Source organism: Phaenicophaeus curvirostris, chromosome 1 (genome assembly GCF_032191515.1).
Source record: "Phaenicophaeus curvirostris isolate KB17595 chromosome 1, BPBGC_Pcur_1.0, whole genome shotgun sequence".
Taxonomy (NCBI): Eukaryota; Metazoa; Chordata; class Aves; order Cuculiformes; family Cuculidae; genus Phaenicophaeus; species Phaenicophaeus curvirostris.
In genome coordinates this window covers 92,659,376-92,731,464 of record NC_091392.1, presented here as the reverse complement: position 1 = coordinate 92,731,464, position 72,089 = coordinate 92,659,376, and positions in this window count along the sequence as shown.

The following is a 72,089-nucleotide window of genomic DNA, read 5'->3' as shown; positions in this document are numbered from 1 at the left end:
AGGAGTGTGCCCACAACTATTATTGTGAGGTGGTTTTCTCTTGTTTCCTGTTGTTACTTTTCCAATTTGTGTAAAATACTTGAGAAGTCATTGAGAAGGAAAGAAATAATGAGCTGGTGAGAACAACAGCTTTCATAAGTCTAAAGAATGGGACATGCATCTGTAAGGATATTGAACTCTAGAAGCCTGTAGAAAGCTAGAGCAGAGACACCAAAGTTGAGAACTTCGTATTCTGATTCCTTGTGGACCGAAGTCAGTACAGTGATTAAAGCACAAAATCTTCATTGAAAGGAGAATATCAATGCCAATTTTTTCAAAGGGCTCCAAATTTTGCATTTCTCACATTAAAAAAACCAAACTTTTTTTTAGAAGAAAAGCTAGGTATTGTTGCCAGAAATAGTAGTATCACAAACAGTAAAATCTAGTAAAGGGCAAGACTTACAAGGAGCAGCAGAGGTCACTTAGTTTGCTCAGCTTGGAAAAGAGAAGGCTGAGGGTTGACCTTACTGCAGTTTACAACTTCCTCAAGTAGGGCAGCAGAGAAAGAGGTGCTAATCTCCTCTCTCTGGTGACCAGCAATAGGACACATAGAAATAGAATGAAGCTGAGTCACAAGAAGTACAGTTTGGACATTAGGAAAAGGTTCTTCTCTGAGAGGTTAGTTGGTCACTGTAACAGGAATACCAGGGAAGTGGTCACAGCATCACGCCCATCTGAGTTCAAGGAGCATCTAGATGATGCTTTTAGACATATGGTTTAGCTTTAGGCAGTCCTGCAAGGAGTAGAGAGTTGGACTCGATGATCCTAATGGTTCCCTTCCAACTTGAAATATTCTATGATTCTATGATCTATAGTTTCTTTAAAATTTTATGTTCAATAGTTCATGACTTCATGCTACACAATTACTTCTATTAATTGCATTCAGCTTATTAATATGAAGATATAAATTATTTCCTGATCCATGTAATTAGTGGGTCATTTGTCTCAGCAGATAAACTACTGGATAAGATGGAAAGATCAATATTCCGATTCTTCACAATACTGACATCACAAAATTATTCTGGTTTTAGAAGAACTTTCTATAGAGCAGAAAGATTCTGCAGAGATGGGAGGATGTAATGGTGGTCTGTGATCTGGTATTCAAGCACCATTGAGTATTACAGAAAAGTCATTATCAGAAAAGCATTTTCCGTGAAGATTTCCATGGAACAGAATATAAAAATGTATTATTAACTCCTAACAATACATCACAAATTATGATCTAATTCATTTGAAAGGGTTTTGGTGGTTTTTTTTGAAATTCTGTGACTATAACCACAGACAGAGGATGGGAGAAGGAAATCAGAGAAATTAGTAAGACCAAATGATGATAGCATTTTAAATATGGCTAAAATACTGTTTTGTGCAATGTGACATCAGAAGAAAATGAGACGATGTTTTTCAGAAATATTATGGAGCATCTAATTGAGCTACTTTCAATCAAGTTCTTAAAAAACATGGTAATAAAACAGGCTTGAGCCTATCAGGATATGGAAATGGTAGAAAAACTGTCCCCTTTCTGGTCAACTTTGGTAAGCACAGTATCTTTTAGTAGGAACTAGTAATCTGTTGCCAGCATAAAAACACTGATCTGATAAATGGAGTTGATGACATTATAGCATGACCACAGTACCCAAGAAGCAAAATTATGCTTCATCCTTTAAATTGCATTCCTGTAGACTGAAGAGTCTATATCATATCAGGAGGAACAGAGGCTACCTTATGCTAGTCCACTGAAGAAAATTAACTGAATTTATTTGAATTACTGGCAGTTTCTTTCTGTCTTAAGACAACATTCTTCAATAATCAGAAAGGATCAATAATCTTTTTTTTTAATATAAAAATCTGTTAGCTGGATGAAAGTTAGAAGAAATTGCTTTATCAAAACCAGAGTTTTAAAGCTAATTTCAGATATGGTTACCAATCTTAAGAGACTTTCAGGAACGAACTGTCTTATCCCCAAGCACTGTGACTACAACTGTCTGCTGAAACACAATCTAGTGTAATTTGACTTTTTCCAATAAAAGCATAGCATAGCTCACATTTACGTCTCAAGGAACAACATAATTTTTGCAATGAAGTTCTCTGGATAAGAACTAGTAATAGTCCAAATGATTATGATGCTCATACTTTTGCAGAAAGATGCAAGGATGTCATACCACTGCTCTGTGCAGCTTCTGCACAGATGTGGAAAAAAGACACCCCTTTTTTTTGGACTGGATTTTTTTTTTAATTGAAAAAAGGGTCCTTATGATATCTGATAATTCAATACTCACATGATAAAATTTACTTTTAAATATTTCTATTACCCTCAGGAGGACTGGAAACTATTTGTTTTTCCAGCACCAGGTATCCAGCACGTATTTTCTTTAGATAGATACACATATCAAATAACTGTTTGATTAAGGAAATAAACCATCTGTTAGTGGCTGGCAACACAAAGTAACCATAACTGCATAATAAAAAGTCCTGCAAATAATTACAGATCTGAATCAGTAACACAAGATACACTCAAAACTGCTGCAGAACAGAACAGAACAGCAAGATCACTAAAGTCATGTTCCTTGTTTGAACAGACTAACAGCAAAGCTCTAGTTCTGCGTAGGCCCATCCCTCAACATCAGCTGACAGAGGGCTGGAGATCCCCAGACTGCCTCTGGAAAGGTATGCAAGCAAAGTGGACCACTGGTCTGCCTCACTGAAGAAGTTCCTTCTCCCCCAGACTCTCCTACACACATTAGATAACTTTCAGTTTTTGAAGCATGTAATTCTCCAATCACTGCAACAAGTCAGAAAAATATTTACAGTATAATTGTATCAAATTATGTACTTTTGGCTCTAAACTGACACTCTGTAAATGCAGTCTTACTAATAACAGTGATTCAAATACAGCTAAGGGAATATTCTAAGTAAGCAGGATGTGTACTTCCCTTTCAGCAACAATATGATGAATAGTGCTTTTCAGGAAGACGCTATAACGGACCAGCCTTAGTTCTCACTAAGGCAATAAAAAAGGATTAACAGGGATACTCAAGAAAGTCAATGTCAAATCACTAAAAGTTACAGAACCCCTCACACATTAAAATACATGTATCAACATTCATGCAGGGTCTTCTGTCTGAAGCCCTGATGAAGTAGATTTCAGGACTTAAAGTGCAGGGCATATAGTTTTGCTCCTAAAATGAAGTTATTTGAAATAAACTCTTCAAAATCTCTTTATACTAAAAAAAAATCCAAAACCAAAACAAACAATAAAAACAAACACCACCAAAGCAACCAACAACTCAACAACAAAGCAATTTCCACATGCACTGCAAAAAATGCCACTGGAACACAGTACTAAATCCTGGATATCTCTTAGGAACTATGGCAAGGAATATCACTCACAAACTAATTTGATTTAGCAGCATGCTGTGTCTGCACAGATGGGTGCATTTTAGTCTCATCTGGCACACAGCTGGTAGGCCTTTTGCTTGGCTTGGCCTTCCACTTTTGCTAAGATGCCCACCAATCTACAGAGGCAAATTCACAAATATTAGATGTGGAGCCATCAGAGCCCCTCTAAAATGCCAACAGCACAGCTTTGAAAAACCTGACATCAAAGGAGATCATCCAAACCCCAACTCCACGCTGTCCATCCAGTTTGTCCTTTCCCGCACAAAGTTAATTTACAGGAGTCACTTAGTAGTTACAAAGTATCAGGATTCATGGCAAGTTCCCTTCCATATACATAAACAAGATATTAGGGATGGGCAAGAACCAATTTCTGTAATGCACAGAAAGTAGATTTGGCTTTCTAACTGTGGAGTAGCCAGTCAACAGCAACTTGAGATCCCAGCATCAGATATGGTTATAATATTTTACCAGAAATGCAAGTGCATGAGGTGCTGCATGGGAGTAGGTCAGAGCTGGAAGCCACCTGCTCCTTAGATAAAACCATCTTCCTTCCCGAAATCCATACAGCTCCTCATATTACTCCTTTACAAACCCAAACTGTACTGTTTAGTATTTCTGCTCCCATGTTCCAACAAAAATAAACAGGATCATGACACATTTTGAGTTAGCAGTTGCAGAAAGCAAAAGAGAGAACTTTGCTCCACACTCAACAATAATCCAGAGAGAGATCAGTAGAAACTACAAAGCCAGATTAGGTAATTCAAAAACTTGAAATGTTAAGACATCCTTGGTAACATATCTTCCATATGAGGAATGATAATGTCAAGCAGCAGCATTCAGCTGCTCGGGGGTGACAGCTTTTGTTGGTTCTATTCACTATGTACAGATTTGAGATGCTTAAAAGGATAAAAGGATAAAAAGATCTTTAATTACTGTCTATTGCATTTAATTAAATGCTACTCTGAAAAAATGGCAGTTCTTGGAGAAATACAAGGTCCAACATAAAAAGCAAAACAATGAGACTGGGCCTGTAACGCTTTTTGTTTAACAAATTAAGAAACTCAGCTAAGATCACCTTCAAAATAGTTCCGGTCTGAGTTGACACACAGCTGCATATGATACTGCCAACGTTCCATGCAATTTCATGGATCATTTTCTGAAAGGGTGATGAAGATCTCCACCATTTTTGCATTCACATCTTCTACCATCAAATGGCTTTATTTAAGCACTGACTTGATCTTTGGGAAGAGGTTGAAGTTGCAGGGAGCCAGGTTTGGTGAAGAAGGTGGATGTTCAAGCATACTGATGTTGTTATTAGCTAAAAACTGCTTCAAAGACAAAGCATTGCGGGCTGGTGCACATTGGCATTTTCCGACTGACTAAGATAATGTCTATATTTGAACACACATGCACTCTCACTGAGTGAAGCAATCAAGTTGAGCCTTGTGTTGCTGTTACAGGTCAAAATGTGTTCTATAACCATCTCTTTGTCTCTCTCCTCCCACTCTTTTTTCCTGAGCTATAGTGTTAGTCTTGTTTGTTATTTTTTTCTTTCGTAATTCGTAATTTTTTTGGTGGAAACCTCTCCATCTGTTTCAATGACACATTTGTCAGGAAGATTTTACAGGCCAAAAAAAAAAATCTTTGCGGTAAAATTAAACAAAACAAAATGCCAAAATACCTCCCAAACCCAACCCCTAATCCAAACAAGAAGCAAACCTCAGAGCAGTCACTGATTAGGCCACTCTCCTGACCTCAGACCATCTTCTCAGCTCTAGATACTGCACCCTGTGCCACTGGGCACTCCTTAACAGTTTAGTTTTTTCTATCTGATCCCACTTTTGAACAAATGTGGAAACCTCATTCTTTTTCCTCCGCAGAAGCATATTGCTCTCCAATCAACCCAATCTACAGCAAACCATACAGTTACATGTATTTTTGGACAGTACCAATGCTCAACTACTTTGAAACTGGAAATGTATTTGAAAGAAGAAATCTGAATAGATCAGTTACTAAAAATATAGGAAAAAGAAGCAAAGAAACCATTAGTTTCACTATTATTTCATGCCTATAAGGCTGGTTAATCCTTTCAAATTTACATACATTGACTTCACAATGCAGTATAACGGATCTTTTATTTTTTTGTGAAACCCTAATACACATGAAATGGACAATAACTTTTGTAGGACCTGACTCAAAGCTCTGAGTTTTCATACTGTTTAGGAAGAAGCATGACTGTCAGTATGCAGCAACGTATTTGACTTTGCCTTTTAAAAAGAAAGCAGACACGAGAACAGATAATTAAAATAACTTTCACAGCTGGAATACTGTTAAAATATTTGACTAGCATTTGTATTGAACTTCTAGACATCCAGGAGTGGAAATTCATATCTAGCATTCCAAGAAATAAAGTAGCATTAGCAATGACAGGAAAAATCTTTTCAAATATTGCCTCACTCCGAAGCCTGGAGAAATATCTTTACTGGGAAAAGAGGGAAGAAACATCCAATAACTAGTTCTTGATGCCAAAAATTAGTCCACAAACTCTTTATACAGAATGCTAGTGAGGTTCAAAATAGTGCCCATTTAGGTCCCTTTTCTTATGCAGCATGCTAGGGACTGCATGGAGACCACACGTCTTTCATATAGGTTAAAAACAGCCATCACTAATGACATCTGGTTCCCTCCCACCTGCTCCAGTTTCTAAACATGATCCTCTGATGAAAGACTGGCCTGCAGCAGTAATTCTCTGAGTAGTATCATTCCCTCAAAGTCTTCAATTTATATTCACGTCATGAACATGACACTCCCTTTGTTAGCTTTTGATTTTCATCTTCTGGTTTATGCATTAATCTCTCTAACAAAAATTGTCATTGCAATAGGTGCTGCAGAAATCAGTAAAATTAAAAAATAGTTGGTATAATATCTAAATACTCTCCCCTATCAGGATGAGTAGGTTCCTGAATCTGTGTTATGCGGAACAGATGACGGTAGAAATAGTGATAATAGATCACTTTGACACATTTAGTTTTACATAATGGATTCATCTACTTTGAAGACTCGGTTTGTGTACATTCTCTCTGCATGCAAAACATGCCCATTACCTTTAAAATATATGCTACTACGTAAAGTATACTATTTTGCAGTCTCTAGCTTTAAACAGATATTTGTAAGAGACATGTATTAGTATGTGTATATGTTATGAGCAAACAAAGAGAATTTATGTACCTGAACCAGATGTGGACCTGTGTAGTGTTTTTGTGATGTTTTCATAATGTTTTCATTTAATTCACAGCAATTGACTATTTTTTCTTCTTTTGTTTTTTTCTTTTTTTGATACTCTCAACTCTGTTTCAGATTTAGGAAACCTCATTAGTAGCAAACAAAGACACTGCAGAACTGCACCTAGAAATCTGATACCTTTTCCAGTCTGCTCACAACACATCATAAGTGTATTCATTACAAAAAAAAATAAAAATCTAGGATTAGTTCATTCTTGCTCCAATTCCATAGATCCATGGGTACAAAGAGAAAAAGCAGCAAAAGAGGCTGAAAAGGGCCATATACCAAACATGAGATAATCCGTTCCAGACGTTGTGAAGCAGGCCATGCTGCTGCCTTCTAAGGTCTCATTTGAGAGGACATGCAAAGCAAGGATGCAGCAGCCTGGGCTGCATAGATTCTGCTCAGCTATTAGACTGAAAATGAAAGCCAATATAGCCAAAAAGTCTAGATATGAGTGCTGTATAACTTTGGACAGGGGCTTGCACACCTTCCCAGCAGAACACACAGCTCTGTAGAAGCTCAATTCCAGTACTGTGGTGCTTTGACGCCATCCAAATTGAATTCCAACCCAGGGATGGCCTGCCAAGTGACCACTGAAGGCCGGGTACTTGCAGTCCCCAGTCAGTGCTATTTACCCTCACAGGCTGGGCGGTTCTGGCACAAACCCATCATGCAGGCTCTCCAGGGAACAGGTCCATGGGATTTGCTGCAGTTACAGGACCCAAGGAACATACCTTGCTGTGCGCTCTAGAAATACAAGCATTTGCCTTTATGAAAAAAAATATAACCTGAATTTTCCAGACTGTGGAAATTCTTAAAAAGTGAAATTTCCTGTGAACCTGAAATCCTATTTTTTGGCTAGGAATAATGCTGTATTATTTATTAAATGGTAATATCGCTGAAATATGAAAGTAATTTCTCTATATATACTACTGCCTCGAACATCTATTTCTAAGAAGTCAAATGGGTTTTTTTTGCTTGGGAAACTGAAGGACTTTGTAATACTACTGGGTGATCTAAGCAGCTGACTACCTTTATGTTTCTCCCATGAGTACTTCAAAAAGGCAGAAAATGCTACCGTTTATATTTCCCACATTAAGAACAAGTTCCTTCAGGCAAAACAGGGAGGCTGTCACTAAGAAAGCAATTGAAGATGGGCAGTTTTGAAGTCAAATTCTTTAGACAGAAACATTTAAACTCTAGCTTGTATCACCTTATATATTATACTGAATTACAATTATGAGATCGCGTATGGGCTGTTGTTACTTTGTATGGTTTGAGAAATGTGATTAATCTGCAAATTAACAGAGGTACTTTAAGATAATTAGAGCCTCAGATAACCCTTAGTTTGAATATATTAGCACCTTTTTTTTTCAAGGTGGAATATATTGCTGTCATTGAACTAAACCACAAGCAATATCTGCCAGCAATAAGTGTAGTTAATAGCTTTAAACAGTTGCTGTAATTTATTTGATTTTATAAAGGAAGTTTGTAAATAAAATCAAACTTGCAATTAGCCACTTTGTTGTTCACTAATGTTTTTAAAAAACAAGGTAAAACACAATAAAGGTTTATACATGTTCCCAGCTGTCAAGGTAAATGTTCCAGTCCTATTAACATGAGTTGACTCTCCTTATCACATGGCTAGCTAGACTTCTGCTGCACCCTCACACAAATACTTATACATGGAAATATATATACATTATTAGTCAAGGATGAATTCCAATTTCACATCTTTCTTAATCAAATACTGGTTGTAATTTTATTTCTCAATATCCAGGCAGCCTGTCATTTAAAGTGATCCTGATTCAGCCTGATTCTGCTTTTGTGGTATTAATGAAACAAATGTTTCATAAATATTTTTTCAGATTGATTATATGGGGTCATATGTCTGTAAATGAGAAACTAACCATGTACACTATAAAGAAAAAAATCCAGAAGCATGACAAATTTAGCAGCACATTCTCTGACCTCTCAAAAATGCTAGGGGACAGCCGTGCTGTTAACTGCAAACCACCAGTGAGTCCTTTCTTTGTTCATTCTGCCATTTCTAATTGAGATGTGCATTTTTTGTGCCTAATGCTCCCAGGTAATTACGCACTCTCCAAATGCATAACTGTTGGCATATTTCTGCAATAGAATAATGCTGTTTGGTCTTTTCCGATTTCATGAAACAGATCGTAAAGCAGTCAAAATCTTTTTAGATCAGCAGGCCTTGCCGTTTTTAACTCTCTTAAGTACATCATGCTGGTCATATAATGGTGAGTCTTTGAGCAACAGGGAGACCCAACAAATGACTGAATTTTTCAATTTCTTTGTAGAACTCAAAAAAAAAAAATCCTATAAACCTGATAATTTTTACCACCTCTACTCTGTTACTTAAAGTTAATGGCAAGTCCTGAGCTCAATATCTATGATTCAGGATTGAAAAAGAACTTATATTTTCTTGGATGGATTTCTTCAGCAGGAAATGATTGACTTGCTTTTTTTTTGCGTTTTCACCCTACAAAGTGCGATTCTTGGAACTGCTAGGAGGAGTAACTACAGTAACTAACAAGATTTGAGCTTGCCAAAGGTAAAAGAAGGCTGGCTGCTCCTCCACTGTGCTAGAATTTCAAACCACTTTAAAGTATCAGAACAAAACAGGAAAGAAAAGATCGTAGGGGGTGGGGGAAATCAAGGCAAGAGCTGCAACGTAATCAAACCGCTTAAGTGAGAAGTAAGTGATGAGGAGGATTAAGGAAAGTGATATTGCTGAATCCCACCTTCCATTCTAGACCTTAGGCTTTTATATTCAGATTGCTCCTCACAGAAAGCTTTCTTGGCTCCTGGGCTTTCTCTTTGTCTCTGCTATGATTAGTACGACAGATATTCCTTCCAGTCGCTACTACTCTCTGCTGTGCTGTCTCCCTCATGAACTGGCTGTTTCTCTTTCTGCCTCTCATTATTTGCTCAGGCTTTCAACTCCTCTGTGACAGCATTCACAGAACAAAAGGTTGCCATTACATTTATCCCTATTTATTCTCCTTTGAAGCTGAACTGAATTTTCTTCTGCTAGTGTGAAGAAAGTCAGATTTGTTATCATTCTCATCATCTCTATTTTATTTAAATCACCCTGAACACAACTGTAATTTATTTACTAAATTTATCAAAACCCTTTAAAACCAAAAACTTTTCACCGAACCCTTCCACTATTATTTTTCTAGGGAAGAAAATGAGGCAAATTCAGATAAGCTTGTATCCAAAACGCCTATAGGTATTTTTCTTCCGTACCTTGAGAGCCCCCTAGGAGGTGCAGAGTGGCCAATAAGCCAGCTGTGTATGCAAGTAAGGAAGAAAAGAAGTTCACATAATAAAACTAAATTATCATCATGTTTTGTTTCTTTTCATCATGTTTGTTTTCTTTGCTTTTGATAGAAATTCTAAAAAAATCCATAGGTAGGAATGAGTTTCACTTAAAGTCAAATTGCTCAGAAAAAGTATCAAGATGCCAAAGAGGGATCAGGTCATATATAACTTTTGCCAGTCCACAGCTGTATCAACTCCAATTCTCAGATCCATTAGCCATCATTATATTTTACATAGTTGGGCTGCAAGGTCTCTGCAGATTAGCCTTAGATGAGAAATGTGTGTTGCAAAGATACTGCAAAAGCAACAGAACTAGGTTGTTGCCAATTTCCCATTAAGCTGATTCAGTGACATGAAGCACTGAAATCATCCAGGGTGCGGCGTTGGCAGGATATATTTATCCCTACTTATAATTTCTCCCAAAATCAGAAAGCCACTATATCTCAGATTTCTCTAGTCCCATCAGTGCCATCCCTATTATACCCTTTCACAGAATCATAGAATCATAGAATCATAGAATCATAGAATAACCAGGTTGGAAGAGACTCACCGGATCATCGAGTCCAACCATGAATGCATTCATATAACTTTTACAAAATCCTAGTTAAGTATGACTCGCCATGCCACTGGAGTAATAAAATAGTGTTTACCTCATTTTATAGAAAACTATGAGTATTTTGAGGGTAAGCTAAATCAGTTGACCAGAATTGTTACTGACAAGAATCCAAAATTCTGCTAAGCTCATGACATTCACTATCATACATACACACATAAGCCTAGAAGGTTGGTGCTACCAAGTTCACAAGGAAACTATGCAGTGGCATCAACAGACCTGTCACTAACGTAACAAGGGAAAAGACTATTTTCTCCCAGTTGCAGCCCCATATTGGGACTGGAGTAACTATCGCTTTCCCATATGAACAACCAAATCGAACTGGCCTAGCAGGAATTCACAAGCAAATCACCAAAAACTATAAGGAAGAGTTCACAAAGAAGAGAAACTATGTATGCAGCAGACTGCATGTGACAGAATGCTGCAAGGCAGTCTGAACGATCTGCATTGTGCCATTGTTCAGCCTCCCTGTGAACACAAAAACAGCAGAAAGTGCAGAAGATGCGATGTTAAGGCGGCCACTGTTGTTACCATTCTGAGAAACCTATGTATTTGATTCTGGAAAAAAAAGTCTTTTCTAGGAAGGATTATCTACCCGTTACTCAAAGTTTACATTCAAAGATGGTCTCACCAATTAAATATTTGTGTTCTACTTCCCTTTTCCTGCCAGTGAAAAATGAGAGCCCAGTACATGTGTTTTGCCAGCATTAAGGGTTTTTTTTTAAAAAAAACCAAAACCTTCAGGCTTGGATATGTGAAAGAGACAATGCTAATAGCACAGGATCAATGGCTTCCTCGTGACTCAGGGTAGAGGTCAAATGTATACAATCTTTGACCTCTCTGAAAATTTTGACACAGCCACTGATTACTGATGATCCTCTAACAGACTCCACTAGCACTGGCAATGTATTACTCCTATGATTTCAATTATGCATCTGAAACAGGACCTTACAAGTAGATAGCAGATAATATTTCCTCTCCCGCACTATTTATGTATGGAGTTTTAAGATCAATGCAGGCACTCTCCCTTCATTCCAGTTGCTACAACTGATCTGAAGAAATAATACAGGACCCCAGTCCTTACATGGCTTGTTTCTTTCAAGTGAAATATACTTGAATAACATACAGCTCAGAGAAAAGTTTAGGCTCAGCTTACATTTTGCTATTGTTAAGAACAAAGGAAAAGATTTCTTTATAATTACTGGGGGGAGAGTATTTTCGAAATAGGTCAGTCATAAGCCTGCTGTGTTGACATCAGAGCAGGGATTCAATGTGCTAACAGTATATTAAGAGGCATCACTGGAAACAAACTAGGTTTCCCTTAAATAAGACAGAAATTAGGGAACTGCAGTAAATAGACCTCCCTGCAAAAGAACTGGAAAGAAGTTTGAGGATTTTGTTCAATTTTCCATTACCACTAGACATGTAGCGGCAAAGCTTTCTTTCATTCTTTGATCAAAAGAGAAAAACTGTAGTGTGGTTAATTGGGTTGGACTAGTACTTTATTACATTGCCTACTTAGACTTTATGCCGTGTGCTTCCATAAATCCTTGACAAATAAATTTAATATCCAATCTCAGAGCAAACTAACAATCTTATACAACACAAAATAAACAGTTCACAAAATGGAATGTCCTTTCTCTGTTCTTACTAAACAACAATCCCACACTGTATCCTACAGAAAATCCTCAAATTTTGTCCAAAATTCATCCTCTTCTAAAGCTGGAAGTAAGTCCCGTTTCATACTCTAAAAATCCGTGCAGTCGAATGAATGTAATAAACCCACAAAATTTGAAATGGCTGTGCTTGTTTTATGAACATATTAAAGGCAATGTATCATTTCATTATACCAGTGAGGAAATGTAATGGCAACAAAAAGTCTACTCCTCACATTTAACTACCTGTTTTTGCTCCAATCTGGCAGTATCTAGGTGTCTTATTCTATAGAAATATCAACTTCTATGAGCATATAAGTGTTTTGTTGGATCAGGACCTCAAAATACTAGGCAGCAGCCACAAAGGATATGAAAGACTATTCACAGATTCAGATGATATGGCTGAACACGAGTTTCATGTTTTATGCAAGCCTGAATTATATACATCCAAAGGGAGTCGTTCAATTTAGAGACTCCCAAAGCTCAATTTAAAAATTGTATCATAATTTTTGAATTAACAAAAAAGTGAAACCATAACACCTGTAATTTACTGCATAGCTACACCTATTAAACGTGCAGTATAATTAAATTGGGAAAGAATAAAAGAGCTTTTGAACTAGAAATCTTATTAGAAAAAACAGGTGTCAGTTCAGAGTGGACTTCCACACTCTGGCTATATCTCTTAAAAACAGCACTCAAAAAGAGGAATAATATCACACCAGTATCTCTTTCACACACCCTCACAGCCACTGTGATAGAGTGAGGTCAGTAGCATCTTAGCTGTTGTGCAATAATGTGCTACTAAATTTCTAATTTGAAAGAATTTTTCTTTCTGATAATATGTATATTTTGTGGCAGTACTCTGAAGCCTTGGTTTTGGACCTCAACCTCATCATAACATCAGAGACCGAACAGCGTTGGCGTGGTATATTTGAATTTCAAGCTCCACTACCAAGTGAGAATCCTTAAGAAAACAACCCGTCATTACAAAGCAAGTTGAAAATCACCTGCTGACAGGCACTAATCCAATCAAAGCTTTTAGTAGTATAACAAACTTCCCTCAAGTGAATTAGAAAAGTGTATGGCTAAAATGGTGGAGGCACTTAAATACTTTGATAGGTAGGCACTGTAGGACCTAAAAAACTACTTCTTTTTATCATAAACAAGAGATTTGGGGGGGGGTGCGGGGGGGGGTTGCGCGGGGAGACAAAAAAGAGAAGGGAAAAAAAGAGAGACAGAGGCAAGAGCTGAGACTACCAAGCTCACCAAACACTACCTTCAGTAGGCCATATAATACAATATTTTATTACATCAGTATAAAAATGTGCAAACTTTAGAGCTGTTAACATGTTAAATCTACCCATTGCTAAAGAAAGTATGCAAATACCAGAACATAACCTTTTTAAAGCCCTACAAAATCTCCAGAATGGTATGAAGAACAGAACAAGATCTTTGTTCTTGGGGTTGGCACTGAGATTTTTCTTCTTCAAAATATACATAATGTCATTTTTAAGTTAAGATAAAGAATACAGTATATTTTTTTCCCCTGTATGAACAAGTAGGTGCTAATAGCCCATGCTAAGGAAGCTGCACAATTCCCGACTGTCGGCAGATAATGCAAAACATTTACCTCAGCAGACAGTCATTTTTGGCTGCCTGCCCTGAATCAGAAATGTTTGTGATATTATAAGTAAATAAAACTTAACATATATTAAAATGAGGTAAAGCAAGTACTAAAAGAGAGGTAGACATTTCTGGGGCAAGACCAATGCTATCCATTTTGTTATGAGACCCATAATGTGAATGAAGGTAAAGGCAACTGAGAGATTGCAGCAAGGGGAAGACAAAGGAACTGGAGATATTATTGCTCACTATTCAACTGCTGAAACTTTTTCTACCACCTTTTTAACTACAATCAGAATTAAGAGAAAAATGAAAAAAGTCACTCTATGCCAAAAAAGTAAAAGCCAAACACAACAATAAATCTGAAACTGTGGTTCACAGTCCCCTAGCTCATTGTAAAGCTAGCCATAAAAAACCAGACATCACACACTCTTTTGACACTCTCTACATTGTGACGCTTAAAAGAGGTCTTCAAAAGCCAGTGAAGGTCTTTGGTCAAGAAAGAGTAATACCAAAACACAGGATGGACTGCTTATGCAGTAGATGCTCCATTATTCACCTGCCAGGATGAGAAAATCTCAGGATAGCTGGCCTTTCAGATTAGGCAGCTGGCAGAAGCACTGTGCTCAGAATACACTGGTGCCAAGCAGCTATCTGGGACAGGTATTATTTTCCTCGGTCTCTAAGGACATTTCCGTACTGTTGGCTGATCACTATGTGAGTCACCACTTGCCTCTGAGGGTAACCTATAAATGCCCAATATGTTCTTCATGAATATTTACTGTCTCAGAGTTAAGTATTTATGCCCCAGTCATATTCTTGTATAGCAGCCTTTCTATGCTTAATCCCCTCTTCTTTGTTATCAATGCTTGAATCACAGTGAGATGGAGATTAGACATTCTGACAGGCAGTTTGCATACCTCTGCATGCCACCAACACTCACTGATGCCATATTCAGGGACTGAGTGCTAAAGAATTTGTCGTGTCTTCATTTATTTCAGAAGCTTTTATAGCTGCAGATGATTTTTTCCAGTCACAGAAACATCAATATGGGTACATTCTCCAAACAGTGGGCTAAGTTTTGAGCAACAAAACTTGTAACAGATCTATGCCAAAATTCTGGATTGTGGTAGCATGTTTGAAAAACCAAACTCAACAAGCAAGTAAAACTTTGAGTACAAACTTATGAGAATCAAAACACATGACAATGTTAGTAGAAAACCTAGGAAAGCATGCAAACCAAAAATTGCCAATATTGGTTTTGCAGCAAGTTTCAGCATTTTCTAGCTAACTCCCTGCAAACATTAAGAAGCATAAATGAACCAAGTAGATTTATAACATGTGACTCAGTCAGCAACATCTTGAGTTTTCAAGAGCACCAGAAATCAAAAAAAAGCACAACAGAATTAACCATTTGTTTCTTTGATACATAAATTTACTGAATTACATATATACACCAGAATTTATCGCTCCAACCCTGTGGGCCTGCACAGGTTTACACAACTGGCTAAATAAGGAAGAGATTTTACACTTATTTCCAATGAGAAGAGGCCAGTCTGATTTTTCATTTGGAAGGTAACTAATACAATTTAGTCCATATATGTTCTTACAACTTGTGAAATTTTTGAATGATTCTTCAACTCTCTGGAAAATTTCTGAGGATCTGCAAATCCAATACTGTTTAAAAGCTTGTGCTGTTTAAGGTGCAAAATTCTGGGAGTTTTCTTCCAACTCTAGAGACAAAAAACTCAACATCACATTTAACCTTATAAGTTTATATTGACTTAAGTCTGATATACAACTTAACTAATACAGCCACTATGGTCTAGAACCTACATTCTTGAAAGCCTGGTAAGTGTATACTATATTTTCTAAGTCTGCCAATAAGTCAGATTTCTCCTTCCATTTGTGAATTTCAATGCACATGCACACACCTAACAAATGCAGGAAACAAAGAAAAAGTCCTCCCTGACCGCAGCTACTTAGAGATACTGTTAATGCGTACATAAGAATGAAACCTGCACTTCTGCAGCACTTCAATAACAGATGCAGCAACCACCAGGTAGTGTTTTCTGAGGTTTTGAAAGGCCCTTTTTTCAAAGTCTCTGAAAGCAGGCAGCTTTGCAGAACTGAATAACCAGAACATTCTGTATGTTTGCTATGCAAGAACTATAAATTTAAATGATGTGACCTGGCTTCCAGAAGAGGAACAATTTTTTATCAGAATTTTTATTAAAGTGCTTGACACATTCTTCAAGCTCAAATGAAAGAACCATATGTGACACCTTTTATTATGTAATGAGAGTTCATTCAGCAACAGAAATAGGAGCATATAAAAAAAATTAAAAAAAGGGAAAAACCAAACAAAAAAAACCAGCTTCCTAAAAACTGAAGCTGTGGACTTCTCAAGAAAAGTAATGCTGTGCTTTACTGAATGAGACACGGCAAAACTGGTCTCACAAAATCTAGTGGAGCTGCTCAGTGTCCACTTGAGACAGATACATGACAAACTCAGAAAGAGATCTGGATGCAAGACTTTGGAGCACTAGCATGTTTCTGATCTGTTAGCTCTACAGACAGGGAAAAAGCACAGGAACTTTTCATCAATCCCTAAGTAGCTTATATCTGAACATAAAAATGCTTGTACAGGCATTATCACAGACTAATACTTAGTTGCTGCAAACACACAAGGATTTGTGTTTACTGAGAGTTTTTTTCTAGGCCTGTACCAGTGTTGGATCAAATAGATCATCATTTCAGAAGTGTTCCCACTTCCAACAACAATAAAAAATACTCAGCAACAATCACTCTTGTTATAATATGATATCAAGCATGCAATTGGCATAAAATCACTTAGTTTCTCTTAAGTGAAGCGACTCTGATTTACAGTACTGGATTGTCTTTTTGAAAATAAAATCTGTTTATGAAATGTGAGTTTAAATCCCATCTTATTGAAAACAGTGTCATGAGGAACTTGCTTCTTTTCATCTGTTTTCACGTTGAATAATGTCTCATTAGCAAATACACTGACTTTTGTGCATTGCCTTTGCAACTAATGCTAAACACCTACACAAGCTCTCCTTGCAGTATTAATCTTTGATTTACTAGAGTATTCCAAAGCTGAAGAACAAGGTCTGGAGAAGCATAAAATGCAGTTTCACTTGTTTAACACATATTCCCATCATATAGCGAATTAGAAGTCTAAATTAATTTCAATTTTGTTGACTTTCTCTTGTTAAATACCCTTACCTCTCATATGAAAGCTTTCACCTTTGTAAGAGTAATGTAATATTCCTGCCAGGTTGGATGGGGCCTTGGGCAGCCTGATTTAGTGGGAGGTGTCCCTGCCTATGGCAGGGGGGTTGGAACTAGGTGATCTTTAAGGCCACTTCCAATCCTAACTATTCTACGATTCTATGAGCTTGGTAGTGGGTCTCAAACCCTTCAGGATAGACTATTGGATTACTTTATTCCTTTCTCTTGCAAATGCTCCACAAAATTCATCTTCTGAGTGTGCTCACCACGCAGTCATAATTTTTTCCTGCCTGATATTAAACCACCTTACCTGCCTGGTGCTAGAGGGACAATTAGTTGGAAAGATGCAGGAATATTACATTACTCTTACAAAGGCGAAAGTACCAGTGTCTCCTAATGCTGTCTAGATTCTTACCTGGAGCTGTAAGAAACATTGGATCATTGTATAGTAACACTACCAATGATTCTTCTCACTATAAGATTTGAATGGCATAAAGTCTCAAACATCCTTTACAGTCACATACTCCTCTGCCATAATGCCTGCATCAATCTAATTCTGCTAAGGTTGGATGGCTGCTTTAACAAAAGTTATCAGTCAAATTTACCAAGACAGCAAAGAGGAATGGAAATTAGAAGATTTCTTTCCTTCTCTCATCTGCCAATCTACTGCAACATTATCTGCACCTTGTCCTTTATATTTCTAGACATGAGGGACCAAGAGAACCAGTAAAAATTAGTGAAATACCAGGGACTGCAACTGCTCTTATGCTAAACTGGAAAATTATTCCAAATTCCTCCATTTCCACCAATTTCTACCTCTACACATTTTCTCTTTACCCTGGATTTAGAGACAGGACTATTTAATAGCTTGGTACAGACAAAGACGGCAGTTACAGTTGCAACAGAATATTTTCTAGTTTCATCTTTTATGTCATTATAACTTTAATCATTCCAAAGGCTCCAATAGTCTGCAACTGATGCCTTTCCCTTTAGATTAGATATGCACATAAATAAATTAAACAGAGAGAATATGGAAGATGGAGAAAAGGCCAAATTCTGCTTCCTACTATATGAGCATCAAGAGTGTTAGGTTTTAAATTGATAAAACTTTGAAGAGAGAAAACACTACTGAAAGAATAAATGCTAATAGTTCTCAAGATGAACATGCTTATTGCTCAGCTGGAATATTTCAGGCTGTCATTTAGGCAGGATTTTAGTTTTGTTCTACATATACTTAGAAGCAATTATGATAACACTGTAGACTGAAAGTTACTGGTAAATTGTTAAGATTAGTCTACTTTTAAAATAAGCAGGTTCGTCATCATAAGAAATTGGAAGCTCTGTGAAGTCTACTTTGTACCTTAAAGCAGGAAGCTGGGAGGAAGAGGAAAACTGCTATTAATGTGGCAGGGAACTCACTGGAGCACAGAAGGAAAGAAGTGCACAGAACAGTGGGTGAGTACACAGAAACAGAAAGGAGTATGTGTATTCAAAAAGTTTAAAGAACAGCCAATACCTGAACACTGCCAAGTGTCAATTTTGCTCTATTATACCTCAACTTGGAGGCAAATTTGACCCCAACTATATGTAACTTCACACAGTCATAATCAATCTGGCATAAAAATGTCAGCAGGAGTACTGAGAGGGCATGGAAAGTGTAGAAAACAAGAAGATAGTACAACACCACCTGAATGGTCTAAGAGGATATAACTATAAGTAATAGGAAGCCATTTAAAAGAACGGGCCATTGAGGCTCAGCATCAGGTAAGAAAAACAAGATGAATTAGATCACAGAACTGTCTCCAGAAGGAATCCTATCTCATGAGATGTTTAGAACAAGACTCAACGAAGTAGTAAAAAATATACTGCAGAAAACAATATTTCAGGCCATAGAGGATGTTTCTATCTCTAACTCTGTTTATTACATGGCATTTCAGGGAACCAAGTTGGGAACAACAAAGAAAGAAATGGGGAAAGAAAGACTGATTAGAAGCAGTATCCTGTTCATATAGGTGAGAAACACTAGAAGCTTTCCAGCAAAGCTGAGAGTTGAAAAAATGTTCTTAAGATAGACATTTTATGCAGGCTTTATAGAATGGATTAGGAAAAAAAATAGGGAGTTTTGCAAGGAAAGAAAAAAGTTGCACCATTGGGGCACAGGCAGAAACATTTCAGACCTATGCTCAGTTGAAAAAGTACTGTTATACCTACAGCTATATCAAAATCTACAAAAAGAGTGTAGATGATGAGAAAAACAACTTTACGGTAAAGCATGGATGGCCGATGTGCAGATGTCAGAAAACAGGCAACTCAGCTGTCAGTGCTAGAGACTATGCAAGGTTAGCTTAGCTACACAAGACCTGTAGTAGGCACCCGAACAAGAAAACCAAGAAGTCAGACAAAACAGGAAAAGCATAAAGAGAGGACTCTGTACCACTTACAGTCAACACTAAGGAGAACTGTCCAGCCACAGCTGGGTGCCAGACTAGACATCCTGAAAACAACCAACACAATGTGCTGGTTTGTGGAGCCACTGGAGAGCACAGATAAACTTTAATACCCTCTGCCAAGCTGCAAAATGATAACACCTTGAGAACACATGCTCTTTCAACAGGGGTGTAGGAGGCCAAAGACACCATTGACTGGACTCACCAGAGACAGAGACAAGGAAATCAGGACTATAGTTGTTGACCTAGGATTAATAGTTAGTTGACTGCTATATTAGAGGCATTGTTTGACAGAGCTGGAAAATAATATTTGCTAGCACAGTCACAGAGCATTACTTTGTTTGATATGAAAAAGTCAGTGAACATCTCTTCCAGTAATTTTTCCTTTCCTATTCTGAAGCTATGTTTATTCCACACAAACCTAGTGTTATCTCAGTTTAATTCAGAGAATTACTCATATCACTGAAGCTGAATAAAAAATAAGGTTGTGCAAAATGTTACAAAATACAAAACCCATGTAGGACATCTAGGATTGGTCTTCACAACAGAAAAGAAAACTGATACTCAAGCTAAAAGGCCTTGTTATAGGTTCACTTGTTTTAACTATGCATAATAAACAGGATGATAAATCTTTAAACACTTAAGTAGGAATTGCCATTAACTACTTCACAAGCTTATTTCAGTGGAAGGAGTACAATATTTTTAAGTGATCTGACAGTAACCTTAGACCTTTAATTCACACTTTCTACAAAGCAAACAGCCTGTTATTTCTGCCTGCAGCAGAAGTTGTAAGATTTAAAGGCAAACGCCAGAGTTATCATATACCCAAGTGTACAGGCATTCTACATAGATCTACGAAGTGAGCTCACAATGCCATAAATTGCATGATCAGAATTAACTCCCGCTTCTCAACGAAACAAATGGGAATCCAAATTTCCAACACCATAGCCTAGCTGGCCGCTGAGTCAGAAAAATGTTAAAGAGGGTTCAGAGTACTGTCATACATTCATTTTTACATCCTTTATAAAACCACCTGTAACCACACAGTGAAGCTTACCTCCTTTCCCAAAATGTTCACAACTACACATACCAAGTCCCATCCTAATGCTCACAGTAGAGGCCTAAACTGACCTCTGTAAGAACTGCTGCTCTTGGTATTATCTTAGGCTTCACATCTTTCCTTGCTGCATTACTCCAGTTCTTTACCTCATCCTTCACAAGCACTCTGAGGTCTGACGCAGTGCTCTTTACCAGATCTATAACACAGCTGTTTTGGAAATTAGAAATGTATTTAAAAAAACATTTTAGTTATGATTCAATCTGCATACAAAATTTTATTTATCTCAATGTGGTTCTGCTGCTGCAGCTCTCATACAACACCCTCTGTGCAGTCAGTGCATGTATGTCTGCAGTTTCTCATTGAGCTAGTGGCAACTGTCAAAGGCATAAACTGGAAATATATGCCTTCCAAGATGCACAAAGCAACTAGTATGCAAGATGGAGGTCTTGAAAATGTGCAGTAGCAGAGCTAGGAGACTGATACATCAGAAAATAAACTTGATATTTCAATGACAGATGGTAAGAAAGAGCATGATCACCTGATAACAACAACATGAAACTGGGGGGAGCCATTGACACTGCTGAGGTCAAAGAGGTCCTGCAGAGAGATCTACACAAATTGGAGAGCTGGACAATCACCAATCACATGAAGTTTAACAAAGGCACCTGGGACACAGCAACTCAGGATACGCATATAATCTGGGGAGTGAGAGGCTGTGGAAAGGGATCTAGGGGTTCTGGTTGACTGCAACTTGAACATGAGCCAACAGTGCACCTTGGCAGCCAAGAATGCTGCTGTGTCCTGGGGTGCATCAAGCACAGCATTTCTAGCTGTTTGAGGGAAGTGATCGTCCCACTCTGCTCAGCACTGGTGCAGCCCCACCTCAAGTACTGTGTGCAGTTTTGGGCACCACAGCATAAAAAGGGTATCGAGCTACTGGAGAGTGTTCAGAGAAGGGCCACAAAGTTGGTGAAGGGTCTAGATGGGAATTCGTATGAGAAGCAGCTGAAGTTACTTGGTCTGCTCAGCCTGGAGAAAAAAAGACTGAGGAGAGACCACATAGCAGTTTACTTCATCTCACAAGGGAAGAAGAGGGGGCTGATCTCTTCTCTCTGGTGACCAATGATAGAACCCAAGGGAATGGCAGGAAGATGTGCTGGGGAGGTTTAGATTGGATATTAGGAAAAGGTTCTTCACTCAGGCTGGAGGAACACTGGAACACCTCCCCAGGAAAGCAGTCATGGAACCAAGCTTGATGATATTCAAGAAGCATTTGGACAATGCGGTCAATGATCTTTGTGGGTCCCTTCCAAATCAGGTCATTCTGTGATTCTGAAATAATGTAGAATTAATTTTCTCCAGTATAATTGTAGTGGTTATGGAAAAGACTTTGTGGCAAGATACTGCATTTTCCAAATCCTCTATTTGGCATCTACTATTTAACTACAGTTATCTTAGAAAGGAATTAAAATTGAGCAGTTTCATGCTTTTTATCTCTTTTTTTTTTCTGATTTCTCAGAAAATAGCCTTAAGAACAGAGATGACTGTTTTACCAGATAACCACATGTAAGTCGTATTTAAGTCTATCACTAACCTCTACTATTGGGTACATCTATGTTATTAGAGAGCAAATGCTCTAGATTTGCACTCCAGTAGAAGGGCATGTGCATTTCAGCCGGGTGTCTGTGGGGAGAGCTGGCAGTGAGGCAGCCCTGTGGGACTGACTTGTTAGAATTCTATACAAAAAATTAAGGACATGTTTGGGATGATGATTATGGTACATCAGCTGGAATCACTTCCCCTCTGGATGCTACTAAATCATCTCTGATAGAAACCTTTTATCCCTGAGGCTCCTGGAAACATTTCTGAGCCACAACTGCTTTGTCTTTGCAAAGGACTTGATCTCAGTGAGGGCAGATATTTCCAAAACATTACCATGTGAGATAACACTCTCTCTAAAACATTTTATCCCTTTTTTGAGCCTCCTACCATTTACACCAACAGAATACTCCACTATACTGAACAATAAACACAATCTGGTTTTTCCAGGTTTTGCCAACAGCATTCACTTAATACCATTTTGTTTACACAGAAATCTGAAGGGTTGCCCATCGCCTTACAAGACAAAGTTTTCAAAAATGTCTCCAGCTTCTTTCCTGCTCAAAACAGACATTCCTGGGGAGCACAAGCATAGAAAACCCAGAAGTATTTGGAAGTCCAATATCAAACATAGGAATTCTATCACTGACACTGAGCTCTGTTCTACATCAGTTTTTATCCTTGCAACTATACTATCTCTAGCAGTGCTGTGAGACCTTTATTTTAAATGTTCTCCTCACTAATAGGAGTCTTGAGTTAGCTGAAAATTATGTATCGTTGTACAGAAATTTCCTGCAGCATTAAAAAAGATGTGCTTTCTATAATTGCAGATGTGTCAGAAAAAAACAGTCAGCCAGAGCACAAATAGGCTGAACAAGGGAAACAAGTAACGGGGTAAGAAGATTAATGAGGAAAAAGTTGAAATAACTATCAGAAAAACAACAGCAACAACAACAAACTCATAAATAAATAGGGTGGAACCAAGGATTAATGAGCAAAGAATAATCATGGGTATGACAGAAGGAGGAGGCCAGTTCTGTGACCACTGAGTTCTCACCCCTCCAGATTTAACATGAAAGTTTCTTGTAATCTCCCTATTCTGCTGTGGCCAGAAGGGATAGAGAAAAAGAATGCAGCAAATTTACAGATGAAAAAACAAAAACAAACAACAATGTTCGTTCTTACTCTGTTAGGACTAATGTTCTTACGTCAAAATAGGCAAATCACTTAAACTGAGCATTTTCTTGCTAGTTACTCATTGTGTATTCTCCATTTTCATGTTTAGCTTGAAACACGATTTGCAGAAGTGCTGAGCCCTCACAGCTGCAGCTGGGAATTGTGCTTTTACACTGGGATCTGCTCAACAACAATCATGTTTCTATATATAACGCATAGGTGTTATAAACATGTTGCCTATGTATAGTATTAACTAACACTAAGTATGCTAAAAAAAACAGAAGAAAAATCCATAGGTATTTTAAAATAGACACCCAAAGGAGGTAATTTCATACATTATTTCCACTATTATCACCTCAGTTCACAGTATATTTCTGAAAATAAGTATCTTGTAGTACGCGGATACTAGAACAAGCAGTAAAACAATGCTGCCTACCAAGATGATTTTAAATAGAATGTAACAGGTGAGGTTTAGAGACCTCTGTTGAATAATGTGGAGAATACAGAGTAGGTGCTCATCAAGCAAGCTCTGCCCATCTGGAAAACAAGGTAGGGCTTCACAGACAAAAAAACATTAAATACATTATATAATCCCACCTATCTTGTACTATATTATACAAAAAGGCCTAATTAATTATTGAAATTTAACTCTGGCATTTCCTAGGAGCTGTGGCTTTCATTTTGCAATTTCAGTTGGATCTTGTGTATATTGTGGGAAAAGTAATATCACACTGCCATAGATCCCTGAATCCCATAAGAAGGTTTCGACATTATGTACACTGTTTAGAGGATTTTCCAGCTGAGAAAAAAAGCAAACACAGAATTAGTACATAATTGGTCACATTACCCACACATAGTCTCATGCAGTAAGTCAGATCTACATCTGCTCATCCTCAAATGAAGCTTCGATTTTAAAAGCATGGCTAAACTCAGCCCTAATGCAGTGGGTTGGAGGGAAAAGGGGAAATATATTGTTTCATTCTCATGAACAGTTTTAAGTTGAAGATTTTAGACTGAAAATGGTATGGTTGATTTAGTTAGCTTAAGATAACTACTGTCTAAGTCAAAACATAGGTGCACAATTCAAGTGTTAGTTAATAATGTCTGGGGGAAGATACAAGGAGAAACATGAAGAAAGAAACAAGTGCAGATGAGAGAAAGGAGATAGACTATTTAACATTGTCTAAATATAAACAATCACGCACACACAAAATCAGATTATATGGTAAATTCTTTGCTTGTTCTAAAGCACTATTGCAGTGCTTTAAAAACTAGAATGCTTAGACACAGAGGAAATATTTGGAGACTGCATATGCTAACACACAGGGTATGTGGCATTATAAATAATTTGCATACACAGAATGAAAACCTTGTGATTTTAAATGCTGCTATTGAAATGGGGTTAATAGTAAACTATGCAACTTGATAGCCTCTATGGCAATATCCAAATCTTCTTTCTTCTTCTGCCTTGCCTATCCTTACCCTCCTTCAGATTAAAAAATTAAAATAAAAAAAATCACAATACAGCTTTCTTTCTGTGCCTATGGAAACATCATAGATCAATAAATACAACATTTTACTACTTTTGAAACAGCAGTAGCCACCTGGTAAATATACTGAAACATATTTGTCTTGTTAATATCCTTTGTACCTGCCAGTCATAGTTTTGAAGATTCCCCAGTGTGTAACAATAAAGTCTGCTAGTGCTTCAAACATGTACAAGGCAAGTATGGAATATGGATTTGGGTGTCTGGGTCTTTCTACAGAACTTGATAGGAATCATGGATTTCCTATTTGTTCTGTCAAAAAAGAATTATGAGCTGCTCATCCTCTGGCTGGAAGGTATCCACAGGAGTACTATAAACTCTCCATTTAGAAGGATGCATTTCTGTACTTTGAGTATTTATAGGTGCTATGACATCATAATGCTGGGAATCATAGTATTTATATGTTTTCTGTAAAGGAATCATTTACTGTAAAGCTATTAGAGAAAGTGAAGAATACTAGCTTGCCCATCAACAGGTGTAACATAAACACAAACAACATACATAAGATAAAAAAATATCTTGTGAGCCTAATATTAATCACATAACTGGAAATTAATTTTACTTCTGTCATGACATGCACATTGGAGGAACAGGAATCCAGGGCAATAAATTTTTTAAAAGGGGGCAAACAAAACCAAGAATGTTTTACTAAAAATTTACTAGTCTTCTGTTCACCTGCTATACTAGTGGTCCTTCAGCTTTGTCCTCCAGTTTCTCCTGTGACACTCTTACCCTATTCTCCAGGATAATTCATACTCATTACATCAGATGTGGATTCATCCTTCTCTTACACTGTGTTAATGCCTGTAATCTGAAAAATGTTTTGGTTTTCCATGCACGTAATAAGGTAGTTGTCATACATGGCAATTTTGCATGACGTTGCATCTATTCAACAGGGCATGACAGTTAGCACAAGGGAATGAATAAAAAGAATAATCCACTTTTGTGTGAAATCAAGTTTTAATGAAATTGTCATTAATATTTATGTTAACTGTCATCAAAACCTAAAGAGACATGTTAACAGTAGAATCTGAGCAGCCTGGAATCACATTAGTCTCCAGTTTCAGAGAAAAGCTGCTTTAAATGCAAAAGCTCTGATTTCTGTTCTAGTGTTGATTGTTTCTTTTCAAAGCATTCTTCCCCACATCCACCCTCATCTTCCTTCCAGATGTTCATGGAGCAAACACCAATTGGATTGAAGAAATGAATGTATGCAGTTGTAAGAGCAAATTGACTTCTAGTTGCTAAAAAGTTCTCTACTCAGATTTGCTGATGACAGAACAGCAAAATCTTGTCTCCATACAATTCCCAGTTCCCCTGCTACTGATTTCTTAGTGTCTTATCTTTATAGTGGCCAAGATGCAGAAGAGCTTTGTGTTGATAATCAGCAAGGGACTATTTTTAAATGGTCAAAATTATGGTGACTGTATTACTGAAGGTTGCATTCAACACATGCTGAACAACTCCATGTATGTTGGAAGTGATCATTTTTGATAAAGTACAATCTACATGTACAAGAACAAGGTATAGCAAGAACATGTAAAGATGAGGACCCTCTGCCACCTGTGTAGGCAGAACTTACCCTTCCTTAAATGATATTCTCATGGGGCAGCTTGAGTTCCAAATGAATTTTTTTTCCATTTATTTATTTTTTCTTTCTTTTCTTTTTTTTTTTCCTGATTATCCTGTCTTAGAAATCATCCAGGCATTAAAATGAGCATCCACTTCCATTTTGTAATCAGCTGTACACATTGCACTGAAGAACACAGATTGTAAAGAACATAGATTGATCACCTCTACCTTCTTCTTAAACAAAACCAAACAACAAAACCCAAACCCCAAACCTCAGAACAAAACTCGCTGTCATGCACATGCACACTGACAAACATAATATATTCTGTTTAAGAAATGGTATGCAGGCTCTCACACCCCTGATTAATCATTTATGGCTACACAGAACAGTGAATTTACAGAAAGTACCCTAACATGTGTTCCTTTAAAAAAACCCAAACAAACCAAAACAGAGGAAAAAAACACCAATAAAAGCAACCCCATCATACAAGCCAAAATTATTCCTTTGAAAACCTTTGTCTAAATCCTCTTTTCATCTCAGCAGATGGAATGGAACAGGATCTGCCCTAATTAGCTCAGGGTCAAGACTAGAGATAGAAGCACTGCTGTTCATTTGTGCCCCAGACAGTACATTTTACACAAGGTAGCATCAGAGAAATTGTTGCAATTCATTTATAACTGCCTGGTGTGCTCTCTCCATACCGAGCTGGATTAATCAATCATTAGCAACCTTAACTGTGAGACTAAAAAACCACTAGCAGATTAAACACTAAACAGATTCAGATATGGATGCTACAAGGACAATTCAAACCAGGCTCCAACAGCTCCTTCCTTCCAGGCAGGTAGACTCCAGGGCCCTTGCTGGTCAGATCAGCGTGAGTTGCAGGAGGTACCAGCAGTGTCTGAAGTAAGTGGGTGTTCAGTTCTGCATGTGACCAAGTTTTCCACATTCTGCAACCAAGTGCTGCTTCCCTCCTTCTGAGGGAAGCCAGAGGGATGGCTGCAGGGAGCAGCCTTGGTAGCTGAGATAAGGTGAGAGTCAGTCCTCACTGCTTCAATCTCACAGCTGCCTCACCACCAACTGGACTTGCCTTGAGAGGTACACAACCAACACATATGTGGATTCGTTAATGCTACCAGCTATAAGGGATCCACCAACTATTTTACAGTCAGTGGAATCACTGTTCAACCTTTCCTGGCCAGAGGTAACTCTGCGCTGGAAATATATTTCTCAAAAACAGACTCCTTCTTTCAGGTACAATTTTTCATGGAATGCATTTTTTAAATATTAGGACCATGTATTTAGGCAGATATAGGTATATACAAACCTTCCACTAAATAACCCTGTACTCAATAAGTCCTTTGGGGATCATAGGGTTTGGGATGCTTGTTGGCAGGCATCCTTTTTAAAATTACACCTTAAAACGACTTAATGACATGGCTGGATTTTGTTGAAACCCAAGAAATTTTTTGAGAGTACAACAGGCAAATCAAGGTGCTACAGGAAAACCATAAGCAAAAGAGCAAAGTTCTGTCCTCAGTCTTGGAAAAATCCCACATGTCTGAGAATAGTTTATAAGTGAGGTCTGTACATACCCCACAGCATGTGAAAGGGATAGCTCCATAGTGGCCATTCGCTGCCTTTTCTAACAGAAGAGTTAGGTAACACCAAGTGAAGGTGCTCATGGCTGGGGGTTGTTGCAGGTTCTAGATACAACATGTGATTCCACTGTAATGCCTCAAGAAGAAGATGGACAAGATCAAGGAAGAAAATGGATTAAAGGCTGCTAAATACATAGAAACTACCCTCTGATTCAGGAAGTCCTTGGCTTGTGACTCGTGGGAGTCACATGCCTATCCTTTTATTATATTCTTTCCTAAGCACCTGTAAAGTCCGACTTTTTTCTTTCTCTGCCTTAAATATCTTGTGTGAAGGCTGGGCATTTGTGCCCGTGTTCTGTGGTGCTGGCAATGAATAGCAGAAGGGGTGCAACAGCAGGTGCTCCCCAAAGACTGAACTTAGGATATCGCCTGTGGGCCTGGTCTGTGGCATCTGGTTCAATGGGAGGGGAGGTGCAGGACCAAGCACCACTCCCTCACCTGGCTGAGCTCATGATCCTGAGCCAGCTCAGACCTTCCCAAAGGAGCTTCTGAACACATGTGGCAGGGCCCAGCCCTGACATGGTGATGGGGCATGGACTGGCCTTATAACAGAACTCATGAAGAGCCACGAGGGGTGCACTTGCCCATCACTTCAATGGGACCAGCTCAGACCATGCAGCCTGGAAGAAGCTGCTGCTGCAGTGGCCACATGTTCCCGAGGAACTGCTGCTGCCTATCAATGTGGCAATTATTTCTTTTTCCCTCCTTTCCCTCTTCTCTCTCTCTCTCTCTTTCATTTACTTTACTGTTTCTTGACTTTTATCGATGTGTGTTGGATTGAATCCGAGTGACTTTGGCTATGTTCAGGGATCAGATTGTGATCTAGGCAGACTGAAATCTGTTTTCTGCAGCTTTGGGAAGTTTCATTGCAAAACCTTGGCTGTGCACCTGAGTATTTTGGTCTGTTTATTTTGGCCAAAGCCAGAATAAATTTTGCTTTTGATTTTTACCCTGAGAGTGACCTTGTCAGCCTTCAGATCGCTGTACAGATAAACAAAACACCTTCTTTCAGCTGTGCAGGTGGAAAGAAGCCCAGATGCAAGTATGTAGCTTGTGGATCTGGGGTGCACCCACCTTCAGCTCTTACGAGATGGGCTGCACCAAACAGACCTTGATGTGGCACAGTCACTCACATGTAATGCAATAACTTAAAGAAAAAAAAAAAAAAGACCCTACAAATGCTGTTACAATTCACTTACTGTACCATTTTGCAAGCATCAGAAAGTTTAAGGAGTTGCTTATGGTCTTAACATAAAATTCACATTCAGTACTGAATTCATTCATGGTTTAGACAAACAAATGGAAGAAATAAAGAACTAGATGAGAGCTTTTACACCCCTCATACCCCACCCCCTAGTCTGTTTCAGTTTCTGTGTTAACACCTGTGGAAGAAGTTTTCATTTAAAGTATTCACCTGATAGAGCCAAATGAAACACAAATATGCCACCCCTGTGCCTGAATTCTTTATATACGTATTACTATGCTAGCTTTAGTAAGAGAAGTGAGAGATGGTAATGAAGAAATCAAAACGGCAGGCATTCTGTTTAAAATTACCCCTTAAAATGACTTAATGACGTGGCTGGATTTTGACCTTACTAAGGTGGACAAAAGTGGAACTGCATGTCATTTACTCCTCAGTGAGCCAAGGGCAGCTGAGTACAGAATTATCCATTTCTAAAAGAAGAAGGAAAAGGTGCAGGAAAATCACATGACATTTTTTGCAGGACACAGGATGACATTCATGTTATCAGAATATACAAAACAATCTCTTGTTTATTGATATAGCAAATAATTTTCTTTGTTCTATATTTGTTCTTGAATTCTTTCATTCAATAGCTATAAGGCATATTTTTGGGTCCTTTTTAAAAAAGGGGAAGACAAAAAAAATTTTACATGCATACACAAAAACCCGCATACTTCCAACTATTTATTAATCAAATATTACACATCCAATTATCATAGCTGAAAGTTATGTCAATTTTTTCATTTCAGTCACGGTTTACAGGAGCCAGAGTCATGTGTTAATTCCATTCTTCTAAAGCAAGTTCTAGAAGACTATGCATATTTGTAGTAGGTCTCGAAAATTACAGAGCAGCTTAGATGTCCATTGATTTCACTACCCTATTCTTATGAGCTACAGCTACTCACAGGTTTGTGTTTGTGGGGATTTCCCACAAACAAGTTCTAGAGATATTGCATTTATTTTTGCACTTTTTTTCTTGTCAGCTGGCATCTAGACATATCCCACTTTTATTTTTTCTCCCTCTGCTATGTTACTACTGAGCTCAGGGGGCTGAACTAAAATCTTTCATTGATCAAGAGGAAAAACATTGCAGTTGAGGTAGCAATAAAGAAAGTTGAACGGCTATTCTCATCAGCATGTTTCAGTCACTCATCGGAGCAGCTAGATGTGGAAGGCAAATCTCGTATCTCTGCCATTGCCACTGACCTGGATCTGGAGGGCAGTAGCTTTTTCCAGCACTGGTCACCAGTTTACTAGAAAGCAGAAATAGATCCTTCAGACTATATCCCTTAGAGCTACAGAGTAATAAAGGGGTGTAAAAGCTTCAAGGCAACATTCATTCTGGCTGGACTTGACCTAATGACCTATAGGTGAAAAGCTCTGTGCATCCTATCACCATTCCTTTGAGTCATCCTGACCCTTTGCTCCCAACCTGTATTAAAAGACCTGAAGATTAATGCAGGGAACAAGTGGCAGAGAGATAATTCTTAGTCTGCCTTACATCTCAGACGTGATGGTTTGCAAATGTAATTCAGGGGGGAAATGTGGTTTTGGTGGTTGTTTTTTGTTTTGGGTTTGTTGATTTTCTTTCATACAACCAAAATCACCATAAAATCTGAAAGTGCTGATAGGTGTCTAGCTTGACACTTTTTTGAACAATAGCTTTAACTATGATTGCTGCAAATCTAAGTTTTACAACGTCAAATGGCTTTATTATCTTTCCAGTTTCAAAGCAGATGAGTAACTTGGATCCTCCAGGAGCACGACACAATTAGTCAATCTGCAGACACCGCTGAATGATTAGGTTTCTTTACTAATAAAATGAAAATCCTCCAATTATCATTAAAATACTTCTATCTTATCTTACTTTTAAATTTAAAGAGAAGTAATGTATGCCAAATTAGAATTAAATGCATGTTATTTATCTAGCTTTCTATCTTGGTCAAGTTTGGGCTATTATTTCAAATGAGAAATTGCTTTTTACTTTCTATCATCATCAAGGCTGCTGTTTAGTCAAGATTCTCTTCCTCTTCCTCCACTTTCAGGTTTTTGTGTGATGTTGCTAAAGCAAAAGGCAGGACTGACTAGCTTTTGACTCTTCTGAACAAATCTATGCTGAGTTAGATAATTTTTAATCTAAAAATGCATTTTCTGTTTTGCCTTGATTTCATTTCAAAGTATATTTTGCTTCTCATACAAGAATTTAGGATGTTCATAATAACAAGCAATGAAAAATATATTGAAATTAGTGCTGACCTGGCTCTTGCCCCACTGGTTCATTTTTCTTAGATGTTGACAACTGCAGCATCACAATCTTAAGTAACTACTCATTTTGCAGCTATCTCTTCCACTACTTTTACCTAGAATTTATGCTTAGCACAAGCCTGCACACATTCCCAAAGTAAGGTGTCAAGACTTTCTAAGTTGTCAAGACTTTCTATTAAGTAAACAGCATTTGAAGATTTTCAAATGATGAGAGAAAAAAAATACACCATTTTAAAATATTAATCATGAAATAAGAGCTTTTAAAAGCATGATCCACAGATGTGTACATCGGCACAAATATCCTTGCTTGTTGTCTCTTTAAACAGCTAACATATACTTATTTAATGTTTTCCTTTTTCATTTGGAGCTCTCTTATTGCTCATCCCCTAAATGATTTTAAGCGCTTCAGAAGTGAGCCTGGAGAGAGTCGGAGGGGGGAAGAAAAAACCCATCTTAAATATAAATGACTGATCCAAGCTAAATGCTGGTTCTTTTTAGGATTAAGCAGGTAGGAAGAAGAAATATTTTCCACTTTGTTTTGTGCACACTTGGAGCACCTGGCACTTTTTTGCCCCCCCTCTCCTTAAACAACTAATTCTCACAGCACATGAATAGACATGCTGAGCAAAATTACACTCCTTGGCTCTAAGTACAGCTGAATCAAAACAGTTCTGGATTTCTCTCTGCCAGGATCACAATGGAACTGTCATACTATAAATATCATGTACTTGCTGTAGCTTTTTACATGTTTAGTTACTCAAAGTTCATATTTTGACCTTTTATTTCCTATCATAAGTAATTTTCTCCCCTGCTTCCAATTCCTCAGTCCTAGGGAGAGTTGAACTGCTACACAAGTAGCCCTGCCAATTGCCACTTTATCAGAGAAAGGGTATTGACATGTTTTCCCACCACATTCTGCCTCTCCTCAAGACCTAGGAAATCAACCTTTATAGGCATAAGTGTTCACAGAAAGAATTAATAAAATCTGAAGACTCGTAATATGACATTTGAGTACATTTTTTAAAAAGTGTAAGCATATATATCTAAGTCATTCAAATCATAGTATTTTATTTAATGAGGTAATCAGTAAGAATTATTGCTCAAAAAAAGCTGTAGAGACTACATAAGATAAACCAAGTTTGACATAAAACCAAGGAATCTTGAAGAACATCAATAAATACCACAGCCATTTTAAGAAAAACATGTGGTCGTGACTCTAATATTGAAGGGAATTGCCAGTGAACCAAATTCTAATCCTTCTCCACCACTAGCCTGCTGCCAGTCTCCAGCCAAGATACTAATAGTTTTGCCTTCTATTTTTCCCCTTTATCTGTTAAATCTAATATCTTACATACAGAGAACACTGTAGTGGAGTTGGGTCTTTCCAGTGTCCTAACTGTTCTAAGTGATCCTCCTCCAAAGTAATAAAGGAGGGACATCAAATACACTTTTGTTATCTCTGGACTACAACAAATCTAAGCTTCTTGTGAAGATGATTCCAACACTTGGAAAATTCAAGTGATACATGATGTTTCTCTAGCCCATCTTAGAAATCCTGCACATACATCAAAGCTCTGCTTTATGCATTTCTTCCTACAAAACTGTGAAACTAAGTGTCTTCACTATCTTGGATACGCTCCTCCTACAAGAACACTTAAAAAGTGGGATGAAAACTAGCTGAGATCTGTCCTCCTCTGACACAGGGAGACTTCTTACAAATCAGGATAGAACTGATCTAGGCTTAGGTCACAGTTTCCTTGAGATGCCAGTCCAAGACTGCATGATAAATTACTCTCCCCTCAAACAGTTCAATACGTTGTACATGTAGCTACAAGTACGTTTTGAAAAGCAAACCAAGCCTCTAAACTCAAGAGGACAGGTCCAAAAACACCCGTTAAAAAGAAACACTCTCAAAAAAGTGATGTGGTCACAGAAAGTCTCAGTTGAAACCAGCAGTACCTACTCTGATATTAACAATGATGTTAACAATCCAATCTGCTCAGTGAAAATATTTAGAACACTGGAGGGTCCAGCTGTCAAGAAAACTATTTCTTCAGAATTATTCACTTAGTTCCTCAGTTAATAAACTCCAAGAATCAGGCTATTACATCCAGGCTACAATCTTTCAAACTGTGTTTAATTGTCATTACAAAAGACAAAATTCTCTCTAATTTTGTAGCTGAGACAGAAATGCTTACGGTAATCTAAAAAAACCCCAAAAACAATCAAGCAAACTCTAAAGACCCCACAAAACAACAAACACCATCAAAACCTTATGGCTCCCAGAACACACAGGAAATTAATATGGCTTAATAAAATCATGGTGGGCTTGTTATTTTTGCAATTATCTAGAAGAGGATTAGTACATTGACTAGCGCACCTTTACAGAGAATCTCTCAATTGTCAGCATTCTGATAAGCCTTAGGCTGTAAATAAATAAATTTTGATTCATCTGTGTTATAAATATACTGTCCATCCTGCATGCAAGCAATTTATATACACAAGAAAAGCACAATGCACTGAGAAGACAGGAAGGCATCGACAACAGTTCTGTTCCAGTCCCCTTGGACTTATGACACGTCACTGGCACTCATATTCCATTCATTCTTTGCTACCTTCAAACAAAGCCACTGCAAACTCCACGCTCAGTGCCACAAGCTTTCTCTGCTCCTTTGCACTAGGTATAAAATGGTACTTTACTCATTCTTCTTAAGAGCACATGCAGTTTTTTACCTGCAATTTTCAAAGTGGCACTCCACATATAGTCTTTCTCTTGTACACTGCACTTTTCAGATTTCCTAAAGAAACCCGAAGTAGTTTCTCAGATCTGTATGTAAACCCTGTTCCTCTGTAAGGCCTCAAAGAGAATTTATATTCCTACTATATGCATGCATCTACCCTCTGTGGGATATTACCAGCTGAGCCAGGGTTTCTTCACCATCTAATCCATGCACATCAAAGCATCTTAGCAGCTCTGGAATGAATAACTGCAGGCTTTCAGGACATAATTTATACTCGCATCAAATGTGGTGAGCCAAAGCCACGTGCAGCCCTGTGAAGACATTCAAGCTTCAGAACTGCAGTCCTACAAGTTCTGTCCAGCTCCTGAGGCTTCAAAGCGATTAACCCAACTCACCATGGTTCCCTCCCAAAGGGACACAAGGTGGTATCAGTTAGACTGTCACGGAGCAGTGCCACAGCGATACCATTTCCTGCGGTGCTTCCAGGCATCTCGTAAAGCCATCCAGCCACAGAACTTCCACATCAGCTCGGTGTATGGCAGCATTTGGGATGTATTCTACAGGAGATTTTCATTAGATCTAGACCTGTCAGCATTCAGGAAATACCAGTATCCTCAAATGCCACACAAGTTCACATCTACAGAATGAGTAACAGTGTTATTTTGGAAATTTTTATTTTTTAAATATTCTGACTTCTGACTAAATCATTAAATTTAGGCTTCAGAAAGCAACTTTGTATTTGTTTCTGCATTTGTGTTTTCGGGTTTCTTCCCCTCAAACACACTATGTATTGAGAGCAGCCTGCAGAGAAGGAATTGGGGATGCTGGTTGATTAGAAGCTCAGCATGAGCTGGCAATGTGTGCTGGCAGCCCAGAAGCACAACTATATCCTGAGCTGCATCAAAAGAAGCGTGGCCAGCAGGGCAAGGGAGGTGATTCTGCCCCTCTATTCCTCTCTTGTGAGACCTCATCTGGAGTATTGTGTCCAGTTCTGGGATCCTCAACATCAGAAGGATATAGAGCTGTTAGAATGGGTCCAGAGGAGGGCTACAAAGATGATCCAAGGGCTGGAGCACCTTCCATACAAGGACAGTCTGAGAGAGTTGGGCTTGTTGAGCCTGGAGAAGAGAAGGCTCTGAGGAGATCTTATAGCGACCTTCCAGTAGCTGAAGGGGGCCTACAAGAAAGCTGGGGAGGGACTATTCACAAAGGCTTGTGGTGATAGGATGAGGGGGAACAGGTATAAACTGGAGAAGGGCAGATTTAGACTAGAAATGAGGAAGAACTTCATGCTGAGAGTGGTGAGTCACTGGAATAGGTTGCCCAGGGAAGTTGTGGAAGTCCCATTCCTGGAGGTTTTCAAGGCCAGGCTGGATGGGACCTTGGGCAGCCTGATCTAGTGTGAGGTGTCCCTGCCCATGGCAGGGAGGTTGGAACTATATGATCTTTAAAGTCCCTTCCAACCCAAACTATTCTATCATTCTATGATGATTCCATGATTCTATGTTGCTCCTTATATAGGGAATATCTGCCAATACAACAGGCCACAACATTTTCCTAATTTGAAATTCCCCAATAAGCTATCCTTTGTATACAACCTGTCAGAAGTGGGCTTTATCTGAATAAATGAAATACAAAAAAAGTTACAAAAAAAATTATGCAACTCAAATTACAAATTCGTAAAAGCCAGATTGTGATATCACTGTATTACAGTAAATAAAGCCCCTTCCACTTCTTATCCCTTAATTCATTTTTTGGGCTTATGTGAACCAAGATGTTTAATTAGATACCAAGCTCTTGGAGAAAGGGGAATCTTCAGTCTGCAGCTGTTAAGTTTCTAGTGTGCTTTTGGGCATGTTAAAACTATTTTCCAAAACAGATTTGTGTAAATAATCTGAATCCAATTTTGCTTTCTGTTTAAGCACAGGGTAACTCACCTGATCCTTAAAAGGCTCAGTAGGATGGACATATAGCTCACCAAATGCCCTCTGTGATTTTTGTCTTAGAATGTCATAATGGCAACATCAAAGTGCAGAGGTCTTTGTACAATACTTCAATGCCTGTACTCTGTATTTTATCCTGGTGCTTTAGTGGAAAGAGTCTTCCCTTGGAAATCTGTATTCAAGGGAAGCTCAAAAGTAGCTCTCTGCACATGAACAAAGATATTTAGTATTTAGTGAGACTATCCAGGGCGGACTGCAAAATAACTGGGAGAACGAGTGGTAACATCATATAAATAACTGTACATATTAGATGGAAACATTACATGACTGTGAGCAAAGCCCTTAACCATCAAAATATTTTTTTAAGGGAAGGCAATCTTAGTCCAAGTCTCATTTCCTCTACAGATGAAAAATAAAGAAAAAAAAAAGAAATTATCCTAAATGATGATGCCCTCAGCCAGAAGCTTGTTAAACCAAACGAAACCAAACCATGTGTCAGAGCATTGCTCACACATCTCGTTGAAAATGCAGTTGAAGGGCTTCCCATTCTTCTTCCAACCTCTGGGCTGGTCTGCATCTTCACAGCAATCAGATCTCCAGATCTCTCTTCTACTTTTAGCCAAGTCACAAGACTTACAGGCTCCAACTATAGCCTCTTTCAAGGAAACATGAGTAGGAGGCTTTTGAGCATAAAGCATTCAGGAAGGGACAACTCTCCACAGGCAAATCTCCACAGGACTATTCTTCATGGGGAACCATTAGAGTCAGGGTTAGGCTTAGGGTTGTTGCTGTGAAGAGTTGCCTTGTATCCGAAAGCATTTATACCTGAGACACAGCTATATCTGATACTGCTTTACCTCCACGGAAACAAAAGTACTTTTGTGAAAAGTGCGATTCACTGTCTCTTCCCTCCCCATCTCAAGATAGAAATGATTGTTGATAAGTCAGCATCCCACAAAATGGGCATTTCTGTCTACTGTAACTCATGGCTAATCTTTCCTAGGTTCAGTTTTAAAGAACATATCCAAGAAAACTACCCTAGATGAGGTCTTAGCTGTTGAAAATGTTGGATTTGTGAAGAAGTCCTCTTTTAAATTAGCGATACTCTATCAAAGGATTTCCTCAGCTGCTGGGGGGAAAATGGTGTGATGAAACATTTGGTTTGATTCATATCTCTGCCTAAACAAGTAAAGGTGTCCCAATGCATTTTGACATTACATGCATAAGACATAAGAATGACAAGCCAAAGAGCTAGCTCGCTGGTTTTGCCTCCAAAGTTCATCCTCAATGATTCAAGTATTTACTAATACTTTATTTAAGCTCCACCATTCAACTAGTTCTGTGCTCTGTCCAGTGTAAATCAGACCTAGAGAATACTGCAATGAGGCAATACACCATCTTTATACCTGTTGACACTGTAAGCTTTGATCTTTAGTTCTGCCTTAGGCTAGGTTCAGAAATAAGTGAGCAAAGCCAGAGCCTTTAGCTTCACTAGGCTCTTTTCAACTTTCAACGTCAGCTTATAGGTACAGACTGAAATACTCTGTTAGTCACATCTTTCTATTTATCTGCAGCATCCGCTGGACAGAAGTGAGAAAAAAAAAAAACTCTTTTAATTTTTTCTTCAGGTATCATAAAATCTGTTACTTGAAAAAAATCTGTATAATAAAAATCATAAATAAGATAAAACCCAATTACTCTTTAAGATGGATTACTACAGAAAAATGAGAATGTGCTCTTCAGCTAAAGTGCTGACCACGTACTCAAGTTTGTAAGTGTATATTGTCTGTGCATGTCATTCACACACTAAAGACTCAAGAGGTCTCTACCAAGAGAAATCCCCATCGCCATCTGCCTACAGTCCCTTGCTGTTACAAAATGAACATGAATAGATTGCTTTGCAGATTCCATATAAACAATCAGTCTTGAGCATCTGAGACTCAAGCTATAGTATCTAGTTAAAGTGATATCTACAGATAAGGTTCTCATTTTCTCAAAGTGAGTTCCAAAGCCCTTTATTCCTGATACTAACTACAATGTAGTTCAGATTGTCAGACAAAGTTTCCCCATGCAACAAATGGTCTCACACCAGCATCTTTCCATTAGAGTTTTCACAGCAAGTGGGTAGAAGACACAGTGAACCTAATTTAGACAATAAAACTTAATTGAAACCCACCCAACACAGAAACAATTGTAGTTCTTGGAAGCCATGTGTTTCAGTTGTAAAACTTCTCCCAGTGCCTATGCAGACAGGTTTACTGGGTAAACAAACAAACCAAGAATAAAACTCCTTCAACACTTCAGGGTAGATTTTCACGGATTTTAGTTGATACATGTATACAAGTTTCATTATAATTTTTCACTGCAATTTCTGCTTCCAAATCCCTTAGGCCCATTTTCAAACTCTGCTGAATTACTAGTTGTATATTCTTTTACCAAACAACATATATATATATAAAGGCTGCAATACCCAACAACTGATGAAGTGTTTGCAAACTTAATCTCCATTTTCTTAAAATCCAGCATTGCTATGACAACGTACTGCTACCACACCACAGCTCCAGCAATGTGGGTTGCAGGAAATACTATTCATCTATCACTATGTTACTTTCCTCTATATCTATATCAGATTTCCAATTTCCTGTATCACTTATTTCGAATCCTTCGGAATGCAATTCAACTGGTGTTTTAATTTTCCCAGATTTAATGTATTATAACCCTTAACTTTACTTCAAAACAGTAGAAAAGCCTATCATAGTCTCTAGCATACAATCTTCAGGTGCTCTCCTGAACAAATACCACTGTAAACAATCCATTTTAGCTTTTAACATTAACCACATCATTAATAACTCTATTCAGTCTTTCAACAGCCTCAATGAACCTTAGCTTGAACACAGGTTTCTTGTATACATTTTTTTATATTCTATGTATTTAAGCTGATTTCTCATGTATCTTTTACTACTTTTGCTGCCCGTACTTTCTATATTTCACTCAAGTTTTCCAGACATATCTTTTTATTAACTTTCTCCTTCAATATCTTACACTTCAAATAAGCTGTCTTATTTGTACTTCAAATACATTCCTTTTGTTTTTTTATCAGTTAATTAAAAAAAGACAAAACTTTCATCTTAGTGCATTTTTCCCACCTCTTTCATTAGTTTCTCATACTGTGGATCAGAGTGCAGAATGAACATATTTAGTTTTAAAATTATTCCTTTGAAAACAGAAACCCACAATCAAATTGAAAGGCCTTGGAGAACAAAATTCTTTTGAAGGCCCACCAGAAGCAACAGGTTAACATAAAACATTTTTTAAAAATTCAAGCAACAGTGGAGGACAACAAAGTGAATGTGAAGGATGTCTAGAAAGGACCTCAGAGATGGGGAATTAACATCCTGAGAAAAAGGAATTCAGGGTGCCAACTTTACAGAAGACATTTCTTCTGGCTGAATAGCTATCACCAACTTAAAGGCAATTATAGAAACTCATACACACAACCATACCCTACCAAAACACAATATGAATCAAAAAATGTTTATTTTCAACTATTTAAATCAAGTTCAAAAGGTGACACACACTATCTACTAGAGGTCCAGTCTCTAGGCTTCAGCTTCAGTGCTCAGCCCTCATTCCTGTACCGTTTTCTGTAGAGAACACAATAGCAAATTAACATACAGTTTTACTGCATGATGTGGACATCTGTCTGCTGAGTATTAGAATGAAAACTCACCCACCCAGATTTCATGCAGGACATCATACACCATTAAGGAGAAAGAGAAGGCTCCATTCTTACTAGAATTTCCTCAATACAGTGAGCCAAATTTAATGGTTCTAAACCACATAAGCAATCCCTGTGCGTCATGTAGTCCCCCTTAGTAGCAGTTTTAGACATGCATCCAGTTCATAATATTTTATTAGGCTATATAAAACATGGGATTCATCTGTTCCAAATGTCCACTTACTGTTATTCTTTAACCAAATATTTTGTTAGTATTTTAAGCTTAGATTCTCACTCTTTTGCAAACAAATCATGTGTTTAAATTGTTTTATGCCCTGATCAATATCAGTACATAACTTCAGTGAAAAGCATGCATTCCTAATTACACTCTTTCCATCCTTGCTTTACAATGGGTTGTTTTTTATATTCTGGTACTGCTTCACTATTCAGTGAGCCACAGGTATCTTAGGCCAGAGAGAATGAGCCTGTTGTAGCTGCTGATGGAGAGCCTTGCTCTTTAGCTAAGTTGTATGCATTCTTTTTTTCCCTTGGAGATCCCATATGAAGTTTTTGGGTTTTTTTTTTTTTAAGAAAAAAAAGGAAGGGAAAGAGAGGAAGAAGAAAGACAGGAAGAAAGAAACAAGAAAAAAGAAAGAAAAGAAAAAAAGAAAGAAAATTAGAAAGAAAAAGAGAAAGGAAAAAACTTGAAAGGAAAAGAAAGCAAAGAAAAAGCTCACCTACAACAATACAGCTTTGATTTGACAGCGTCTAGAAGAAATTGCATCTATGCGAGTCCTCATATTCAGACCAGACATTTTAAATTCTCCAACATCTGACATGCCACCTTCATAAGTACAGCCAGTTCAGGTATAACAGAATCCCGTGCCAGTCCACCATCAGTCTTTCATAGACTGAATTGATTTTCATTCTGCCAACAGCTTCCACAGACCAAAGGGTATATGTCAAACAGCCTGCGCTGCTGGCAATTCTTAGGACTTCCCCAAAACCTCTGCTTTTATTTTCTTCTCACTTAACAAAAATAAAGACCTTTATACTACAAATGGTTTAAGAAAAACCTTTGGAGATGTTGTGTAGGACCCTTTGCCAAATCCAAACTGCACATAGTTTAAGCTGCCTTCTCCCTCCAGTCCTTATTTAACCTCTTCCTTCAGACTTTGCCATACTATATGCCAAAGATGCCAGTAAGCTTCAAAGGAAGAGAAAAGAAAGGGCAGGAAGGAAAACATTGAAGAACGGATTATGCTGCTTGTGCCCAGGGGACCCAACCTATCTGCACAAACCTGTCTGGCTCAACTAGATTGTTTGCTCTGCATGTCATGTGACAAGAAAGCAGGAGAAAATATCACACTATACTAAAATATTAGCTTGTACCTGCAGAGCTGGAAATCCCAATGTTATAGTGCCTATTGGACAACAATGTCTGAACTCACACTGCTTCTTGAGCTGCTGGTAATTTTCTAACCAGAATGTTAAAGCATCATCAGCCTATTGTAATGTCAGCTTTAGTTCAAGCAGAGTTATTGAGAGGTGACAAAGTGCATTACATGAGATTCCAGTCAACAGAAAGGCCGACTGAATGGAGACCCTCAGACAGACAAAATGAGTACATAGTTTTTAAAACTATCAAAACATTAAACAGCAACAGTCTAGGATGCTCTCTATACATTTAACTCATTTCTGATAAGAGTAGGCTGGCAAAACAAATATTCCATTTACTTAGCTATACAAGAATGCCTAGTAAACACATGATGAATATAGCTATCTTAACAGAGACACTTGAGACTCTATTGCATTAATATGCCTGGACACTCATCAACTAAATGCAGTTGTCATTGCATATATCTTCTCATAACGTTTTCATGTCCTTATTTAATTTAGAAAAAAAAAAGGTGAAAGGAGTGGTTATAGTGCAAGAAAAAAGGCAATAGGCTCTATATAATATTCAGTCTACAGAGGAGGGAAGAGGTAAATTCTTTTCTTTCTTTATGGCATAATGTTTTATTTTAGGACAAAAATTCAATATAGACATCAAGATCTCTTACTGAATGGGTCAACACTGTTCAAGAGAACTGCTAAGTCAAAAAGAAGAGGTGACAGAGAGTGTAAAAGAAGATTAAAGTAATGGTCCAATCCAAGTTAAACTATTTGCTTACCTGGACAGAATCAGAAGGATGACCTCAATGTATGATATCTTACTGTACTAAATGATAAAGTAGTACACTGCACTTCTTGAAAGGAAGAGATTGATGTGTTGCTACACCTTCTTCTGCTGTGGTCATCTGAAATATAGAAACCAGCATCTCAAAAACTATGACTGGATGTCAATGAAGAAAAGATATTAGAAACAAGCAGCAAGTAATTCCAGGCTTCTCCCTAAAATTCATCTTTCTAACCAGCTGTTAACTCTTATTTGTTTCACAGAAGCAATTAGGACTGACATGCTTGTACAAACATGCATAAATATAAGATTTTAACTAGAATTAAACAGATCGTGATATTTCTGGCACATCAGAACTCTGACACAAAATTAGTATATCAATACAAGTCACTCATTCCTGAGACCTCAGTTCAAAGCATGAAATTCAGAGTGACTTTTTAGTACATAAATAGTGAGAAGTGAAGAATATTTGTTAAATGTTTTCTGTACCAGTGTCTGGGCTTCACACATCCAGAGAGAATTGTCTTTATTGGAAGACAGTATGAGACCTCTGAAAAGCACTGAGCAAGATTTATGAGCTTTGAATGCAACAAATGTAGCAGTGACTTCAGTAGAACTACACACACCCTAAAATTTTATATATGTTTATAAAAATATGAACTGAAGACTATACAGTGCCCTTCAATACATTGTTTTACAAATCATCTTTCAAAATACTAAGCATTCCCAATATCCTTAGAATTTGCCCCGCTGTTTCTGCTGGGAAGGCCAATTCTATTGGTCAAATGTTTTAGCATGACACACTACTTACTCAAACCAAAGTCAGAAAGAGTGCTTTATGGGAAGAGGCTTCATAACCCACAAGCACAGCATGTGCTATAGTTAAAACTGTATCAGTAGTATTTTGCCATGTATACTTCTTTTTTTTTATCTGTTATTATCACATCCCTGACACCCAACAGAATGGACAGCATGTATTCAAGTGGGGTTTGCTATGGATGAATATGCTCCTGAATATGCAATGTGTGCTCTTTTGCTGCTGGGTCCTTTATTAAACTACCTGAATATTAGTGGCCCGAAATTGATATGATTAAGGTTTAATGAACTACTGATTAGCACTAATGAACACAACTGAACACACATTTTATTAAATGGTTTGTCTCCTTTGAAATGAAAGTAATGTTGGTCCCATTAATAAAAATTATTTGGGTCATTTCTAAGCAACTGTTGCACTCCTTGGAGAAAAAGGGAGAGAAATCAGCCAGCCTGTCATCTGATTAGTGTTTGAGCACACCTAACATCAATAGTCAGTGCTCATAGGTTGTATTCTCTAGGCTTCGTAAGGTCAGAGGAAAAATAAATAAGTTTCTATGAGTGCCTTTTGACAGGAGATTCATGTCCTTGTGACACGGCAGGATCTGAAACTGTACAGTTTACAAGAAAGGGGAGGACTTCACCCTCTAGTTCCAAGTAATACAATAGGTATAATTGAAAGCAAGATAGTAGGTACACACGCATATGTAAAAAAAAAAAAGGCAAAAAAATCCACCACCACCACACGCCCCCAAGCAAACATGAGTAGAAAGATATTATTTCATATTATTGCATATTTTTTACATCATCTAGTTGAAAGCATTTTGGAAGCCACATATACCAACATATATTCATCTTTCACAACATACTGCACTGGTCTACATGCAGTCTGAAGGCTTAAAAAAGGAAATGGTATACAACATGCTTTACAGAAAGACTGCGGAAGTATTAATGGGAACAAGTGGTCCCCATTATGTGAGGGTAAGATAAAAACATCCGTAAATACACTTGGACAAGTCATGAGAACTTCACATTTGGCTTCTGTTTTAGAATCCTATGTCCCACAGTAACCAAAATGACTCATTATGTTTTTAAGATATCATTCCAGTTAATAAGGAAGATTTCCACCAAATAGTCGCCCACTTTCTACATTAACATAGTTGTCCAAAGGAGGATTTCTTTCCAATTATTCAATCAGATATGAAAGAGGAAGGATTGAGAAGAACACAGCCCAGGGCAGTGTTCTTTGGAGGCTGAATTATCTACTAACACGTAACATAAATAGACACTGCACCTCAAAGCACTAAAAAATGAATTTATTTTCTTTCAATTATCATAAACAGTGATATTTACGATTCCAGCAACACAGCAATCCTGATGTAATATTAATACATTTCTACATGTGGCCCTATCTTCAATAGGCACCTGTTGACTTAGTGAGGTTTTCTGTAGTGCAGGCTCATTTGAGTTTCAAAATCATATATTCCTTTGTTAAATCAAGTCCTAGTACTATCAAAAGAAAATACAAAACTATAGCTAGGGATTCAAAAAGAGTACTATAAGAGTATTAAAATATAAAATATAAAATATAAAATATAAAATATAAAATATAAAATGCCAGACCAAGTATCACTTACATATCAGCTGGAATGATTAAAGTAGAAAAATAGCAGCACAAATAGAAAGGCTAATGAGGACTTTACATGATGATTTTCACATAATTAAGTATAATGGGCTAAATTCTCCTTGAAATTGTTCCGAAGTGGAACCAGAAGAGTCCATATGCATTTCAGTAGGTCTGCTCCACATCAGGAAGAGAGAAACTGCTGGCAGAATTTGACCTATTGCCAATAATAACAGCTTAGCAAAACAGCTATTTTTCTCTCCATGTTACTAACTGAATGAATTCATAATGTCTCAAAACAGATTTCTTCTCAGAAACTTTTAAGAGTTTAACATGTAGGAGGAAAAGACAAAACACACAGAAATTGAAGAATATGCATTGTTACAGCCTTGCAAAGTCACAGGAAATCACCCTAAGGATTTTAGTCTTTGAACTAGTTTTAGTGATAAAGGGAGAATCTTTTAGGTCACCTTTCCTACCATACAGATAAACACAAAGAGAGGAGATTCTTCCTTTTGCTATTGATTGTTTATAGGACTTAAGAGGCACAGGGAGTCTGTGTGGAGAGCTTCCCTCTAGACAAAACTGAGGAAGACCACCCAAGACTTCTTCACAAGAGCTACTGAAGTGCTGAGGTAGCCACAGCAGGAGCTGGAAAGGCCTTACAACCTCTAGCAATGGGCACTGGTACTGCTTTTAGAAGGTTTAGTATGGGTTTCAGCATGCATCAGTGATGAAGGTGGGACTTCAAATGGCACAATCTCCCTACAGAAACTCCTGTGATCTCCTGAATGTCCCCTCTTCATTAACAGCTCCGCTGTTTCCAAGAAGAAACACTTTGTCCTTACTTAATAAGTAAAGCGTTTATTCAATACCAACATGCACAATTTGTGTTTGTTATCTTCTCACCTGCTTAAGTAGACAATCTTCTTAATTGTTTACAGAGAAAACATTTCCTTTCATTTGTGGATTAAGACATAACTACTTTAAAGAGTACTAAACCAGATTCAAACCTCAGTTACAGAAGACAACTTTAATTAAAAAGCAAAGAAAAAAAATAATACATACTTTCATCTTACAGAAGTATGACACAGTAAAATATTGGAATGTGTTTGAGTATGTGCATGTGTTTTTATTAATTAGGACCTTCAACAAAACTATCATTGCTAAAAATCACCTAGAATACCTAATTTAAAAAGTGGGCTGCTGTGAAATTTAACCTAAGAAAATTAACCAAGATACCACATGAATGTATGTGATGCAAGCATTATTTATGGCACTAAGGTCCATAGGATATACAGACTGGTAACAGTGGTTCTAAAAAACAGACATTATAAAACACTAGCATGAGGGCAAGCATGTAGTATGTTATAAATCAGACTTTCTAGTGCATAAAACAACAACTGGCTGCTTGGGATCCTCTGAGAGAATGTTTGTCTATGATATACATGTTTTAAGTCTAGTACTACATACCACCAGTGTTTCTGATGGGCTTCTGCTTTGATCCACAGCTAAAACTGTTTCTAAGACCATGGCAGTATTTAAGGTATAAATGAATATAACCCCTAACTAAGAAAAATGTGAAATAATACCCCAAGAGTTTTTAGTTATCTTTGTCCCTGAGAAAACTGTTGAAAGACAAAATAGTCACTGTTAGGGCTTACAACACAAAAGGGAGTGGTGGGATTTATGCGTGTAAAACCATTGCTTTTATTAGTCAGTGGCTTAATCATATTTCTTTTTAATAAAAACATGGAACTGGCTTACTATAAACTTTAGGAAATGCATATCTCAGTGAGTCTATATTTCTCTGCAATGAAAAATTTCAAATGACTGTTTAGAAAATACTCCTTCTGACTTATAATAAGTATTAAGCACCAGAAAATCTATTTCTATTTAATTACAAGTAAATTAGTGGTTGTTTAAGACATTAAGTATTTGCTTCATTTTTAGGAAAGGCTTCTCAGGGGTTGGAAAACAGCAAAGCCAGAATGAAGGGCTTAAGAATAGGAAATTTAAAAAAATAATTACATCTTCATTTCTGAGGGCAAAAAAATAAATTCTGGATTATCTCAGCATCTTACAAACCGATAAAACATTAAAAGTTATGTACCTAAAACCATGCATTATTCATGAAATGTAAAACATGCATCCTTAACTAGTTATTCCCCCCAGAATGTAATTAAACCCAATGGCTCTTCTTTCAGGGCATGTAAGAATAATAAATGAGACTGTGAAATAAAGAATTGAATTAAAGCTACTAGTAAATTTATTTGACAAGATTTTCCATTATAAGGAAAAAAGCAAAAATAGAAAAATATTTTCAGTTTCTTGTACAACTACATCTTCAAGAATAGCTGGTTCTAGAAAAGACACAGCTAAATTTAACATAAATATATATGTTCTTTTTATCTAGGCAAGTCTTCTCTCCTATTTAAACCTCCTTACCTATTTCAGATGATTGACAGTTGGATACCACTCAAGACACCTGTGTTTGTTCTGATTGGCAGCCTGAAAATCTAGGGGGAATTTTCTGAGCTTGTACCACAGGCAACGGGTCAAAATATTTACTTAAGACAACAACCATGAAACTTCATTTGCTGCTGTTATTTTCTTTCTAATTAAAGACTCATTTCAAAGCAGAGTGGGAATGACGTGTCTGCTGTGGCTAATATTCAATCAGTAGTCTACCATGCCAACCATGTATCCCTTGTAACAGCCCAGGGTCAGTGCCCTGGATCCCACTGGGATGCCATATGGCTGTGTCCAGAAGACTGGAAGCCACAAATGACCCATCATGGGTTGAATGATAATATGAATCAATGAGTATACTAATTATTGGGTTTGAAGAGCTGACTCATGTGCTATGGGAGTGAACATTATCTTAACAACCTTGAGTAACTCGTATCATAATATAAGATGTGCTATTATTAAAAAATGGTTGGACTCGATGATCCGGTGGGTCTCCTCCAACCTGGTTATTCTATGATTCTATGAAAAAAAAAAATTAAAAAATAAAACAAACCAGATTCAAATTATCCAGGTTTTTTTAGCCATTTACTACTAAATTATATAAATGTGATTTATCTCTATAGAACACAAGCAAGACACTTGTATTGGTTCTTAGTCCAAGGTCTGAATCTATTTAGAATCCAGACCCCTAAATGTCTGTATGCAAACTTCATCCTTTCTTACACAGTTAGAAGGGCATTATTTCAAACCCATATCTGCAAGTGGGACATTTCTCTAAGATTTAACAAAGAACTTGGCTAGATTTTGAAATACAGAAACTGGGAGAGTACTTAAGCATACATTCAAATCTCAGTACAAATACATGTCTATAACAAGGCACCTCCTGAACTACTATCAAGCCTGGATTTGCTGCTCATGTGTTCAGCAAACCTGGAAGCCTATCCCTAAGCTGCCCTCTAGAGAGCACAGCATCCTGCTTTGCAGCGCTCTTCCAGCAGCTTAGTACATTTTCCCAATATGTCAGAACTCCTGATAAAAGAAAACCTCATTACTATTTCTGATTCATTACTGATACCTCAGAAAGTAATTTGCTGTGAAAAACAAACTGCACCCTGGAGAGTGCAGGATTCTACTTTTTGTAGCAGGATGTTAGGCAAATAGGATACCATCAAATGTAGCAAGGATCTTTGTGAAAGAAGTTATAAATAAAAATGATTTAAACAAGTCACAGTTGTGAACAGCAACACATCTTCCATGCTCATTCTCAAGCCAACCCTGAATTAGTTTTTGCCAAAGAGAAGCTGGAAATAGTAGCTGCTCCTGAAATCAACAGTATCAACAGGTTTAAGGTATGTAAATACCACAAAATTCAGACTCAAAGAGCATCTCGCAGGCTAAACCTTCCTTTAAAGAGACTGAATTATATTTTTTCTCATTAGTAGTAGGGAACTTTGTCCACTTCACAAAAATGACTCAACTCAGCATGCAATCTCCAGCAGAAAAGAGTTAGTGTACCTTTAGATTTGATCTTCCTCTGTTGCAGAACAGATTATGATTAAGCCTGTGTTGTACGCACATCCTAAAATAAAGACCACGCTTTAGATTCACTCAGTTAAAGTGGCACAAAATGAACGCCAGCTTAATATGCTATCCAGCAGAAACCTGGTAGTGACACTATCTCCACCAGCATATCCTGGTGAATTTCAGAGATACTTTGGGAGCCATACAGGGGCTTGATAACGCTCTCACTCCTGACTTTGTGCTGAGCAAAATGCAGTATCCTCGTCTGGCTCTGACTCCACGTTTCGCTGCTGCGGGGCAGGGAGACCCTTGTCCCCCACTTGCTTGCAAGGGTCTGACCAGCAGCTCACCTGCGGAGCGGACGCCCCAGGTCTGCCTCACCTGTTCCTCCTTTGCCCGGCTCCCCAGGCAGCCCAATCCATGACCCGGGACAACCCAGTGCGGGCCTCGGGTCCCCTCTAGTGGCTAAAAGGCTCACACTGCTCTCAGCGGCTGCCGCTGCCTCCCAGTTAACTCTTGCCTGGCCCTTTGCTGGAGACTCCCACCGTTATCTCCTACGCAACGCGTTCCTAGGGAAGAGCCACCCAAGAAGGATTTATTCTATTATTATCATAGAATTGTAGAATCATAGAATAGTTTGGATTGGAAGGAACCTTAAAGTTCAACTAGTTCCAACCCCCCTGCCATGGGCAGGAACAGGTCCCACTAGATTATTATCTGGCTCGTGCTGTGCAAGCAAAGGGTCTCCACTCATACCATTGACTGACTGTGGCTGGAAAAAGATGCAGCCTCAGAGGTTTGGACAACACCTAATATAAACATCTGCTTTCTGAAAAAAAAAACATTTTCTACCCATGGATAAACTATTTTGCAAATTTAGCAAACAATCAGTATAAAGAAATGAGATAGTATACCAAGACCTACACATTTCCTTTAATAGTAGTCCAGCTGCTGGTCTGAACTCCTTGTCAAATTGGGATTCTGCATAGGTTAGGACATTTTTTTTGTAGTGAAACAGATACCTCCTTCTCTCACTTTTCTTTCAGCTGCTAGAGCCACTTCAATTCTGCAGCTGGATCCAGGCCAAACTATTAATCTCTGTGAAAAATAGCACCGATTTCATTGAGACTCCACACTGGAGTAAGTAGCATAGACTAATCTTGAGACATTCATTGTTGCAAGTCATGAAGCAAATAGGCTTTCTACTCAGCCCAGCTCTGGGAATTGGGAAATTGTAAAAGAACCACAGACTTCTCCTGTTCCTGCCTTGGCAAACCACGGAGAAAACCTTGAAAAAAAAAAAGTTCCTAAAGATTAAAGAAACAAAAACAAATAAAAAGAAGCCACATTATTCTTAAGAAAAGAATCAAGCAGAAATTGACATTGAATTTTGGTTTGTGACATTTTTGTTTATGATAGTTTAGAGAGCTGTAGTTGATGATCAGAATCAACAATACTAGGCATAGGGTCTGTTTTACGACCAGAAGCAACACCTCTGCAGTCTGAACCAGTGAAATCTCTGACAGACAAAAGGTGGCAGAAGTATTTAATTTTGACTGAGAAACATAGGCATTCTCAAACTTTTCTCAAGGAGAATTTTTTTAAAAAAAACCTAGGCAGTAGTTATAAACATGCACGTATTCTCTTTGTTTCTCATGCCCTGTCAGCTATGCTCTGTCTAGAAAATGAGAAATTAAAACATTGGGGGGGAGGGTCATACTTCAGGACCATGCACAGCTTTCATTTAGCCCTCAGTAAACAAACAGATTAGTTATGGAAGATGGTGGGCAATCTACAGCATCCCAGGCACTTCTGTATCCAACCAGGCTGAAGATTATGTGGAGTAATACAGCACAGCAGTTTCTAAGCGGCCTTGTAGTTCTTCACTGCACTTTGCATTTGTTGAACATTTTTTCATTTTACACATTGTTCACAACTTGCTGCAGTGATTTTGGAAGTTATATACTTGTGTCAGATGCTTGTATGAACGTCAGCTATTTCTCTGGCTTTCTTTTCCAGAAATCCTTCTGGCATTGCTTTTCACGGAAACACTACTACAGAAATAGCTCCAGGGAAGCAGTGGAACTCTGCCTCTTTAGGCACAGTAAAGATAATCTTTTAACTAGCAGACTGTTATTAGTTTATTCCTACATTGCTATGTGATACATTCCTTTGCTGATTCTATCAGATGATGTTAGGTACTGATTTTACCTATCTAAACTTAAAAAAAAGCAAAGACAACTTATTTGTCTTTTATATTTTAATGACATTCCATTTCCCCAGCACACTGTTCAGTGTTAATAGTCCATATAAAAGCTCATTCTCATTATTAAAGCATAAAATAAGAGGGGGAAAGGCACAGAAGGGAAAGATTGCAGCATGGTCATTGCTCTGATTCCCATTTCATAAATTTACCAGGTGTTTGACCAAGTTGAATTTGATCAGCATGTTATGTTACTGAAGGTCTACAGAGAGAAATTATTATATCTCAAACCACATAGAAAACATTGAGTGAACTCTACAGAAAGACACCCTTGTGAAGAAAGAGGGATGATTCCTTATTTAATCAATGAGGGGGAAAACTGAAGCACAGAAAGGTTAAGTGACTCATCAAGGTCACACAGAAGAGGTTGATTCTGCTCACCATAAAACTTGCTTTAATGTTAACAGGAGTGAGATTAGACCAAACTCAGAGACAAAGTTGGCATCAAACCAAGATTGTGGATTAGCAACACTGACCTTTCCACCACGAAGGCACACTTTTTTCCAAAACAAGAATTACTCTTGGAAGGAAGATGAATGTTGGCTTTTCTATCCAGACACAAATACCTCTAAGCAAGATATTCAGGTGATCTCACCCTTCATCCTCCATATATACACATAGACTATGTTAGGCAATGAAATATTTATGCTAGAGCAACACGAGCTTGTATAAAACTACACAATTTATTTCTGTTATTATTTGCCCAAAGAGTAAAGTAATGTTTCAGAGGAAGCAAAACTATTTCTTCAACTCTGGTGAATAAAATTCTGTAAGGTAAGGAGAAGGGCTGGAGCATAAAACAGGAAACCAGTGAACAGCTCAGCAATGGCAATCTTTGATTCAATTCTTGTCACAAAAAAATAACTTGCATTTCAATATGATATTTTTGTCAAAGAAAAGGGTAAGTTTACTTTAAGTATATGAAGTGAATCACAACAGTTCATTTTAGACTGAATGAAGCACTCCAAATGACCCTTGTGTTTGTTCAGTCTGATTTTTCAGAACAGTTTCTGGTTTGAACCAAATTCTCAATTTACAGTTTGGCTAGTGAATGGAAAAAATCCATTCATCACCTAATTTTATCATGATTTTACAGATAAGGAAATCTGTCCAAGTAAAATCATGTGGATTCTTCAAGCCAGCAGAGAAAGTCTGTTGCAGAGCCAGAAATTAGATCAACCCTGCCAGACCTGTACTAAGACCACCATCTTAGATCATCACAGTCTGTGCCAGCATGTCTGCAGCAGTTTGTTTAGCTGCAACAGATGAATCAAACACATGAACTAAAATGAAATGGGAAAAACAATATGATCAAAATAAGTTGCTTTTCCTCTGACAGCATCCGCTAGATTTAGGACAAGAGGACAGAAGAAGTACCACAGCAGTGCCTCTCTACTCTGTACAAGAAGACTACATGGTTCTGCCATACATACAAGATACCCATGATAAGAAACATCCCACTGTGCTTGCAGCACGCATTTGGTGAAGTTAGTCAGTTCATGTCCAGATGGCATGGGAGTGCATGACCCAGATGTATAAAGCCATATATCCACCCTGAGCAGGTTCAGGTCCCTGAGCAAGAAGGCCTCCCAAAGGGGTTCATCTATCCATATTAATATGATTAGATTGGAACACGTACTTGTCCACTATTTTTCTCTCTCCTGTGGCTCTTGCTGTTATTTCTGCATCTCTTTCTACTACAGTCAGGTTGTTTCAGTTTCTCATACTGCTTGAACAAGAAAAGCTGTTAGGGATTTCTTTGCAGTGGAAGGTATTAGGATTAATATCCTACTACTGCTCCTTGCCCTGTTTCAATCTGGTTAAACTACTCAAGATTTCCATACACACAACACTTGTCTCGATGAAGACAGCTATGAAACATAACAGGAGGAACATCAGAGTCTCCTGAAACAATCTGAGAGCTGGTTGCAAGTCTAGTGACACTGCTTGAAAAGATGGCAATGAAAAACAAATATACCTCAAATTCCCTAGCTATAAAGATACCACTTAAGCATATTACAAAGCATTATGTGAACTACTGCTCCCCTTCGAGTCCTGTTTTCAGCAAACATTTAATTTGCAAAGCTATAGTTCTAGATAATGTAATATTATGTTGGTTGTTCTTATTTAGGAATAGATCCAAATCACAGCATTTGGAGCCAGCATCAACATGCTCTGAAAAACTGGATGTGCTTGTATGAAGAATGTTTTAAACCAACATTTTTTTCAAATTCCCTTATCGTCTCCTGTATTTTAAGCACGAAGGGAACCTTTCATCAGCCTCAGGGTTCAAAAGTGTTTGGAACTCTGAAGAGGAATTCAAGGCTCAGCAAGGAACCCTGGGCAGCACCAAAATCTGGCACTCTCAAAATTCATGGTGATCTCCTGCAGGAAGATTGCTTGCAATGTTATCAAGTGGCTGGATAACTAAAATGGAATCATAAATTCCCATTTGGGCACACAAAAGCAGCAACAGACATTTGCTCCTTTTCACCAGATGCAGACCATCAGAAAGCTTTTAGCCATGTTCAGGTCACCTCCACTGAAAAGACAACTTTGTCCACCATGAGAAATATGTGCTCAGGAAGGCAAGTCCTTCAGGGTTGCATTTGACTTAAGTTAATGAATGTTCATCAAAGAGGATAATCAAGGAAATAAATAAACAAGATAAATGTGATAAAGGCAACAAAGGGAAAGAAGGAGTGAGAAAGTTACCGTACCTGTGATGCAGGGAGTTGTTCCCACCCCATGGTGTTTTATTTCAAGATGATACAATGCAAAGGAGTCAAGACAGAGTTGGAGGGAAGGGGATACCAGATTGGGAAGTAAGGACAGCATCCAGATCATGGTGGAAGGGCAGAATGTCTTGAAGACCTTGGCAGAAGGAAACACCCGAAACAGAGGTGCTAACTTCGGCAACTGTCAGTTGCACAAAACTGATAACAGGACAAGGACAAAAAAAAATGGGAGGGGGTGGCAGTGTTAAAAGGCAATATATCCATTTGAATACCCTCTGCTTATACTAAATGCTATACTTCGCATTTCTTCTCTTCGTTAAGCACACGACACAGAAAGAGGGCTGCAACAGATGACTCAAACACGTGAACTGAATTTTAAGGGCAGTTCTTATGCATATTTTTGGGGCATTTAACTATGAAAAGACCCCTCTATAGAGGAAAACCACTATAGTTGTCTCCTAGAATTAAAATCAATGGAAAAATAAATAAATATTTGTTACTATCTATCCTGTTTTTCTAGTTCCAAATGCAGTATTTCTCCTTATGTAGCTGAGTTGGTTTTCCTGACCATACACTGACTTGCCAGATAGTTGGAGATATTCTAATGGTTTCATGACTGAAAGACTTCAGTAGCTGCCTAGCAAAATGTAAATGAGACCCAACCCTGTAAATCCATCTGCAAATTATTAGCTTTTTGCATGGGTAAATCCATTTAAATAAGTTAATGAATAGCACCACTATAATGTTTGCAGAACTGAAACATAAGCTAGGAGACACTAACTCAAGCGCACCTTTTGATTAGTTGTTTGTATAGACAAGCAAAAAATATTTGCAAAACAAGTCCAAAAGTCTCTATTGCTAACATTAACAATACAAAACCCACTGAATTAGCTAAGTGCAGCTTCTGATATAGAGGCTATAGTATTAAAAAAATGGGGGTGTGATCATAACAACATCAATAATCTGATCAGTAAGAAATAAAGTGGCTGTAACAAATAGAGCCTTAAAAGTTACCAGAAATCTACTGTCCTACTATTAATTTCAGACCTGCTCATGCCGCTCAGTGCAAAAGAGTAATAGAGACAGCATACTGAGAAGCACCGATAACAGCAATTAACTTTGAGTGATGGAGAAGAGGGGAACCCAGTGTGAAACAGGAGAGTCTAGTTCCAGAATCATATCATCAAACTTTATTATTTGAAAGTTTTGCATCCATATTCCCTACATAACATGCTATATGCAGACAGACAATAGTTTTAAATTGGTTCAGGCCTGCAAAGACCTCTTGAATATATAGGACAATCACATTTTTTGGATGCCAGAAAAACATTGTTTATGGCCCCATTAGAGTTACCACAACTTAACTACTGGCACAAGTAGTATCTCCTATGGAAATCAGCTTGCAGGCAGGACCAATACACAAAAGGACCAGAACTAAAGATCAATGGGTAACTACCAGACCAGACATTTCTAGTTCTTTACTTTTTAGTCTAAATAACATTCTTCACATGTAAAAGATTATATATAATGATTAATGCTGTAGGAATTACTATCGTTATTGTGCTCTCAGTATATTGCTTCAGCAGAGATTTTCAGAACTCAGCCTCTGAAGATGAAGTGTAGGTTTTGTTTTGTACTTTCTTTCATGCAAACTATGTCCCCAAAATGTCAGTTAACTGAACTGTCACAAAGTCAGCTGAGCTGTAGAGATCATAACAAAGCGAAAGAGAAATAAGAAGGCATAGGCAATGGAGGAAAAAAAAAATCATTTGAGTTAGAGAAAAGATAAAAAGACTACACAGTGACAGAGGTGAATATCATCCTCTTCAAATAATTGTGTTTTACTAGGTATGGAGCCCTAATACTGTAAGGTAATGAAATGTAAGTGGAACCATAATAGCCTAGGAAGAGAAAAGAGGTTAAAAGATGGGAAAACAGGAATCCTGACAGTGCAGTGCTGAGACAGTCTATTGGTATCTGCTGGGCTTCAGACAATACAATTATGTCAGTACCTGATTTCTCAACCCCCACTTTGTTATTTCACACATACAGAGCCCTATTACTGTCATAGTACTGATATATTGCTCTTTACAACCACGTGGTCACAGCTGCAGAGTGGCATTTAAATAAAAACACAAACAAAAACCAAAACACCAGTCAAGTTACCTACAAGACAAATAAAAAAGTTCCCCATCTCCAGTACTTCTTAAAAAAAAAAAAAGTAAATAATTTTAAAAATTCAGTAGAAGACACACGTGGGGTTTGGAGGAATACCTAGCACATACTGTTTTAGAAATACAAGTGCAGGGACAAAGAGTTTACATGAAATGCGAGTGCATAAACATATAAAAAGGACAGCATTCCAAAATATAATACAAACCACTATTTAAGAGATATCAGACCACAACACTTCACTTCTGCAGAAACTTAAGAGAAAGATGCAAGGGAAAGCATAATCAATATCAACTATGCTCACCAGCTCCTGCAGAGATTTGCAAACACACTTGCAAAACAGCCATTGTTTCTGCTTTCCACATTTAAAGGGACTGCTTCAGCTAGACATCCAAGGCAAAGGTTTTCCTAGATGATATGATAGTTCCTAATGTAAATTCAAGATGTATTTTCCCAAGAAGAAATTACCTTGTTATTCTGGATGTTTTTTCATCAAAACCCAAGAAACTTAGCCATGGCCTTTAAGGCCTTGAATACATCAATCAATCGCATTGAGATTGTCTGAGTGAAGCACATGCAAGGGTTTCTAAAATTTGAGTTGTTGACTAGACACAACAATCATTAGAGGAAAAAAAATCTCTGATTAATTAAAACTGAATATGTTTTTGTGCTTGCTTGACCAACAACCAGGAATGGTTCTTTCATGACTTCTGATGTGATGGTAATAGTTTAGGATGTGAAATGTGTGATTGGATGCATGCTGCCATGTCAATAGCTTGTAAGGGAAACGAAGGGTGAGAATTTTACATTTTGTTTTCCTGTAACATCATATTCTCAAGGAAGAGGTGAGGAAAGATTTGGGCTCTGAGGAATCAAAAATACTTCATGTAAATGAGATAGACATGCACACCTTTAAAATGTGCTATCACCTTCCTGATTGAATGTCTGTATTTATTGTTTACTTCTAAAGAGGAAGCAGAACAGTTCACATCAAATATTCCCAATCTTGGTTCACTCATCTCATTCCACTCAAGAGATTTGTACAACAGTGGAAGGAAGAACAGCTATTTCTCCCTCTACACTAGTCTGCTTATACACACAAGAGATACTTTCAACCCATGTTAATGCTGCAGATTCCTAAAGCCATTAAATAGTCAGCTTTAACAAAAGTCTACAGAGTAAAGTATATGCCTAGTCAATATGATAGTCTGTTGAACCGGTAGCAGGGAAGAAATTTGTACTCTGAGCCTCACAATCACCTCTAAGTCTTTAATGTTTCAGGAACATTTTGAGGAAAACTCATCAAAGTTTCCAAACTGCCAGCCGTATCCAAAGTATTACTATAGATGGACTGTGTTCAATAGGAACCACAACAGGAAACCATGTTATAGGTATCTACTTGCCACGAATGTAGATTTTTGTAGTCATTACACATAGTCAGAAATACTGAGGATTCAGGTACAACTGGCCAATCTCCTAGTGAACAGGAGTAACAGTGGCACCAGTTCTGCATTACAATTCATACAAATGTAGCACTGAGACAAAGAGGACCTGATCTCTCTCTTTTTTCATGTCCTTGGGGCTCTAACAGAATCACAGTGAAGGCAGATTCAGAAAATCATAATACAGTCGTTCAAATGGTCTGAAATACGTTTTTCCAAACTTCAGACTACACGAAAGCCTTTTCCCGTATGAGACATTCCCATCCCACAACTCCGCCCAAACAGTATCAGTAGGGGAGTTTCCATTATCAAAGAGTTCCTTGGCCTCTGTTGCAGCCACTAATTTGTCATATCATTCTACTGGTGGGGCTTTTTGCCTTATCTTTAAATTCCCCCTAGTTTTAAAACAAGTAAAGCAAAACAAGCAAACAAATGAAAAAAGACAATAGCAGTTTCATTTACTTTTTAAGATTCTCTCTTTTTTAAAATATCAAATACAGGAAATACCTTCCTAGTGACTAAATCTTCCTACTGACTAAAGAGATACTGCTAGAAGAAGGCATTACAATAGCTTTATTGTACCTTGCAAAGTTCTGCCCTTGAGAGAAATATGTGGTTACTGGGATTCTTCTGACACAGACCGATTCTCAGTCAAACTGCAGAGAAAAGACAGCATCAGTAACTTTGAAAATGAGGATGAAGGAAGAGCAGGAGTTCAGGAATGAACAGCTTTGGTTTACTTACAGCAGCTGAAAGATTTATAACAGTAGAACTTGTGTGAACATTTGGAAGAATATATTTGGGTTGAACTTTAATCTAGCAGTTGACACCACTTCAGCTTTGACTTTATAATATTATGTTTTATGATGTCATCACTCAACCTCTTCCTGCTCCCTACAAAGTGGGATTTGCTGAACACATCATCCAAAAGTTGAGGCCCAGCCTCATCTAATTAGTCTGAAAACTGCTCTGTGATACGTACAGGCCTGCAGGTTTGCTGTTGGGGTTGCCATTTCCCACTGTGCATGGATCTTCCATGGGGATTTCTGGCTTCCAGGTTCAGCTGCAGTGAATCCTCCCTGATAAACAGGTTGGAGAACTGAGGTATATTTTAAGCTGAGTACAAACCAAAGAATTCTTCTTTTGCCTTACTTAAGATACTTTACCAGATGAAAGCCTGTTCTAACAGGTAACTCACTGAACTCAGAAGATTCAGGTCAATTCCCACTTCATCAGCAGGCTCTGTATGTGACCTCTTTAATCTATTCCACATTTCTATTTCCCAGCTGCAAAATGGAAAAATTCCCTGCTTCAAAATGATGAGAGGAGAGAACCCATCAAGGATTGTGAAATACATAGATATCGGGGGAGGGGGACAACGTACTCACAAGCGCATAGACAGTGATCCTTTGTTTTAAAATCTGACCACTGCTTCTGTTGCATTCATAGTCCATGCTCTTTTAGACTCATCCCATTTATACCTAATGATTAATATCAGTAATTTCCTACATTACTGTAGGAAATACCAAAAAAACAATTAAATAGCTCAAAGCCAATGTTTATTGGCTGGGATTCTACATTGAGATTACAGCATTTGGGCCATAGGTCTCTCATGCATTTAAAAGCATTTTTCCCCTGGGTGGCCCCTTCATTGCTTTGCTATATCATAATTAAAACTAAATTGCATTTGGAAAAATGAAATGCTGGACATTTTGTGATACATTATTCTTGGCCTGGATTTATTTTGCTTATTCACTCAGCAATTTGTGAAACTCGATAATTTGCAATGGGTATACCAGTCATTAGTGCAAATTATTCTTCTACTGTATTTGCATGTAATTGCCTTTTGAAATTAATTCATTTTAATTTCTTAAAAATAATTTGTTATAGGATGTTATTTTCCTTAAGAGGGTTTAATTTCTTAAAAGAGTTTTTCTATGGTTGTGGTTAAGATGTATACTTAGAGGAGGCATTCTTATATATTCACCTCAGATATTTATTCTTCATGTATTCAGAATGAGTATGCGCCACATGCTGGGCCAGTCATAAATTGCTTGTTTGGGGTAAAACAGGCTCATATTTGACTCGCCTGTGTACTGGAAGATTTTCCAGCATCCCTGGGGCTGCACTTACATCATGACCATACCACATTACTCTCTAAGGAACAATAATTCAGGGATGGCCAGAGTTTTCACCCCAAGTATCACACTGGAATCTTGGACACCTCTGTATATCCTGGAGATTTACATGGATTTTTTTTTTGCCAGTATTTCTCATATATTAATGTATTTGTTGTGTAAGGCATGGAAAGTACTTCATCCTCTATTTGGAAAATAAAGCTACATTATGAGTATCATGAGACAAACTTTCTAGTGGAGATGAATGCTGAACCTCAGCCCTCAGCTATCATCACCTGACCCACACTCCTTCCTTTTGTGCAGCTGCTACACTAGTGAAATTTAGAACACCAATGAAGGCTCTTCGATATGTAGTAAAGAGCAAACTGCTCAAAAGTTTAAGTGAGCAGTCTCCAAATGAGAGGGAATATTAAAAGATCTCCATTTCAATAAAAATATTCTCCAAGTATTGGTGAGGCTCCAGCTAAAGTTCAGGTTGTAGGCCTTTCCTGCTGGTGACATTAAAATTTCTATTAGAATCAGAAAAAGCCTTATTGTGTGGTGAAATCAGATACACTTTAAGCAGAAGCTCAAGTCTGGGTTTTGGTTTTTTTCAGGTTTGTTTGTTTGTTTTTTTTTTCCAGGACATTGGTGGCTATAATTTAAATATTTGCTTAAGAAAGACACAAGTGCAAACTTTTAATTTGGTGACTCTGGTCACTTTAAAATTTCAGACACTAAAGTTAACAAACTAGATTTCAGGAAGGTTACACTGTGACTAAAAGGTAAAATGTAATAATAATAATGGAAACTTGTTTTGTACAGTGGTTTCATTCAATATGATGTGCCTTGGGCTGTTTAAACCATTGAATTTCAGTTTTTGTCTTCCTTTCAAACCTAACTCTATCCATACTCAGTGAATTACCCAGCAGGTGTCTATCTATTCCTGCCTTTTTGCACAAAAGTTTCCATGAGACTTTGAGTACTATTAGGCATTTTTGTGTTACTTATTTAAATTAGCGTGTATGTGTGTGTGTGTATGTGTATGTGTATGTGTATGTGTATGTGTATGTGTATGTGTATGTGTATGTGTATGTGCATGCTACTAAGGCTTTTGTACATGAGTAAAAGAAAAGCCATCCCCATGATATGTATCAGTGCATTTGGGTGATTCTGCACAGCTGAAAACCAAGGCAAAGAAGCAGATGTCACATCTACAGATTTACCCTGTTCTCATGTGACTGGTGATCACAATAAGCAATAGCCCATTTAGGTTATTTACTAAGCACTGGGAAAGCACTCTTTACTCTATACACCACATGGAAGCAAGGGACACTGTGCTTGCAGGAATTTTTACTCTAGGAGACAGGCAGCAGTAGAGATGCAAAGCAGCAAAGCAAATGGAATAAGAACACTGAATTGCTTGGGCCTATCGAGACTGCAGCAGCAGCAAAAGCCATTGGGAATGAAAACCTGGAGAGGAAGAGTGAAAAAAAAAAAAGAGTAGTTCTCATATCCTAGCTGGTCATCCTTCCTTTTCTCCTTTCTCCGCTCCAAGATGGGAGAAAAAGAGAAGTTTGCCTTTGTGGGAACTTAGCAGAAAATCTCCTTAGGAGAACAGCAATCAAATGGTTTGTTTCCTAAAAAAAAAAATGAAAGCCTTATATGGAGTAGATGAATTGCAATTTTTGTTTAACAGAGATTCTGTTTCTAGTTCAGAGGTTTTTGTTCTGAGTGGGCTTTCTCATGGATGGCAAAATTTGGAGAAAAAATAATTGTGGATGATTTGAGCGATGAGATGGAAATCTTGAACACTTAAACCTAGGGCAGAAGGTGCAGAAAGCTCTTCATTTCTGAGCCTTTAAGACAGACTTAATGCCATTAGGTAAAAATGGAATGGCTGGAGTACAACAGAGTGGAAATCCAGAAAGAGAAATGTACTAAAGAAGCATAACAAAGACAGCTAGAAGCAATGTACCAACTAAAGTCCAGAGCTATGTTTTCAGATGAGGATAGGAAAAAGAGCATTTTTACAATATATGAATAGGAACACTGGTCAAATTACTTCTACGGGAGAATATCTTGTTTACAGAGCCCTTTAGAGATTCCGTGGCATCATTCACCTGACTGAAGAATTTCAGTTTAGGTTTCTACCTTCCACAATGGCAGCATATTTTTGGCTATTAGCAGTTCTCCAAGTATAATTATTCTCTTATTCTATTTTCAGCAAAAACATTTCCCTTTTTCTCACCAATAAAATCATAGAAGAACAGTGTCTGTTCAGAAGGTAAGCAGTCAAAGCAGAATCAGACTGGGTGTCTGAAAGCTGGGAAATTCCTGACAAAATCTCAACTTATGTAGGAGGGCAACTGCATAAATCAGCAGTATTTCCACAATGTATTTTTTTCTGTCAGTCCAGTTTACTCATTCTTTCTGCAGTGTAGAGAATACCTCTGTATCATCTACAGATCTATCAGTAAATGCACCAGTCCAAGGAATGTTCATAGAAATACATCATTTTATTGTATAGATGCAACCATAGTATATACAAAAAAAAATGCCGCTTCCTTCTTGTTTCATGAAGCTTATAGCTTCTGATGACTGGATGAGCTAATCTAGGTATAAAGATTACTGATATCCCTGCGAATTTTAAATTCAGCTGTTAGTATAATCTGCACTAACTGCTCTGAGAAATGCTTCCCATCCCATCTTGTACTTTTGCTAGTGCATGACTGCACCCATATAAAATAAGTAGGATGAAGTACAATGTGAAGGAAAAATATTCATATGGTGTTCATGATTTTCAGACTGAATAGGAGCTAAATAAGAAGTTGCAGATTCAAGACAATGTAGTTCTTTCTTGCAACAGGTACATGTCCTGGTTTTCTAGTGTAACCAGGTAGAGTTGGATAAGGGAAAACTGGAAGGCAATGTAACAGAAGAACCATTTGTATTTCCTTCCCTGAATTCTCTATTTTTGACTCTTGCTCACTTTGTATGGCAACATTGATGCCAGCTTCTGGTTCCTCCTTTTCACTCCAGGGCAAGTAAAGTTGATGCCCCATCACATACTCAGGGCTGGGGAAACTCAGGCAGAGCTGAAGTAACTCCTGCAGAGTTGTTATTAAGGAGGCTGAGGGGTGACCTCATAGATCACTACAGCTTCCTGAGGAGGGGATGTAGAGAAGGAGGTCTGACAGGACATGTGGTAATGGTTCAAAAATGTGCCAGGAGAAGTTTAGACTGGACATTAGGAAGCATTTCTTTACTAAGAGGGTGGTCAAACATTGGAAGAGGATTCATGGAGAAGTGGTCAAATCCTGTCAGTGTTTAAGAGGCAGTTTGACAATGCTCTTAACGACACACTTTAACTTTGTCAGCCCTGAAATAGTCAGGTAGTTGGACTAGATGATGATTGTGCATCCCTTCCAACTGAAATAGTCTACTCTATTCTACTCTAATATTCTGACTGATTATTAGAACAGACAATTATATCCCAGGAGCCAAGAATGTACTCATATACAGAGGCAATGAGTCAGACCTAGAGAGTCTGCACTGATTTTTGCGGAAGTACTCCCAAACTACGCATATGTAAATGAGTAATGAACCAATGACCTGACAGAACTTGAGGATATGCCAAAGAAGTAAAGAGGATGACAGATGAATCAGGCACTGATCAGACACTGAGTTACTTGGTGTACTGGGTCCATTCAAGCAAAATACACTTAACTGCAGTGAAATCAATGGGGAAGCATCTGGGGAGAAGAGATATAGAGTCTAGCAGCACTCTATCTTGGGATCTGTATCCTAGAATGCAGTGACTCTAAGAAAATTTGTGAGTTATATTGGATTAAACACAGTGAATACCACACTGGGTGAAAAATGCTAGTACATTTCTTAAGCATTAGACACTAGAGCATGGAGACTAGATATAGGGAAATGATTTACCTCTGTTGTATTCACGATGCTGATACTAGAAAACTGAATACATTTTTTAACAGACACATTGAAATGTATTATAAACACTGGCAGGGGGTAGGGAAATGCCAGACAAATTAATTCAAGATGGGAGAAAATATTTTACAATAGCTGACTTAAGAAGTTCAGTCTGTTTACTTTATCAGAAGAGAAGACTGACAGATGACTTGATGCTAGCATATAAATATCTTCATGGGAAGAAAATGAAAGATGCTAAACCATCATATTTATTGTTAAAGCAAGACATAAAGAAAATATTCAGAAAGATAAACCAGACAAATTGAGACAAAAATAATACAATTCCTTTAAAAAAAATAAAGTATGGTCAACCCACTAAAGGAAGATAGAAAGGAAAAATAGTGGAAGATTTCAGATCAAGACTGGATATTTTCCTTGTATTCTTGTATTTTAGTTACCCTTGAATCTGAGCTCAGTACGAGGGCAATTAGGTGAAAGTTAATAGCTGATGAGATATGGCATGCCAGCACAGATTATTAAATGGATCCTTATGCCTTGAAACACCAGATCCAACGGCTCTCCTCTTTCCCATGATGGGCATCCTTAACTGCGTATCATAGAATCATGGAATAACCGGGTTGGAAGAGACCCACCAGATCATCGAGTCCAACCATTCCTATCAAACACTAAACCATGCCCCTCAGCACCTTGTCCACCCATGCCTTAAACACCTCCAGGGAAGGTGACTCAACCACCTCCCTGGGCAGCCTGTTCCAGTGCCCAGTGACCCTTTCTGTGAAATTTTTTTTTCCTAATGTACAGCCTGAACCTCCCCTGGTGGAGCTTGAGGCCATTTCCTCTTCTCCAGTCTTGAATACAGCTTTTGCATATCGTTTATGGGAGACTAACTCAAGAGTGGAAGTCTATTGTCACCTTTGTGACAATAGATGAGCTAGAATCTCCTACCTCCCTTACACAGTTTTGGAAATTATTCTTTTGTTCAATAACTCACCAGAAAAAGAAAAAAAAAAAAAAAGGAAAAAGGCACATCAGTAGAAGAAATACTAAGACAACTTTAATGAGAGTTACCAAAGAAATGCTATTTCAGCGGCTTCTACATACTTTACAAACATACTGTTTCCAAGCCCTCTGTTAAACAGAACAGAAACAAATGCTGTAGCTAGTCCTATTTTAGTGGCTTGAAAAACAGTGATAACAAAACCATCAGCTTTTCTTTTCCCTTCCAGAAAGCAGCACTGTCAGCTAGAATTGCCAGTATGATGAAAATAAAGTGAAACCCCAAACAGCTGAGAGATGACTGTTGACATTTGCCATGCCATTGTACCTCTAAGCTTCTTTCTCTCTAATTCTGTACAAAACTTGCCAGTTTTGAGCCACTATTTAACAGGATTGGGGCAAGTTAAAGTGAACTTGTAGTTCAATAACTTGTTCCTCTGCCTTCATTCTTGTGATTACTTATCCAGAATGACAGTATATGATTCAATTCAAAGAGCTGAAAGTCTTTGTATGTCCTATTTATAACCTTTTTATGGAACTATTTTTTTCCTTTTTTTTTTCCCCTCTGTTCTCTTCACTATTAATTCTACACCTCACTGGTAGTAACCAGTATTTGTTGAATGTGAACAATGTCCATTGGGACATTTAAGACACAAGTAACAAATAAGTCTTTCTTCTAGGCAACTTTTACTGACTGCAGGAAGTAAGATTCAGAAAAAAAAGCCATCTCAGCCATTCCAGAGAAAAATCTTCTAACAGACTGATTTCATTTCTAGCATGACCATATATTGTATCCTATATTATAAAAGAACAGATCCAGCCCCTCGTGCTACAGAGACAAGTTCTACAGATTTCAGTGAGAACTACATATTGCATTATTTAATATTACTGAGGGAGGCAAAATCAGTCCCATAACAAAGTGTATATAGCTCTACAGAAATGGATTAGCATTAGCAAGCTTTGCAAAATAGCATTTAGTGCATCTATATATGAAAGGAGTTCAGAAGACAGAAGAGAGAAATTTAAGGCTTCATGACAGGCAGAAAATATGAAATCTAGGAAAGAAAAATAACAGTACATATACAGACAAGGGAAGTTGTTTAGGGCACTGAAGGGCAGGAGTATTATCTTAAATTTCTTGAATAAAGAAAGCCCAGATGATCTCTGAATTACATATCCAGAACATGGGTCTAAGGTTATGTGAGTTGTTGAGCTTCGGATGGACAAGACTAAGATTTCAGCTGGAAAGTATTAGATTAATAGAAAAAGAAACCTGTGCTGGAGACTAAAGAAGATTTATGAAAAAGGAAATTAGAATGAAAATTTTGTCATTAGACTTTGCGTTAGGAGCTAAGACAGTAACACCCAAAGTGCCTCTGAGAAAGCTTGGAAGATTGTGATGGACAGGAAACTGAGGAAATCTGCATCAATGGAGGAAAAAGTGAACTGGAGGGATGATCCTGAAGAGCAACATGTAAAAGTCCTTTGCATTAGGACTATGCAAAAGGCTATCTAATTTCAACACAGCAATAGTACAGGAGCAGATCGGCTCATTCACAATTTCAGTGAAAAGACAAGATGGCAGAGTTTTTAAAACACAGGTGACCTAGATTTTGGCTTCTTTAAATGATAAATTCTTGTCATCTCCCATTAAATATAATTTGAAGTTAACTACCTTGATGTAATACATTCATAAGTGATGAAATATCCATTTAAGGATATGCCAGTAGGACTGACGTACTCAAATTGAAAGACAGTATGGAGGAGGAAGATTCAACAGGAAGAAAATACTTATTATTAGAAAAGAACCATGTGACAAGGGTGCTGTTGGCCAAAAAGAAGCCAAAATCACAGTAAATACAATAGAAAGAAATAATAAAAATAAAGATGATGCCTTAAGCGTCATTCAGTGAGAATGACCGGGGGTTTGACCAAAATCAGTAGAAAGAGAGACTTTACCAAGAACTATTAAAGATAATCCCAGAGGAATAATGATAATTAAAAAAAAATAAGACATCAAAACACTTTATATCAGGTTTTTGAAATAACTGTTCTTACAGGAAAATCAAAGCTTACTGTAATTAATTTTCCTTTTTTCCTCTTTTGTGATAAAATTGAAGAAAATAATCAGTCTTTTTGGGTTTAATATACCATTTTTCTCAATATAATTTTCAAGGCAAAAATGGGAATGGCAAAAGGAGGAATACTCCATTTTCAAATAAAAAATATTGTCTTGATTTTTGAAACTGAAGCACCTGGTTCTTTTTTGAGCTATGCAAACCAAAAATTATATTGAATTATTAACAATCAAGCGATTAGCAGTTTAGTATTAAAGATAAAAGACATGCTTGGAAATTACCAGTCTTGAAAAGTAAAAGAAGCAAAGGCTTCATTTCTTGGAGGTTAAAGAATGAACAATCATTGTGTGAGTCAATGAGTAGCAAAATGTAAAATCTATCTTTCCAGCTGTACCAGTCTGATGGATCTCTTAAACAGGCAAAAATGTGCTGAAATCAGCTCTTATGCTAGTAGATCTTGACATTATCAGGAGGCTTAGGATGTAAAACCATGTGCAGATTGCTGTGTGTTTTTTCTTGATAGTCAATAACAGCTGCTCTAAGACAAAGAAAGGATGTTTTGCATACACCAGGGCCAGATCCGGGATGCATCCTGATTATCTCTGTTATCCAAATGTATCTTTGTTTTTGAGAGTGTCTGGGCTGTAATATGTAAGTACGAAATAAATGAGGAAAGGTTTAGAGACACTAAATTCCATGGAGACAAATGGAAAGGTAATTGCAGAGAAGAACAAAGGGATTTATGTAAATGTGTCTGGGTACACTAGCTGAACTTTTCAGTGACTGCATCTCCCCATTCAGGGGAATTCAAGTTTTAAAGACTCTCTCCCAACACTCTCTTTTTAATCTTGTCTTTTTCACAGATTTCTGGCTTTAATTGGGCAGATCTTAGACCTTGAGGATGTTGTTTTCGGTTAATTATGATATACAATGCTGACATGAGGTCAGAACTTAATTAATTTCAGATCTTTGACTATTTCTAAAAGGCAGCAGGAGAGAGGTGAAGATGAATACTTTATGTCTTCTGAAAAACCAACAACAATTACTTTAAAGAAAAAGACTTCTCTCCAGGAGTAACAAAAATGTAGTGTACAGAAATAGATGGCACAATTTATGACTGTGTGAATTTTTTATGAAGATATATTTCCCCATTTGCTTCTCCAGACCATGTGAGTTACAAGCATGGTTTCTGATAAGTATCCTATTTTTGTGGCTCTGACTGCATACTGTTAATTTCAGTTTTAAATAATGTATCCTTAAGTAGCATATGTATGGTTTTGTCCTATAAACCAATCAGTAGAAAAAAATATTGAAGCTAATTGATCTGGTTTTGACAGCCACGGAATGCAATATTATACTGTAATATGCTGTCGTGCATTTGTCTACATCTCCCTAACCTAAGAAAAAATATCTGTGCCTCTGGTCTGCTTCTGGAGGAACAGTTATCAATAAAAGAAAACAGAGTTGTGCCAACCACATTTTGTAAAAATTTTCCTCTGAAATTCTTTCACGCTAGAAAAGTAGCTTTTACAAAAAACATTTCTGTATGTGAAACTATATACTTTCTTTATAACAAGAACTTGCACTTTGAAGTACACTAGAAAACTGGAAGGCCTGTAGTTTAGCAGCGAACAGTTATTTTAGTTCTGGAGTACGGTCATCATATCTTAGGGTACATGAAGACAGTTTACTTCCTGTTTCCATTAATTTCTATGAGCCTGATTCTGCAGTAAAGCTATGGGACTGCTATGAAGATTCTCCAGAATGGACACTGTATTGCAGCCTGGGTACTGCAGCCCAGCATGGGAAACCGGGCCATTAAAAAAAACAAAAAACAAAAAACAAAAAGCAAAAAACAAACAAAAAAGACAAAAAACAAGGCAGATGAACTAAATGCAGGGGAGGGTCTTTTTCTGAACAGCAAAAACACAAATAATCAAACAAAGAACAAACCTACAGGGAAGAGTAAGAGCCTGGAACAAACAAATGAACACTCAAACTATCTCTAGTGGTGCATACCAGTAGATGGATAAAGCATCTTTTCCTCTTGACCAGAAAATCAGTGCAGAAATAATAACATCCACAAATACGTTCTCTACCAGAGTGATATTTTAGCACCTGTAATTCTGGCCCCTTAGGTCCCTTCAGACAGCCCTGGCTTTTTGTATGTGTCACGGCATTTTTCTCTCCCATATTTTCTCCTTTTCTCCCTTCCTCTTTCTCTCCTTCTCTCTGCTTTTCTTTTCACCACTCCCTCTCTCGCTGCTTGCTTTCTTTCTTTCTTTCTTTCTTTCTTTCTTTCTTTCTTTCTTTCTTTCTTTCTTTCTTTCTTTCTTTCTTTCTTTCTTTCTTTCTTTCTTTCTTTCTTTCTTTCTTTCTTTCTCTCTTTCTCTCTTTCTCTCTTTCTCTCTTTCTCTCTTTCTTTCTCTCTTTCTTTCTCTCTTTCTTTCTTTCTTTCTTCTCTCTCTTTCTTTCTTCTCTCTCTCTCTTTCCTTCTCTCTCTCTTTCCTTCTTTCCTGCTTCCCTTCATTATATTTTCCTAATTAAAATATCACCCTTTTGTGTCACTTTCTGCCTGTGTGCTTGTGCATGCAGGATGTGGGCAGTACCATTACCTGTTCAAAATGGTATAGCACAGCTTCCAGTGAAAAATGGAACAAATAGTGGGATGGATGAGGAAGAGTCGAGAGGAAAGTGTGCCTGAGCAAGTTCTAGCCATGGCTGAAGTGCAAAAATCTTGTCTGCCGAATGCACATACACAGCACGCACTGGCAAAAGGTGCGGTGCTTGTTGCAAGCTGTGCAAGGGCATCTTGACAGCACTGGACTTAGCAACTGGCCAGCATTGTCCTTGGCTGAGGTGGATGCTGTCTTTGAATAAATAACTCAGATGGGCGTAGCCACAGGTACCAAGGCCGAGCAGGGCTGCAAGGCCACTGATTTGGCACAGATAATGGAGGTGAGCCTTGAAGGGCTCATACCCTAGGGCCCTATTGCCACAGACATAGCTCTTCCAGTGCGAGAGCAAACCCAGCACACCAGGTCTTGATGTTGTCAGAAAGAAAAATAAATTATCAGCTTTCAGATAGTGGGTTTAATGCAGTCAGCCCACTGAGCAAGAGGATTTAGATGGCATGCATGAGCTGTGGGGTTGTGTCAAAATCATGTTGCATGTGAGTAAACTGGAGCACAAGGACATGGTGCAACAAAGAATATTTGCAGTCTCTGGCACTCATGTTGTGTCACTGTGGCAGCTTTGCTCAAGGTGCTCATGAGAAGTGGGTACTGGGATGCCCAGAGCAGTTTCTGGAAATGCTCAAAAGGCCAGGGTTCACTGACGCATACTGGGTTGAGTTCTCTCCTGACTGATTCCACATCTAGGGCTGGTGTGGGCTTGAAAAGTGGGCAGTTTGGCTTTGAAGATGACATTACGAGAGCTGTGACAGGATCAAGCCTAGACAAGGCACACAAGCAATACATTCAGCATTCACAGGCAAACCATGCCCCGTGTAAATGGCCATAAAACATGTAACATGCTTCCTGTTAAAAGCATTTCTCAGTAACTTCACCAAAGAGGCAAGGCACGCAACTGAACTGTTCTCTCTACCCCATATGAGGGCAGTTGGTGTCCCGTTCAGTGTCTCTCTGATTCAGAAAAAAACCCTAGCATATAGCACATACTTAATAGACATTCTGCCAAACTGGGGCTTGTATTTACTCCTTCGAATCAAGATCAAGATTTCAGTCTTTCCATACACTTCTTAATTTTGCAATCTTGGCTGTCTTAATGATCATTTCTAAAAATAAATAAGCAAGGTACAACTCTTCTGTCCAAAGACAATAGCCATGAAATATCCCCTTCTTTTAAGTTTCCAGTCCCCCACATAACTCAGGCATACAGTAATTATTGACCATAGACAAACTTCTGTTCCTTTAATGCAATAGGATAAAGGAAAGGGAATGAATATTTACAAATCTCAGTTGACAGATATGGCTGTTTTTTACTAGATTAGCCTTCCACTGGGAATAACCCTTTCAAATCTGTAACACTGTTTGAATTTTTTCCATATTTCTGATAAAAATAGCCTTCCATGAACAAGTGGAAGTTCTTCATAACATGGACTTCTTCGTAAAAAGTCATATTATTAGCTTTTTGGTTTACTGGAGTTGTAAGAGTATAATTTCCTGAATCCGAAGATGCTCCTTGCAGAACTGGGCACGTATTTTTCTTTTTCTTTTCTTTTCTTTTCTTTTCTTTTCTTTTCTTTTCTTTTCTTTTCTTTTCTTTTCTTTTCTTTTCTTTTCTTTTCTTTTCTTTTCTTTTCTTTTCTTTTCTTTTCTTTTCTTTTCTTTTCTTTTCTTTTCTTTTCCTTTCCTTTCCTTTCCTTTCTTTTCTTTTCTTTTCTTTTCTTTTCTTTTCTTTTCTTTTCTTTTCTTTTCTTTTCTTTTCTTTTCTTTTCTTTTCTTTTCTTTTTTTCCTTTCTTTTTCAATAGAACAGCGTATCTGGTATTTTAATCTATGTTGAAGCTGAAGTGACAGATAACCTTCAAGACCACTATATTTTATGAAGGGACTAGGAGAGAAAAAAACAGCAATGTGAACTTTTGAATCAAAAATTTTGAGCTAGAGCTGAGAAAAAAGGAATCCAGCTCCTTCTAAACACCATCTGTTTGTTGACTGTACTTGCATATTTCCAATTGCTTTATTCCACATACTGCTATTTACTTCCCTGAAATGTCCCTTGGTGTGAAGATAACATCTCATAAAAAACTGCTTCCATTTTGGGGCTACTGTTTGTGGGCCATGCAGTGGTATTAGGATTACCCAACTTCTCCAGAGTTTGAACAAAGCAAATGAAACAATTAGTGAGACTTCAAAAAGTTGTGAAAAACATGCTCTCCTCTGTGAGAGAAAAATTACAAAAATAATAATAATAATTTAGACATTATGTCTCTCATCATGTATACTTCCAGCTTCATATTTTTGCCCCATGCGTACATTTTCTATTTTTTGATAATTACAAGGAACTGGCACTGCATGTGTTCTAAGATGAATGCTAACATTAAAAGTTTCCACACAAAATAGTACTTTCTGTTTATTTCTTAACTTTTTAAAAATGTTTCCTTTTTCTATTCCCTTTTAGTATTTTATTATTGATGCAAATTGAGAAGTTACCGAAATGTTATATAGAGGCACCATTTAAAGCTCCAAACAGTAATCTGAGTTGGATTGTACTGTTGAAAACAGGGATTCATCTGCTTTCTATAAAATACAGCATGCACAGTGTGCTCCTCTAAATTATAGCATTTAAATATGGACTCCTGAACATCTGCCTGTGCCAGCACAATTGTCTGTGTCACAGAGAACCTCAGAGATCTGTAGAGATGCTTGCACAGTATGAGCTAAAAATTATGTCTTGCATTAGCCCACTTCCACATAGATTCTATTCCCATTTCTGGTCCACCAGGCGTAAAACAGAAACATTTTGCAGACAATACTGTATTTTTTTCTGCCTGCAAGCTTCAGGTTT